The following is a 72,089-nucleotide window of genomic DNA, read 5'->3' as shown; positions in this document are numbered from 1 at the left end:
GGTCTAGTTTTCATGCAGAGTAGGATTAGAAATCTCAGGCCGATGTGTCCGAAATCCCCAGTGAAGGGCATTGGCAAGCGTCTCAAGCATTTTAGATTACTTCAGCTTTTGTCTCTATCAACTCTTTGGTGAAACATTCTAGGCCAATTATTCCTCTTAACCAGGGTTTTAAATTTCGAAAGCAGCAGTTCTGCCGCTGGTGAGCGATAGAACCGAAATTTCGTACGAATTTTTTTGAATTTTTGACGGATTTTGAATAAATTCGAATAAAATCTGACCAAATTCACAAAAATTGCAAAAAACCGAAATTTTCGGGTGAGATGTTAGCATTTTGGTGGGGGGGGGCGAAATTTCCGAAATTTCGTTCCGAAATTTCAAACACTGCTCTTAACTTGGGTAGCTATGGAATTTTAATAGCCTTAATACCGGTTGATTGGCTGTGCCTTTTTATTGTCAGCTTCAGACATAACAAGGAATCATTCGAGCAACCATACATATATATATCCAATTGCTAGAAGCAATACCTGAGAGATACACGGAATGGCAAGAGACGAAGTTGTTTTCTGCCCATTTACCATTCGTGGTTGAGTCAATGGCGCTTGTGGATTATGTTGCTGAGATGAACTAGACTGTGTGGGATTAGGAGGTACCAGGATTTTCAGGCTATGGGCTTGAGGATGATCTAGCACTAGCAGGTGAAAGGTTTTATGCTTGGATGGATCAGTAAGGTGGATCTACCAGGCCTTGGATGGATGTGAATGCCTGGGACGTGCTTGGATGTGTTCAGCTCAACCACACTGTTCCAGTGCTGAACTATTTAATCATCTGCAGGATTTGAGGCGTTAATTCATACTTCGCAAAGTTCGCATGATTTGAGAGCATAACTGCTCACTGCCTAGCTAGCTAGTGAATGGTGCGCGGTGAGGAGACGGCAAGTGCCGGTGTAGCTAGAGCAAAGCTGTATAGGATTGGGAGACAATGGGATCTTTTGCTACGCAGCGTGAAGCGGCGTGCCAACTTTGTTCATGATTTCCACTGTCCATACATACTTGGGAGGGTTACTAGGCTTGCGATAGGAGAGGGGTAGGTTTATATTTTGACCTGCTACATTTTGGAGGAGAATGCATTAACAATGCTATTAAGAATAAGGATGAGAGAGTAGAGATCAAATTGTTGGTTTTACTTATGTCCAAATACCTAGCTACTAGTAGGTAGTCTAGTCAAGAAAAGACAATCGTCAATTCTTCATTTCTGTATGTGGATATTGGTCTTTTTCTTCTGCCCATTCGTTTACCCTTCAGTCTATAAGCTGCAACAAAAAAAAATATAACCTAATTTTGGAGTTGTTTTTGGGTTTTTCTTTATCGTAGTTTAAAATTTTATACTATGATACCACGTGTATGTCGCGACCGGGAAAATTGCCTTTTCCCGAACGCTAGTGTATTAATCCCCGTCCCAGGAAAAGCCGGGGTACACCACACAAACATGATATAAAAGACACATCTTTATTATATCGATAATATTTACATTATTACAAAGGCGCTTCAGGCCTGACAAACAAAAATAAACAGCAGCGGACTAGCGGGCCTACGGCTCCATCTTCACAGGCGCTCAACTGGGGTATAAGCCAGGACTCCACCTAAGACATCTTCTCCAAAGCTTCTCTTACTGAAGGGGGGAAAAGATTGAGCAAGAATGAGCACAACCACAGTACTCATCAAGCCACACCGGAGATGCATAATTAATGCAAGGGGGGTACAAGGGGATAATAATATAGGGGTTAAGTTTTGCAGTAAACAGCATTTAAAAGTCACTTAGTTGCCCAAAGCCATTTTATAAAGACGATCCTAGAGCTACACAGTATTATTAATCAAGGCCGTGAACCCACACGAACCTGCCTTAACCCAAGGCCTACGATGATTCAGACCGAACTGGCAACCCGACCCTGGGTCCCAGCTCGTCCCAAGCCAACCCAGGCCAACCATTCCACATTTTAGTTGTTGAGCAAATTTTAAGAATTAAAACACTGACTTGGGTACATTGCTCGGCTTGCCCATAACCGAGGGCGCGGCTATTCGAATAGATTATACTCTGATCAGAGGTGTACATCTTTACCCACAAGACACATCTTCCTCACGTGCAACCACGTGCCACATACCACCACGGTATACAGACGGAAGACGTGACATAGTTTCCAACCCATCCTAGCCATAGACAAGAGTACCGACCCAATCCCACCTACGGCCGGAACCCCCGGGACAGGCAGGCAGGACTGAGCCCCCAGCAGCAGGACACCGGCCCTGTGCCATGACATCTCGACTACCGGGCCGCAGCTCGTGTAGCCTTCATTTGCCCTGGAGAATGTCCATCGACCCCCGACTTCATCCATCTCCATCCGTGTACTTTTGTTTATAACCAGACTGAGCCACAAACTAAGCCTTACCCACTAGACATGTGGAAGTACGGTAGTGCTTTGCAACAGAGGCCCGAGCTTAATCCTTATAGTGGCCGGGGTGCTACTTCCCACAACTGGCATGCACCCAAACCCCACCGAAAACAGGTTTTAGGGGTTTTGAAAGAGGAAGAGAGGTGTATGTCCAATTCCACCATAAACCAACAATTCCATAGTGTCCAAATGATATGAGAATTCCCAAAGTCTAAAGTTATAAAACCACCTAATGTTGCCTAATTAACCAGCGAAGCATCTACCTAAGTTCATACTAGTGGAACCATAAATAGAGTACCCACTAGTTGGGGTTTTGTTTAATCTAGGGTGAACAAGGTAATAATATCAATAACAATAGTATTAAGGTCATAACAAAGGTAAATAGGCATGGCTAAATAAAACAGTGATCACGCGGGAATTTAAATAAAGCGGTAATGCATTAATTTAAATTAAAATAATTTTGTAAACTGGGATTCAATATGCTCAAGGATGATGTGACTTGCCTTGCTCGGAGAGAACGGCCTTCCGAACCTTCGGCGACGACCGCGAACCACGCTTCGGGAACCTCCGGAACGACGAAAGCTACGCGAGGCACACAAGCAAAGCTACAAGCCTATAAAGAAGCAGTAACAATACATAAAAACAAAGCACAGGGTTCTTTAGGTTATAACAAACATTAGGAGACTTGAACGGGTCGATTCGGAGCTCGTATGACCAAGATATGATCATCCGAAGTTTAATGCTGTTATATGGAGATTTGCGGATTATTATAATTAAGCTTTCCAACTATAAAACATGTGTAAGCGCTAGCCTGGAAGAGACAGGAAGGCTGCGCTGTTGACATGCGGACCCCACATGTCAACCTAAAGGACCGCGGTAGACCGAGTACACAGAGTCGGTCCACGGGTCGACGGAAGCGGATCCCGTGTGTCAACCGAGGCGAGTGGCCGACAAACGGTCTCCACTAGACACCACACGGGATGCACACGTGGAAACCACGCGGCTACCGAGCGGGCACACTAACACGGACACTACACGGTCACCACCCGCACACGTGAACGACTACCGACACCGGTACACGGGTACCGGGGTCGACGACCGCACAACGGGCACGGGGCGACACCGAAAGGACGAGGACGGGGCAGCGAGAGGAGGAAACCTTACCACCACGCGACGAGGCGCGGGAACGACAACGACGAACGGGCGCGGCGGAGACTGACGGGCACAACGGAGACGAACGGCGAGGGGACGGCTTCGGCGGCGATCCTTGGACGAAGGCGAGACGCGGCCGGCACGAGGCTTGATGACGCGGAGCCGAGGACGAAGACGACGACGGGGCTGCAGCGGCACACTTGACGAACGCGGATGACGGACGAGAACGGCTTGACGGAGGGACGAACGCCACGACGACCGGGAACGACGGGAGGACGACGACGACGACGACCGGGGCCGGCGAGGAGACGACGAGGGCAGCCGGCAGCGGCTGCGCGGGGACGAGGACGGCGTGGAACAGGCCGCAGCGATGATGATGACGGAGGCGGCGCCGCGAGACGACGAGCCGGGCGACCGACGGGACGTCGACGACGAGAACGATCGGAGACGACGATGATGGACCGCGGAGGGGTTTGGATGGAGGGGAAACGATGCCGAGGACGGCCTTGCCGCTGCGATGCCGGAGGTGGTAGTGGTGCAGCAAGCCGACGAGCCGGGGAGGAGGAAGGGGCGGCCGAAAGGACGCCGGCGACGAAGAGGATGGAGAGGCCGGCGCGGCGACGGCGTTCCGGCGAAACCGAGGAGCAGCCGGGGTGGAGGGCGGCGTCGCGGAGCCGAGGGAGGTGGTGGCGACGTCGGCCGGCGCACGGGAAACGCGACAGTGGCGGCCAGAGGTGGAACAGTGGCGGCAACGCCACTGTTTTGCCGGCGAGGACGCGTCTCCGGTGCTTTCCCCGCGAAACGGAGGGCTGACCGAGGGAGAGGAGGTGGCTGCGAGGCCGAGGGAGAAGACGGCGCGGCCGGACGGCGCTCCGGCGAGGAGGGAGAGGCGGCTGGAGGCGGCCGGCGCGGAGGAAAGAGAAGGGCGACGGCGGGAACGCGCCTCCGGCGGTCACCGCGCGAAACGGAGGGCAGGCCGGGGTGGAGGAGGTGGCGGCGACGCTGGAGGAGGCGACGGCGCGACCGGCCGGCGCACGGTCGAGGCGGCACAGGCGGCTGGAGGCAGCCGGCAGCGTGGGAGAGAGAGGAGGGCGGCGGGGAGAGGGCTAGGGACCACGGGGAGGCTCGGGATGGGGTTAAAACGATAGAACGGGGGATGAGGATCCCATTTTATATGAGAGAAGAGAGAGCCGGCCACGGGGGAGGTCGGAACGGCGGCGGGAATGGCGGCCGGCGGCCATGGGAGGCAGCCGAGGAAGACGCGAGCGTTCCCGGCGATTGAAGGCACGAATCAAGGGGGAAATTGGGGGGAATTGAAGAGGATTCAATGGGGATTAAAACCCCCCAATTAATTTTGGAATCCAACGCTTAAATCGCGCGGATTCGAGGGAGGAACGAAGTAGGGTTTTCACGGGAGAGAGAGAGGGCCGTGCGGGAGGAGGAAGAAGACGACGGCCGGTCTGGCGCGTGGGCCCCACGCGGTCAGGCGGCGTCGTCAGCGCGCGCACGCGCGCGGCACGGACGGGAGGGCGCCGCTCGGCTTGGGCCGGGCGGCGGCCCAGGTGGGAGGGGCGGGGAGGCTTGGGCCGAGAGGCGGCCCAGGAGGAGAGGAGGGCGAGGAGGCCCGGGAGAGAGAGGGGAGGGAAGGGAGCTGGGCCGGGAGGGGGAGGGAAGGCCCAAGAGAGAAGGAGAGGGAGAGGAAAAAGAGGGATGAGAGAGGGACTTCGGCCGCGGGCCGAGAGAGAGAGAGAGGACTTTGGGCCAAAATTGGCCCAAAAGAAAAGGGAGGATTATTTTTAGATTTTCTTTTTATTAAACTTTGATAATTGTTTTTGTTGCTTAATAATTATTTCCGGTGCTCTGAAAATTCAAGTAAAATTTGAGGGCTCCTTTTAGACCAAGGAGAATTTAACAAAAATTCTCCGGGCCACATTCGAATTTTTCTTGTACGTATTTTAGTGTTTGCCAATTTCTTTTCGAATTTTAATTAATTCTATTATTCCTTTTAAGGAATGATTTTTATTTCGGGATGAATTTATCAGGACGTGACAGTGTATTTGGGGGTTTACTATTTTGATATACCACGTGTATTTCTCAGTGCGAGGTATCTAATAAGGTGAAGCAAATTACCTATAAGCTCGAGTTTATGGGCATCTGCATCACTGCATGCAGTCGCTGCCTCCGTGTAAATGAATTGCACAGAACCTATCCGATGTGACATATTTCAATACCAATGTGATATTTTCTTGGTAAAATTAGTTGTGAAGATAAAGGTCATGTAATCTTTGCATATGGTGATTTGAAAAAAAAAACTCTTATTTCTTCAGATCAGTACAGAAAAAAAAACAGATAACTACACCGATGTTTGTGCCGTTGGCTTGAATTGGTTGAGCTTGATGTGTTTAGGCCAGCACCACTACTGGAATTACGGTTCTGTTCGTCCGTTGAGTTCTACCGCCCAATACCTGGAGATTAATTAGCCATTCTCATGTTTGCCGATTGGGGCTAAACAAACTAGCAACCGGAACCGGGGCTATCCCGGACGAAAGCTCTATTAAATTATAATATTTTTGAATAAACTGACGATGAAACTTTTATAATAAATGATAGTTACAGTGAAATTTGTCTGGGCTCGAAAATTTTTCTAACCCCACCACTGGCCAGAATTGTTTAATTATCTGTAGGTTTTGAGGTGTTGATACTTCACATGAAGAAAACAGGAACACTAACACAAGAGATAATAGTTTGTACGTATAAATTTCTCAAGATAGGAATATGGCTCTAGAGTCTTTCAACTTTCAAGACTACAAGCACAACCGTAGCTGCATTCTTTTGGGGTTGGGAACCTTCCCCTCATGCAAAACCGGAACGGTAGACTAACGAATATTAATTAAGTATCAGCTAAAATAACTTGAGAATTAAATTTATATGATTTGTTAAGACAACTTTTCTACATAACAGTTTGGGAAGAGTGTAGACAGAAAACAAGAGGGTAGAAGTTGGAAAAATAAAGGTAGGCAGAGATAGTTATAGGGTTAATTAGGAGATGATGAGATGTTATGGTGTGCTTCTTGCAGGTTTGAATGCCATATTATCAGCTATGTTATCTAGTATTATCATAGATACTACTAGAAAAATCAATTTTACAGTCGGACAAATCGGCTTTTCGTAGGCGGCCACTCGAACCGCCTATAGGCAAAGGCCCACGAAAATAGTGTATTTGCAGATGGGTGAACTGGCCGCCTGCAAAAACTGATTTTTCGCGGGCGGATTCCTTAACAGGTCCGCCTGCGAAAATATTTGCATAGCGCAAAAAAAAACCTGGGAAATTCTAAATCCCCCGTACAAGCAGATTCGAAAGCCCTAAATCCATTCAACAAATTTATCAAATCCTCAAATCCATTCAACAAATTCATCGCAATTCTCAAATCCAGTAAACAAATTCATCACATATCAACACAACGAAACAAAAATTCGTCGCCAGTCGAAGCCGTCACTGCTCACGAACAAACCTGTGACAGATCTAGGCGCCCGAGGACAACCAACGGTGGAATTGCTCTCCCGACGACGACCCGAGGCAGGCCGGCAGCGGATCCGCGTGCCCGAGGTCAGCCGGCGGTGGATCTGCGCGCCTGGGTGAGCCGGCGGCGGATCAAGGCGTCGTCGTCGTCATCACAGCCGGTGGCAGGACCCAGGCGTCGACACCGTCGTCGTCGTTGCGGCAGTCATCATCATCGTGGCCGAGGCCAGCTTGCAGTGGATCCGCGCGCCTAGGCGAGCCGACGACGGCAGATCCAAGTGGCATTGTCGTCGTCATCGCAGCCGGCGGTAGGACTCGGCACCGTCATCGTCACCAAGGCGGACCTCCTCGGAGCCGTCGCCAAGGCGCCGACGCCACTCCTCTCCCTAGCCAATGCGTGATGAGAGAGAGAGGAGGAGGGGAATGAGTAGGTTGATCTGTAGGCATGATTTTCGTAGGTGGACCACATAAAGTTTCACTTGCGAAAATCAATTTTCCAGGCGGGCCCCTTAAGAGGTCCGTCTAGATTTTCACAGGCGGGGTTAAATCTAGAGGTTCTTTAGCTATTTTCGCAAACGGTTATAAGAGGGTATTTTTTTTGGTCCGCCTGAAAAAAAATAAAAAGCCAACGTTGATAAAAATCGTTTTTCTATTAATGTGACCATACATGTTTGGAGAGTTAGCATGTCTCCAAATAGTAGCGGTCCACGGGTAAATTTGGACACGAAACACATGCTTAGATTTGCGTTTTGACCTACATAACGGAGACTAAATTGTTGGTTTTTTACTTGTGCCCAAAGCTATTGTTGGCATGCTAGCGCTGATGGTCTCTGTATATGTGCTAAAGGCTGATGATGCGACAGCTAGCGCGAGATGCAGGGGCCAAGAAGAATAGGATTGGGCGGCACTAGGAACTGATGAAGCTGAACGACGAACCAACTTGGGGTGATCTTGATCAGAAGACTCCTTTGGTCCCCAAAAACTTCTGATCTTGCTTCGCAGCGAGATTGATCCTGGTGATTTCATCTAGCTGTTGTGGTTAACTTGCTGATTGTCCCAACTGAATAGAGGGGCGCCCTGCACTTCTCCTTATCTCTACATATACCAAGTTTGATTTGGATATTTTGAAAGATGACCATGCTCATCTGTTTACACTCTGTTTCGATATCAATTCTTTAAGTTAATTAGTGCTTGGTATTACATGGTAGGATTTGCTAGGATCGATCCAGTGTACACTAAATTTTAGTTTCAGGTATATATCCAAAATCCCGAGAGGGAGGGAAAAGCGTGGTGCTCTCTACTGTTAGTAGAAATTAATTTAAACCGATTATCTAGTTTATCTAAGGGTTTAGATCTTTTTATATAGTACTACCACATTAGTCAACAGTAGTAGAAATGTGTATAAGGTATAATTGTCCAACAAATATAGGAGTATATGGGTAAAATTATAATTTTTTTCCACTTTATTTTGCCCAGAAAGTGCGAACTGCAGATCCTTAACTAAAGTAAAGATAAATTATGGACTTGTACGTCTACAGTGTTTCAGTTCGAAAATAGGACTCGTAGAAAACTTCTTCATGGAATCAATTGGTTCCACATATATGATAGAGAAAATCCCCTGTGTACCCCTGAAGGTTCACCTAATCCCTTCTGTATCCCTGAATTTTGCTCAATCTCTTGGATACCCCTGAATTTTAGTTTGGATCTCTTCCATGCCCTTTCAACTAGTTGACCGTTAGTTGACCGTTAAATTCTTATGAAAAAGTCCATTTTGCGCTTTGGTATAAAGAAGCATATAAATTAATAGAGTATATTGTTGGAGCATAGAAATGTGTTATATGAGACTATTATGTTTATGAGATAGCTATGCACCATATTATTTGCGATAAATATACTTTTAGATATGACATAAAAAATTAATACTTATTTATTTTTTTAGCATATGTATTCTGATAGTAATAAACAAATATGTTATATTACTATGAAAACACATATGCTACATAAAAGAACTTTTAATAACTAATAAATAAGTATTAAATTTTTATATCATATGTAAAAGTAAATTTGTCACAAATAATATGGTGCATCACAGACTCATAAATATAATAGTCTCATCCAATAAATTTTTACATTCCAACAATATACTTCATTAATTTATTATGTTTTTTCATAGGAAAAGGCAAAATGGACTTTTTCAAAAGAATTTAACGGTCAACTAACGGTCAACTAGCGGAAAGGGCATGGAAGAGATCCAAACTAAAATTTAGGGGTATGTAAGGGATTGAGCAAAATTCAGGGGTATAGAAGGGATTAGGTGAACTTTCATAGATACGTAGGGGATTTTCTCTATATGATATTACTGATCGAGCCACAGATCTGTACGAGTAGACTCTTTCGGCTGGAAACTTATCCATACAATACTGCAGATCCAAGGATAGTCGTGTATCAAAAAAGATTTTTGCCGAGCAGTAGCCGTAGTAGATCGACACAGGTGGGAGGATTTGCGCGGAATAATGCTCCGTCGTAAAGTACTGATATGTACTTATGAACCGACTGTTTACATCAATTCTGCTAGTAGTATAATACTCTCGAATATCCGTGACGATCTCTAAAAACATCACGAAAATTTCGTCACAGATTAAATAGTTTCTTGTAGTGTTTGTAGGATATGGGACGATCCCAATCAGACAAGCAAGCCGGCGACGAGAAGGCAGAGGAGTGACATGAGTGGACGGGCAGGCGGGCGGGCAGAGGAGGAGCACATGCAGGCGAAGGAGTGTGACGACAGTCAGGCGGGTGGAGGAGCGGCGCGAGCATGCGAGCAGGCAAATGGGCGGCGGAGGAGCTAGACGGCGGGTGGGCGGCGGAGGAGCTGGATGATGGCTTGGCGGGCGGAGGAGTGGTACGAGCAGGCGAGCGGGCGGCGGAGGAGCGCAACGGCAGCCTGGCGGGCAGAGGAGCGGTGCGAGCAGGCGGGCGGGCAAAGGAGGAGAGCGAAGAAGGAGTAGCGCGGCAAGTCGGCCAGCGGATGAAGGAGCGGCGCGGTAGGCAAGCAGGCTGACAGGCAGAGGAGCGCGACCGGCGAGCGAGCAAGCGGACGGACGCACGAGCACGCGGAGCGAAGCAGCTTTTCTCACGCCGTGCATCCGACCCAGGTGGGACGAACTCATCCACTCGTTTTTGCTGGATGATTTGGTCTTGGATCTGAGGGGAATATTCTTCTAAAGGGACCAACCCATCCCATCTATCCCCCAACCAAACGCTACGAAAAACAGGTTCGTCCCATCCCAACCCATTCCATCGCACCAACCAAATACTACCTTAAATGCTGCACAATATGTGATGAAGACTCAGCTTTCACGAGATGTGCAGGGATAAGAAAGAAAGAAAGAAAGAAGCTGTGCTCATGAGCCATAGGATTGGGATGCACCGGGAACCGAAGCTAACCGTAGCATCAACTCAGTGTGACTACCAGACGATCCCAATGCACTATACTCAACTTCTCTCCAAACCCAGCTCTTGTTAGCGCCGATTCTGATTAGGATATAGCTGCAGCACGTTGCGATGTATGCCCCGAGAAGACGGGTGGTTCATTTTCACTTGCATGCGAGCCAAGGTAGATCCGAATAAAATGACCATGAATGTTTCACTCTCTCAGCTAATTAACATCGTAATATGTCACATTCCTCTCCTGTACCAGTCTTAAGTGACCACTTGGTATGTTTGACATATATTACGATTTTCAAAGGTGCTAATGTATGCAGAGGATTGGCTTGAGATTTCAGTCATCCGAAATCGGTGTGTCATCCTATATAAGCATTTTTTTTTACAATTTACATGATTCAATCAGTGTTAAAATTCTCCATAGCCTTGTTAAGTGATGAGCCATTAAAGGAACACCATACACACACACACACACACACACACACACACACACACACACACACACACCGAGAGGAATTGATGCAGAAGGAAGTTGGATGCCTACATGATGCATACACAAGGCCATGGAATCAGGCATGAGTTTGGTTCTCAATATAATTCTGGCAAGAATTCTGGGGCTTGGGATGTATCAGGAATTCAAGTATGCCTGCTACCTTGGATTTTGCGCAGGCGAAGAGAATTGAAAGCACAATCACCATCAGATCGGTGCCTTCTCCACCAGTAGCAATCAGGACAGAAATTTTCGTCAGCTGTAGCCTGGAAGTAAAGCAATCGTCAGTTTCTTTTGAGGTTGCTCTGTCTTCTGATTGTTTGCCTGGGTATGAATATTGCCTTGTGATTTTCACGTTGCTACGTAGAAGATCTGAAAGGATTCGATCCATCTTTTTCCTTGTGTCTTACTAAAAGAAATTAGCATGCAGTATGCGAAATGTTAAGTTTGCTTATTGCTTCCTGTTTAAAGGAAGTCGACTTGTATGTGTGACTTTTGTGTTACTAACTTACTATGCTTAAAAACCAAAATGATCTTTCTGGCTTAGGCTTAGGGCTGAATTGCAGAGCTCTAGCACATGAGGTAGCTGGCAGAGCTCATGTCCGAATTAAGAGCGTTAGGTTGATTTAGGTCGTAAAAAGGGGAAGAGAATAACAATTCAACGAACACCTTTGTGTTTCCTTAAGTTTAATTTATGGGTGGTACAATAATGGAAAAAAATGAGTGCAATTGTTAACTGGTCCTATACCAAGTGAATTTTCTGCAACCATATGTTACGTAAACGCAAAATCTAAATCGGGAGGCATCTCGTCTTTGACCTATCACACTACACTAGATTAAGAAGCGACGCCGACCATATGTGAGAGAACTACTACTGTATGTCTACAGACAAGCTGAAGAACTATTTTGCTACAGGTCATGCATGTCTTTTTTTTCTCAACTTATAGAATTTTCTCTTACAATACTTATCCAATTTATGATCCGATTGCATTGTTGTATTCGTTGCAATAAAATATTTTTAATAAGATCTCACATAATTATATTCTGATAAAAATATATATGTGTATTAAATTACTTTTGTCACATATGTAAATATCACTTTTAGATTTGACTAAATTACTTCTTAGATATTTATTAAAAAAAATTCAATAAAACCTAAAAGTAATTTACATAAATCATAAAAGCAACTTGTCATGACATTATTCAGAGTGCCAAATTAAAAGCGGGTCGGCTGCTGTATTTTTCTTTTGTTCAAAGCATAGGAATGTTGAGCCTTCAAATTTAAATTAGAAATACAGTGCCGTGATTTTTTGATATATATATAGCCCGAGTTCATATTGCGGCCATAGCTACAACTTATTTTCATTTGACATTCAGCTGCTGTGATGCTGCATGGGTGTATATGTAGATTTCTGCACTCTTGGGCTGTTGGCCTTAGAAGGCAGAGAGCAAGAGAAGTAGAGGTGTGTGTGAGGGATTAATTCCTAGGGCAGTTCTCTTGCTTTTCTCCTTTTCATATGCTCAAGGTAAAGTGATCTGGACATGCTAAGGCCAACAAGTATCAATTTCTATTTTCCTTTTTCCTTAGTAGCTCGAACCATAGGATTGGGAGGCACATGGACTTTCCAGGCCATGAAGCACCTCGCGTAATGTTAGGTTCAAGTGCATGTGCTGCAGGCTAGCTATAGGCAGCAATACAAGGCTAAATCAGAAAGAGCCACGAGAGGATCAGAGGCATGCTCCTCCTGTACTTGCTGTGTTGGTACAACTATGATCTTAATAGCTTTTGTACAACTGGATTGATCATGACGTTTTTTGTATACGAAGATCTGTAAAATCTCTCGATCACTTATTTATGGGATCATATATGCCTCTCGCTACATAGTACAATTGTAGCAAAGGCCAAGATTCTATTCCATTATCTAAGAAACATTGTACAACTGTACAAGAAGAAAACAAATTGAAAACGGTAGTGCTGTTTTGATGTTTCTAATTGCCAGTGCTAATTATGAACTTGAGAATTATAAGCATCTCTACGTGTGTATCATTGTCTTCCATTCTTTTTTTCCCCATAAAAAAACATGAAAAGAATATCTGGCATTCATTACATAAAATGGAGAGCACATGCGCTATAATTATTCCTCTTAACCTGGGTAGTAGGTAAATAGCGTTAATACCACCAGGCCATTTGCCCATTTACCTTTTTCTTTTCTCTCGTGAGCTTTCAGCTGCTAGGATCAAAAACATTTGCCCATTTTTGCCCACTTGCCCACTATATATATTCAGCTGCTAGGATAAAAAACATGAGAGATACACTGAATGGCATCAAACAAATAATTAATAAGGCCTAATTTGCTGCCCATTTACCATTCGTGATTGAATCAATGCCGCTTATATATGGATTCCTTCCTTGAGATTAGCTGAATTATTGTGGGATTGGGAGGCACCAGGATGTTCACTGCTTAGGGTACCGGCTTGAGGCCGAAGCGGCAACAGATATGTTTCATGTTGAGCTGCTCTGCTGGGATATGAAAGGTAGGTCTATTCAGCTGTGTGTGACCGTCCTGGCTTGTGTTGAGCTCGGATGTGCTCAGCCTGGCCAGATCTAGTGTTTTGGTGAGCTGTGAGTACCTTTCTAGCAATCTATGCCGCACCACGCGATATGTTTGTGCATGCGCCTTCACTACTCCGTGCCAATTTACTATTTTATAGTTCGTGTATAAATTAGAATAACCTATATTATCACATGTGTAGTTTTAGGCCTTGTTCGGTTAATCACTCTCCGACATAACTGAGGGGATTTAGATGGGATTAACTGAGGGGAGTTTTTCAATCCTTTTCTCATAAAGATTAACTGAATAATTAAGCCATAAGGAGAAAGGGTCGTAAATCAATTTGCATTGGCCTCCAATTTGCTCTACCATAGATGCAGAGATAAGCGGGGGATGATAAATTGCCCTATGTACTATAGTAGCTAGGGGTTAAAACTCCAAGGCTAAGCTATTTAATCATTTATAGGATTTGAGGTGTTTATACTTCACATGAAGAAACTATAACTCGTACGCGAGAGAGATATTCATGTAAATTCTTAAGAGAATCATGGCTCCGGCTGCCTGGTAATAAGACTAAAGTTATAGAACTGGCAGATAATGTGATCTTATGATATGCTGTTTTTGAACCCTGTATTAGCTTTGATTTTTTTTATTTTTTGAACTTTTTTATTTTTTTAATTTTAATAATAAACTCATCTGAATTTTTTGGCCACACCAGCCTGCCTGACATAACAAAACAACACTGACACGCTACACAGTGCGGACGTGACAGTTTTATCTTGTCACACTAACCAAGGTGAGTATTATGATCATTCATTTACCTTGGCTCGTATCTACTGAGCATAACCATCATCACTAGCTCATTTTTGGATGTGGATTGAACTTTGACTACGTATTTCGCTCACCAAAACACCATGCATACGTACTCGGGGTGTAACCTACCCCCTCCATCCCAAAAAGAGTCTAATCCTAGCTACAAACCTGGATACATGCGTGTTCAAATTCGTAGCTAGAGTTTGTCTTTTTAGGGGACAGAGTAGTAGCTCATTTCAGAATTCCTGCATCATCTATGCAACTTACACTCATTCTGTTGCAAAACAAAGCTGCCGAGCTACAGGCTGCCAAAGACAACTACTCTATCTATCTCATTTTAAGTATAATTATGAGTTTTTTTTTCAACGTTTGACCATCCGTCTTATTTGATTTTTTATGATTAGTATTTTTTATTGTTTGTGTGACTTATTTTTTTAATTTTTTCGTAAGTTTTCCAAATAAGACGAAAGGTTAAACGTTGAACACAGAAACTCTCACAACTATACTTAAAATGGGACGAAAGGAGTAACATAGCATGAATTGTGTCAATCATTTAGTATGCTAGGCATCCTCGCATTAATGATTGAAGCCTTGTACTCCCTTCATCCCCACAAAAAATGAATCTACGATTGGATGTAACACATTCTAGTATAACGAATCTGGACAGATGTATGTCTAGATCCGTAGTAGTAGAATGTGTCACATCTCGTACTAGGTTGATATTCTATGGGACGGAGAGAGGAGGAACGAAAAGCCTATTTAAATGCTGCACAAGATGTGCCAAAGGTTGATTAGACAACATGAGATGCAGGTCCAAGAACGGAGAAGTATGCTCGTGGACAGTAGGATTGGGGGGCACTGGGAACTAAAGTTAAATGAAGAAATAACTCAAGGTGACGTTGAGAATACCCCTTTGCTCCCCAGGCTCAGCTCTTGATCGCACTGTGCACAGAAATTGGTCTTCGTCAGTTCCCTTTTGAGTGCCGTGGATTTCTCAGTGCCCTAACAGTAGGGTTCACTGCACTTCCTTTTATATTTTACTTGAGCTTCATCACATCTTCGTTCAACAGTATGATCAACTCTTTAAAAACACTTGGGTTATATTTTTTTAGCGGTTTTCCTGGTTCATGCCCTTGTTATGCATATTAATTTTGTTGATGCAAATGTCACTCAATTAGGTCCGCAACCATTTCTTAATTATGGATATTATATTCTATTATCTAAAAAAATTAGGTCCGCAACCATAGAAATTACCTAATTGAAGTTCATGCATGATAGCTAAAACAAAATTCACCGCTACATGGGGGTAATATCATCCTTTCAGCTTACAGTACTGATTATTACTGCAGGCCATAGGCAGCTATGGAGGGCTTAGAGTAATAGCAACGAGTAATAGCAACGAGAGGGCCCGGCATGCTTATGTTCTTATCCGGACCAATGTGCAGTACATCTATGACCCTCTCTGTACATGAAACCACAAATTTGATCCCTTTGTATGAAGATTTACAAAAACACTTATTTTTTAGATGCCCTACATAGCGATATTCGTACTCTCTCTACTCTAAAATATAAGGAATTTTGGATGGATAGGATTATCTAGATTCAGTCCTTTAAAATGTTCTATCCGTCCAAGATCTCTTATATTTTAAGACGAAGAGAATAGTATGCAAGAGCAAGCCCCAAATATACTGACAGTTTCGAAGTTTGCACGCTCTAATGATACGTGCGCACCTTTACTCTCTAGTAAATGATCTACATTTCACATCAATGTCGCTGGAAAGAAATTAAAGAACCAAGGATTAGTATGCGAGGGTTGGAGCATGGAAGAGGAAACTGAAAGGGTGCAAATGTATTAGAGTGCACTATAAAGCCTGACCAAGAGTGGCCAACTTATGATTTATAATTTGTGTATAAGTGACGATAACTTATATTTTCACATGTAGTTCCCATTTAGAAGAGAGGATCATAGCTAATTTTGGCCTGCAAACTAAGCTTGGATGCGGAGATAAGGAGCAAATTGTTGGCCTGTTTGTTGGTGAGTACTTTTTCACGGTGGTCTCTACTATAGTACCATTCTACTATATCTATGCATAGAAGCAGTTTAAGCCATTGATTTATGAGTTCTACTACCACTTAAAAATATTTTATTATTAATAGCTAAGATGACACACTACTACACGATTGATTTTTCTGGACGTCCCTCCTCTTTGTTTCTATGCAGTCCATAAGTGGAACCGCACGGAAAAATTGAGGGAGCGGCGCTAGGTGTCGCCCGCACGGAAAAATCGATTTCCCCGTGCGGGCGTCCTAATCCAACCGCACGGGATATTCCTCCCTCCTTTCCCTCTACTCACTTTAAATTTTTCCTCTCCCTCTTCATTTTTCCCTTTATTCCCTCTCAACCACTCCCCCTCTCTCTCTACCTTATCTCTTTTTTTATCTCTTCTCCCTCAACCACTCCCTCAACCCTCTCTCTACCTTATCTCTTCTCCCTCAACAACTCCCTCAACCGGCTGGGGCGAGGTGGCGGCGGTCGGTAGAGGCAGCGGAAGGGCGCGGCAGCGGCCTGGGCGAGGCGGCGGCCTGGGCAAGGCGGCTGCTGGGACGAGGCGGCGGCTGGGCGAGGCGGCGACCGGGCGAGCCGGGCGAGGCGGCCGCCGGGACGAGGCGGCCGCCGGGGCGAGGCGGCGGTCGGGCGCGGTGGCAGTCACGACGGTGGCCGCGCGTGGCGGCGAGCAGCGAGGTGGCCGTCAAGACCTCGCCGAGGGTGCCGACCGCTTGGCCCTCGCCGTCGACGACCACGAGGTTGTCGCCGACGACTTCCGCGGCGCCACCTTCCACCACCGCCACCACGCACTTGTCGAGAACGCCTACCTCCCCCACGTCCTCGCCGAGGGCCGCGCCGTCACCGTCCGCAACCGCCAGCGCCGCCTCTTCACCAACGGGGTGGCGGCAGTCGGGCGCGGTAGCGGCGAGCAGCGAGGCAAGGCTTTGTCGTCCGCTCGTCGTCCTCCTCCTGGTCGTCGCATGCGGCGGTCAAGGCAGCGATTTGGTGGGCGGCGGCGTTTTTTGCTTTTTTTATATATATTTTTTTGGCCTTTTTTGGTTCCATGCGGGTGATATAACACAACCGCATGGGATAATCCATTATTCCGTACGGTCCCAGATGATGAACTGACAACCGCACGGAAAAAACAAAATGATGAACTGACAACCGCACGGAAAAAACAAAATACCCGTTTGAAAAAATCTTGTTTGTAGCAGTGGTAGTATAAATAGAAAAGGTACGTTAGACAAGAAAAGATGAAAGGAGTATAGGAGAGCCTACCAAAAGAAATGGCCTTGGTGATAGGGGGCTATAAATTGCCCTATTTCTTGGAACTATAACGACACACGAGAGAGATGTTCATCTAAATTTCTCAAAGAGAAACATGGCTCTGTCTGCCTGTAAAGACTAGAGTTATAGGACTGGGAGACAATGGGATCACTGGAAATCCATCCTGGTCGACTTCCACTACCCATACGGATATTTGGAGTTGTGTTGGCACTTAGCACTTGGCTGGGCTCTAGTGCAGATCCTCAGATCATCCATGAAGATAGTAGACAACGACAGACAAGGCAGCATATGCATTTGCATTTTGACCTGGAAGATAGAGTAGTCGTCCAAATTGTTGGTTCTACTTTTTGCAAATGTACATACTGTTGGCATCGCTACTCTCTCTGTCTTGTAGATTGAAATGTATGTGATCGTTTATTTTACCTTGATAGCTAGTCTAGCTAGTATCTAGTGCGAGCAATAAAACCATGGGATGTGGATTAAACTTTTTTCTGTGTTCTTTAGGATTACAGGATACGTCTTTAATTAGTTCACCAGAAGATCATACTCAAGGGCAAATTGACTTCACAGTTATAGTCGTCATAATTATATTGTGGTACCCCCTTATTTAAGAGAGTTACTGGGTTACAGAATCCGACTCTAACTTTACTCCTATCACCTATTATAACTCCAAGTTCAACTATAACAAAATAAGACTAGTATATTTGATACCTATTCCAACACGCTTAGTATATTTTATTTCATGTTAGCATTTGCTAGGATCTTAGTGCATATTAGGATTTGAAATTTCAGGCCGAGGTATTCAAAATCCCCCAGTGGAGGGCAAGTGTTGCTAGCATTTGAGCTTTTGTCTTATCTTGATGCAACGGTATCAATTCTTCAGGAACATTTTAATTCATGCTAATCGGACTAAGGTAAATTAGTAATATACCTATGTGCTACTCCATCCATCCCATGAAGAGTTTGTTTTTTTAAAAATTTTATTAAATTTCTCCCACAAAATATTCATCTGGAGCACTTACTCTACCCTACTTTTGCTTGATCCACAAATCAACAGAGAGTATTATAACTTCACCCCCTGCACCGCAAAATATTCATCTGAAGCACTTGGTTCTACTGCATGCACGATTAAAGGCACCGTTTATTACAGTTGAACAACTGAGCTTGTTGACGGGAGAGAATAATCATAAGCACATTATTGATTAAATATGAACTTATAAACTTAAAAATTGATTTAATTAATTTTTAAGAAACTTAAATATAGAAAGTTTTTTAAAAAGTTATCGTTCAACACTTTAGGAAATGTGCTTACGAAAACCAAGATAGTAGCTCAGTCAAGAAGCTGATTCAAACGGTGCCTAATGCTCTCCGGCTTACCAAATGACAAATGCCAGGTATATGATATAACATGATTGATGAGAGAGACATCAACGTGAACTAACCACAACACTTAGACTCTGTTCGGGGGTCCAGATTTTCTAGAGTTGGCTTTAACTTTATCCGGTGGATTTGGGTCAATCCCAGCCGTTATTTGTCACCAGTGGTTGAGATTAAATCAATACAGCTCAACCACCTATCCTTAATTTGTTCCTTCGACTTTTAATCTTACCTTCATCAAAGATTGTAAACGAGGACTCTATCGGCTATATCAACGAGTTGTGCAGCAGCATCAAGGAGCTTGACGTGATGTACTTACATGTTGCTACTTGCTTGCGCTGAGTAAGTTTCTGCACATCGCAAGGCTGCCCATGTTCACCATCTACGATATCACTCTTCTCTACACTGAAAAGATCTTCTATGTTGGTCTATTAATCGTAGGAAGAAGATTAATTACGTTAATTTTCTTGATTACGTTGGAAATAGGACAGTTGAAAAGAAATATCCAAATATGCATCAATTAAGGGAGTCAATTATGATCTCAACCGTAGAAATAAAACGATGGATGAGATTTGGATTTGCCCAAATCCACTAGGTGGAGTTGATGCCAACTCTAGGGGATCTGAACCCGTGTTCGGGAGGAGGGGTTTGGTCCCCGGCATGCAAAACGAAGCTTGTATTATTACAAGATTAATTAAGTATTAACTATTTTTTTAAAAAATGGATTAATATAATTTTTTAAGCAACTTTCATATATAAAGTTTTTGTATAAATCACACCGTTTAGCAGTCTGAAAAACGTGCGCGTGAAAAACGAGAGAGATGGGTTGGGAAAATGGAAGGAAGAACACAGCCTTATTTGTTTGAGAATCGCTTCAAATGAACTTTTCGTGAGATAGGAATATTAAATAATACAGTATGCAAAAAACCGTCGATTGTCTTGGATAAAGTAAAACACATGAACACATGACCACATTACACCAAAATTTTTTCAACTACATATTTTAACTCTTGTTTGTGATACTGAAAGCCATCAATGTCTAAATAAAACCCAAGATCCATTGATATCCGCGGCAATATATCTAATGAGAATTGAGATACTCTGACTTACTTCTCTTTTGACTTATACTTCAAACATGAATCATTGATATGTGGGTCATCTACAAATTGAACCCATATGCTAATGACTCAAAATTAGAAGGAAATAAGTCCGATGATGCTTTTCTATCTCTATCTGATGAGGCATCCTATATTAGCTTTCTTTATCAGTGATATAGTAGCACAGCGTGAGCCTAGCCGAGATCGAGGGCTTTCTTCTAAGGCTATATAATGCATACCGATATGTAAGTAGATGCGATTTGGTTCTCAGCTGAGGCATGGATTGGGATGCATCAAGAATTCAAGTATGCCATTCTTCTTGGATTTTGCACAAGCCAAGAAACCTGCCACCACAAGAGTTCTTTTGCAACCCTCCATCCATGCCTTGCCTACTCTGCTGCTAGAAAAGACAATCTTTCAGCAGATGCAGCCAAATCAGAGCAACCGGCTGTTTCTTTCTAGAGTTGTTTCTGTATTTTGATGCTTTGCCGGAGGGATACGGTGAACTTGTGATTTTTCATGTTATTGTGCAGAAGATCGGAAAAGACCCATCTTTTTAGTTTGTCTTCCATAAAGGAATTGAAACAAGTACTTAAACAGGCTGTTAAGTTTGTTCATGATCCATGATTCCGTCATGTTTTGTTGTGTTGAAAATTGGGTTTAGTCTGCTCATGGTTCGTGTGATTGCTTCTTATTTAGAGCAAATCAACTTTGTCTATATATGTGATCGTGTCTTACTGTTACTACACTCAAAAAACCAGATCACCTCTATAGACTGATGTATCCTGCTTACTCCCTCTGTCCCATATTAAATCAAACCCTATCATCCCAATGCAAAAATAGTAAGGTGAAAATGACCAAAATATCCCTCATTATTAAAAAAAATATTAATGGTGATAGGTAGGTAGAGGGTATTGAAGAAATAAAACTTCTCGTTTTACATTATGAGGGTAGCATGGTAGAAGTTGAGTTTTTTTAAACGGAGGGAGCAGTGCTTAGGCCTTGGGCTTGAGCTGGGCAGAGACAGCGTGGGGGCCGTGGGGGTCTTTAGACCCCCTACCCCTAATATATCATTAGAGCCCCCATAATACCTCTAAAATTGTAATCCATATATTTATAGATGAAGGGCTAATATAGACTTTGTTTGAGGTTGTTATATGGCCCAAAAGGCTAAGAAGGCCCAAAAAATCCTAACCCAACCCTAAATCTCTTTTAGTTGCTCTTGATCATTTTGGTTTAGCCCCGCTATAATTTTAACCTGCCTCCGCCATTGGGCTTGAGTTTAAATGCACATCTAGGAATTCTTTTTAAATAACCATTTTCTCACTCCACTTTACAAAGATAAGCAACTAGTTATTTTCCAAGAAAATATATATATGTGTTGCCCATTCAATTGGTAAGAACGTCGTGTGACCATGTCACCTATCCTTTTTTTTTTAGAACGTGTCACCTATCCTATCCTGATGTACTATAAGATTGTTGGTGTGGGCTTGTTGGTGTGGGGGAAAAACGTGCTTGTGAACCCTGATGGTGAGTGACGGGTGCCAGGTATGTCTGCTCTGCAACCTCCCCGTCCCAAGAGCAACATGTGTATATTTACGAAAAATAGTTCCATAGTGCATTGCTGTAAGATACTTGCTTCGTCAATCTTGGTTAAACGGGACTAGGGTTTTCAATTTTGAAATTGGTTTTTTTTTGCCGAGGGACCAAATTACCGAAATTTTGGAAATTTTGAAAATTTTTGGCTGAAATTATTTGAAATTTTGACTGATTTTGAATGAATTTAAATAAAATTTGACCAAATTCACAAAAATTTGCAAAAAAGGAAAATTTTGGGTGAGATATGAACTTGCCGGTGGGGGACAAAATTACCGAAAATTCAGAAATTTCGATATGAAATTTTAAACCCTAAACGGGACACACCATAGTAGTACGAAATTTTAATCACTGGGATGTGTTTTATCTAACCAAAATCCCTTATATTTTTAGATAGAGGAAGCATGATATACACGTATACATACACTTATTATCACCAGAAATATCATATACATATTCTTATTCTTATATGCTTTTATTCTAAATATGGATAAAGATAAAGAAAGAATCATGTCCACCTAAGGGCATTCACACTGCGTCCGGTCCTCATGCCGTGACCAAGGGAAAAAGACAAAGTACACATCTACAGGCTGAGCAGTGGAGAAAGCAGGGATCAGATCTTCACAGTGCGCCACAGTGTGCTCACGGTGCCTCACCCCACGCACTCACTCAGAATTAGACTGGAGAACGAGTGACCAAAATTGGACACAAGAACTTCAGGTACATATGGCAGTAGCAAACTGTCACATCCTGATTTTCGTTTCAGGATTTATAAATTATTTAATAAATTATTTGTAGAATTTATATTAAATGTTCTTTAATTTTCAAGTGAAGTAAAATGTGGGAAATAAAATTTCTTAAATCTAAAGCATGGATGGATTTAATTTTTTTTTATTAAATTCTCCATGATTAAGTCAACTCTCTGAAATTTTCTCGGATTTTTCGGAGCTCAATTCCTAATTTTTAATCATACAAAGAGCATTTCAGTAATTACCCACATATTAAATTAATCATTAAATGGTCTAATTATAATTTTTTTAAGTACTTTGAGTGTCCAAGTATGTTCAAGATTTTTCTTGGAATTATTTGAGCATTGGAAGTATTTTTAACAATTCGAAGATCATTTCAGTGATTAATTTAATTGGAAAAGTAATTAAAATTCACCTTTTCCTTTTCGGGCCGAATTAGGAAAAGTCCTCTCACTCTCGGCCCAGTCTCCTCTCAGCCTGCAGCCCTTTTCCTCTCTTTCCCGAAGTCTGCTTTGCGTCCCTCCTTTAATCAGTCCTTGGAAGTAGAAAAGCCCGGCAAGAAGTCTACTTTCCCTCCCTGGCACTGTTCATCTTCAAGCCTGGACAGAGCCCGAGCTGCCGTCCTGTACCTGTGCAGCCGCCGCTTCCTCCACCAAATCCGACCTCCCCGTTGCTCCTATTTCCAAATTGGTTGCGGGAATGGAATCCTCTCAATCTCCTCTTCCTTTTCCCCAAGAAATCCCCAAAATTTTCTTTGGAAATCCTTTCCAATTTCGCGGATCAAATCCTTTCCTTTTTCCGGCGAAGATAAACTTTCCCGAGTTTTTCCCGTCGTTTTGGGCCCGGACCCGAGCTCCCATGGCTATAAATAGGACCCCCTAGTCCTCCTCTTTCGTTTGCCCCCTCTCCCGTGGTCTCCCGTGCACCGTAGCTCGCCGTCGACGCCGCTTAGTCCGCCGCCGCCGTCGGCCGGGTTGCAGCCGCGCCGCAGCGCCGCCCCTGCCGTCGCCGCCGCTTGCCGCCGCCGCCAAGAGGTGCGCCGAGGAGTGAGGAAGCCCGGCCGCCCGTCCTTCTTCGCCGCCGCCGGTCAACCGAGCCGCCGCCCGTTCCCCGTCGTTGCCGGCCGTCGTCGGACGTCGATTGTCGTTGTGGTGAGTACCGTTGGGTTCGCCTCGTCGTCCTCTACGTGTGCATGCCCTCCAAATCCGCAGCCGGCCGCTCTATCTCCGGCGAGGTCGTATCGTGGTTCGCCGGCAACCGCCGCTCCTTTGTCGTTCACCGGTGTAGTTTATCCTTAGGGTCTTAATTCCATCTAATCTAATCTTGTTTGGCCCTAGCGTCATCATCGTCTCTGTGTGTTGTCGTCGGACCGTAGCCATCGCCTCTTCCTCTCCGTTCACTACCGTTTCCCGGTGAGGCCTCCTCTCCGATTCCTAGGGAAGATGTTTATGTAAGCCACGTGTGTGTCGTCGTCGCTGTGTCGTAGCCCTGCTGCTCTAGCCGTGCATGGTCGCTACCGGCTGTGCCGTCACCCTAACCCTAGCTGCGTGTTTCCGCCTAGCCGCCGCCTAGCCGAGTCAAGTTGTCTTAGTGCCGCCGTGTCGCAGCTGTGTGCCGCTTAAACCTAGCCGCTGCTTTTAGTCGAGTTGTGTAGCCGTAGGTGCAACCCTAGTTTCCCACCGGCCTATCGTTTGTCGTACCGGGGCTTTACCGTGAATCGTTTCTAGTCCACCGGTTTAGCCGCAGCCGTTGTTGAGTCGTTCGCTCGTTCGTTCGAATGAGGTGTTCCCCGTGCTTCGTTCGTTCGTCCGTGTTGAGTCGTCCTTTAGTTCAGAGCCGCCGGTTCCGTTCGCCGGTTTCGGTTGATCATTTGGGTGATCCCGTGTCACGTGGAGTTGACTCGTTGAGTCGGTATCTCGTGAGGCCCGCTTGCCAAATCAATCCAAGCCATCCGATCTTAGTCGACTCGGTCAAGGTTAATCTCAGCTGTCCAAAATCAATATAAATCCTCTCCTCTTTTCAGTGGCATATTATTTCTTTTTAATATATGTCATCTACCAAATAAGATCCAATCTTTTCCGGAGGTTGCTTTAATCCTTTATCTCCGTTATAAATCATTTGTAAATGATTTAATTAATTTGGAATAGTCTCCGTTTAATAGGTTTAATTGGAATTAAATCTTGTAAAATTCATAATAAATTCATATGAAATCAGAATGAGGCCGTTCAAGTCTCATAATTCATCTAAAATTATGATCTACATGTTTGTTTACTTTTTATGTATTGTTTATTTGGTTTTTATTAGTCTTTTTCCTCGTTTTGCGTGTTAGCTTGTCGTTTCCGTCGTTGCGAAGGTTCGCGAGTGCGCCGGAAGTATTCAAGAAGATTAATTGAAGACCGATTATTGCAAGGCAAGTCACACAGATCCTAAACACAATCCTTTGAGCATGTTGATCCTATATTTAAATTCTCTATTTATTTCAACTGTGCATTTATTTTCGAATGTCACCGGGTGGTGTGAACCTATTCCTTTGTTATGGCCTATTCGCATTGATTACTCTATTCCTTGATACCTTGGGTTATTATAATTGGACTAGTTGAGCTTTATATATATTGGTTCAACTAGATATTAGATGTGATTGCTTAGCCATGCTTAGAAACATTAGCACACTATTGGGATAACTTATGATTCATTATTATTTAATGATGGTTTAATGGTAGCTCACGATGGTCAATCGTGATTGGTTAATTAATTACTTGCCAACTAAAACTTGATAATGGTGGGTTGTGAGCACATGGTTTTGAGAGTCGTGCTCATGACAATTAAGGACCGGTTCGCGAGCTACTGTTGTGAAACATTAACCGTGCCAACCACAAGCCAGCGTGGGCAACGGCTTTACCTTTTGTATAACATGATTCATTGCGGAGCACCAGACTGAGAAGTGGCGGAAATAAGCCCACGGGGGTCGCTGGGGAGTCCATGCCTTGTTTTATAAGGGGGTGATTATGATCCAGGAATGGTGCACTGTGGTGAGTTGTGTTATGCAGAGGGTATTGTCACAGCCTCTATTCGGGTACTTTCCAGTATCGCGACGCATGGTAGACATGATGTTGAGGCTGTGTCTTGTGGGTACAGTGGTACACCTCTGGCCAGAGTAAAACTATTCGAATAGCCGTGCCCGCGGTTATGGGCGAGTTGAGCAATGTTTTTCGTGATTAGTCTCACACCTCTCATCATTGTAAAAGATGCTTTAATTGGTAATAATTTGCTTAGCTCCTGGTTTGGAGTTAGATCTGTACAGCCGGGTATGGTTGTTCAGGATGGTTGGGCCTGTGCAGCATGGGTGTGCTGTTCAGTGTTGATTAAAATTCCTGATTAATTACTCCACTGTTTTACTTCTCTTAAATGTTTTGCTAAATGCTGCTTTTGCAAATGAGCCAATATTATGCCATCCTTTGGTATCCTTGTGCATTTGCATATTTGCTGTGTGGCTTGCTGAGTATGTCATATGCTCACCTTGCAATAATCAATCAACCTCAGTTGAAGAAAAAGAATCCAGAAGGAGAAGACGTTTGGCTTATACCCCAGTTGAGCTGCCTGTGGGAGTGGAGCCGGAGCTTCGCTAGATTTTATTTTCCGCTGCAGTTTTCTTCATGATGAGGACTAAGTGCCTCATAAGTAAGTATTTATCGTTTTAGTTAATTTGATGAATCTGTATATTAAATTGTCAGTTTGTGTACCTCGGCTGATTCCTGGACGAGGATTTTATGCACAAATAAGTTCGGAAATTACTAGTGAATTTTCGGGCGTGACACAAACGTGGCACACAATATTTGTTGAGGATCGATAAGGCTGAATGCCAACTCAACCCACTGTGAATGCCCTAAGAGAGGACCAGGAAATCCCATCCACTTAAGGAATGACTAGGTAGTCCAGCACGGTGATTATAAGGTCTCCTATTTGGATCTTGAGTTTTACCTTGACGAGAGGTCATGTTCTGATATAAATTTAGGACCTAAATTCGAAATCACACCACATTGAGTTCACACCAGGAAGAAGCTTTTTCGTTAGCCATTGACTGCAAACCCATTGCTTTGCCCATCAAGGTTAGTTTGGTGGCCAAATTAGCTAAGCCTGCTACCCCTTATACTTGATATGATATGTCCTAGATTAATTTATACAAGTATTTGTAAAATCAAGGAGTTGATTTAGATTTTATGATGAAAATATTGGTGGTTTGCTAATGTTAATTTGGAGATTTTATAGATGGTTGATTTTGTGAAGTGTACAGTTTCGGTTGACCCTGGCGGTCAGACCGGTCGTGTGCCGCCAGTCAGACTGCAGGTGTTGCGGCGATCAGACCGGTCGGCCCAACGATCTGACCCGCAGGATCCTGATCGATGTCGGTTTCGGATTGTTTTGTTGGATTTGGATATTTCCTTCGGGGATTTGGCTTCTAGATGGTTTCTATGCGTATGGATACTGTTGTTATACTAATGTGAGTCAAGTTGGAACGAACTTGGGCTCGGAATATGGTTTCTTGGTTGTTGCATGTGTAGGTGTTGCTTGAGGCCTCGGCAGAGTGTTGCCGGTAATAGATCGGAGTCAACTTGGGAGAAGTTGATGTCCAGGGATCAAGAGATCATGCGGGATACTAAAGGTTAGAGGACAATGCACGTGGTGATGAAGAAATCCATATGGTATACAAGAGGGGTTGTGTACGTATGGAAAGAGGAGTCGAATTTGGAAAGGAGTCCGAATTCGGGAAGTTTGATTGAGATAAGGAAAGAGATGAGTTGTATACTTGCAAGAGAGGGTTTGCTACGTGGGTTAGGAGTTCTAAGTTGTAATAGATTCGTGGGCTTTGCACAGTCTACCTCATGTATAAATAGAGAGAGAGGGTGAGGCCTCCTGGTATCGGTTTTAGAGAGACTAGAGTTGATAGAGAGTTAGGGTTTCGAGTTTAGTTTGAGATTTTGGTGAGGAGTGCTATTGGTGCACTTTGTAAATACTAGTTGATGCAATAAAGTCAAAAAGTTTCAATCTACATCTTCGAGTTTATCATCTACCATTGTTTCTGGGTCCCAACGGTCTAACCGTAGGTGTGTGCGCGGTCTGACTGGTGGGATAGCGGCGGTCTGACCGCAAGTATCCGGGCGGTCTGACCGGCGAGGCTTCGGCGGTCTGACCGGTGGCAGGAAGGCGGTTCGACCGGCGGCGACTGGACTTCGTCATCGACTTCGTTCAAGGGTAATCTTTAATTCCACAAAAGATTTTGGGTTTTTGGTTTTTCTTACCATTCACTCCCCCCTCTGGTAGGTTTGTTTGGTCTTGTGCGATCCTATAGTATTAAGGTTGTTACGGTGTTACCCACATCGAACACATTAGGAAACTAAGCGTGTAAAAAAATCTTTTCTTCTATCCTCTTATCTTATACTAGCAGCGTATCTATATGTATAGATGGGTATTAGAGGCACCCTAAAATACTGTAATCGGGTTTGATAATCCCCTGAGTAAAATGCAGCGTTGGTATCACAACTTATGAGGTGGGTGCAGTTTAGTCAGTCATCTTGTAAATTGCTCAAATAATTCACCCATCTTCGTTCGATGGTTGTCACATCCTGATTTTTGTTTCAGGATTTATAAATTATTTAATAAATTATTAATAGAATTTATATTAAATGTTCATTAATTTACAAGTGAAGTTAAATGTGGGAAATAAAATTTCCCAAATATAAAGCATGGATGGATTTAATTTTTATTAAATTCTCCATGGTTAATTATACTCTCTGGAATTTTCTCGGATTTTTCGGAGCTCAATTATTAATTTTTTTAATCATACAAAGAGAAGTTCAGCAATTATTTAAATATTAAATTAATCATTAAATGGTCTAATTATAATTTTGTTAAGTACTTTTAGTGTCCAAGTATTTTCAGGATTTTTCTTGGAATTATTTGAGCATTGGAAGTATTTTTAACAATTGAAAGATCATTTAAGTGATTATTTTAATTGGAAAAAGTTTTTAAATCTTCCCCTAAGTCGTTGGGCCGATTTCGGCCCAACTCTTCTCTTCCCGCGCGCGGCCAAGCCGGCCCAATCGGCCCAGCCGAGCCGCCCTCCTCTCTCTCTCCAAAGTCTGTTTGATCTCCCTCTCTCTCAGTCAGCCCAAGCAAGGAAAAAGGAAGCCGGAAAAGTCTATTTTTCCTCCCTGCTACAGTGTCGTCCCTAACCTTCAGCCTGCAGTCTGGACAGAGCCCGAGCTGCGCGCCGCATCGCCTTTCCGCCTCCAAATCCCACCCAATCTGACCCCGTTTCTTCCGGATTTTTGAGGGGTTTTGATCCTCTCATCCTCCTCTATCTTTTCCCCCAAGAATCGGAGCAAATCGTTGGGTATTTTATCCAAATCAAACTCGTTTTCGAGTTTATCTCCAAAACCGAGATTTTGTTTTCCGGCTTCGATTCCTCTCGTTTGGAGTCCGATCTCTTCAATCCAAGCCTATATAAAGCACCCCCTAGTCCTCCTCTTTCGCTTGCCCCCTCTCCCGTGGTCTCTCGTGCCTTGTAGCGCCGCCGCCACACCACCCAACCCGCCGCCGCCGCCGGCCAACCTTCGGCGAGGTCGCGCCGTCGATTCCGCCGTCGCCGTCGCTTCCCCTCGCTGCCGTTAGGTGCGCACGGAGGTGAGGAACCTCGGCCGCCCTCTCCCCGTCGTCGCCGGTCACCGGAGCTCCGCCGCCACCGCCGACCGAGCCGCCGCCGCCGTCCTCCTCGTCGCCGGCCGTCATTGTTCGTCGTTTGTCGTCGTGGTGAGTACCGTTGGGTTCGTCTCGTCGTCCTCTACGTGTACATGTCCTCCAAAGTCGCAGCCGACCATCCAATCTCCGGCGAGGTCGCCAACCCGGGCCGGCCATGGATGACGTCATGCTGACGTCATCGGTTTTTCTTTTTCCCGTAGATTAAATCTTCTGAAAATCATATCTAAATAACCGTAGATCCGTTTCGAGTGGTTCAAGTTGCTAAATTTTTTCTAAAATAAAGATCTACATATTAAAATTGTCCATAAATTGAATTAAATTTATTTAATTCTTTTTAAATGGGCTTTAATTAGATTTAATCTTGTAAAATTCATAATAAATTCATTTGAAGTCAGAATGAGGCCGTTCAAGTCTCATAATTCATCTAAAATTATGATTTACATGTTTGTTTACTTTTTATGTACTGTTTATTTGGTTTTTATTAGTCTTTTTCTTCGTTTTGCGTGTTAGCTTGTCGTTTCCGTCGTTGCGAAGGTTCGTGAGTGCGTCGGAAGTGATCAAGAAGATTAATTGAAGACCGATTATTGCAAGGCAAGTCACACAGATCCTAAACACAATCCTTTGAGCATGTTGATCCTATATTTAAATTCTCTATTTGTTTCAACTGTGCATTTATTTTCGAATGTCACCGGGTGGTGTGAACCAATTCCTTTGTTATGGCCAATTTGCATTGAATATCCTATTCCTTGATACCTTGGGTAATAAATTGATTAGCTTGAACCTTATGTATTGGTTTGGTTCAGCTAAATGTTATATATATATAATTGCTTAGCAATGCTTAGAAACATTAGCTCACTAATGGGATGAATCATATATACTACATTATTATTTATGGTTATATTTAATGGTAGCTCACGATGGTTAATCGTGTTATGATAATTAATTGGTATTTAAAATATGATTAATGGTGGGTTGTGAGCACATGGTTTTGAAGGTCGTGCTCATGGCAATTAAGGACCGGTTCGCGAGCTACTGTTGTGAAACATTTATCGTGCCAACCACAAGCCAGCATGGGCAACGGCTTTATCTTTTGTATAGCGTGATTCATTATAGTGCGCCAGACTGAGAAGTGGCGAGAAGTCCATGGGGGTCGCTGGGGAGTCCATGCCTTGTTTATAAGGGGGTGATTATGATCCAGGAACGGTGCACTGTTTTGAGTTGTGTTGTGCAAAGGGTATTGTCACGATTTCCCCTTTGCAATGCCGTGGTGGTATTTCGGGGCATGGCAACATGTGTGGAATCGTGTCTTGTGGGTACAGTGGTACACCTCTGGCCAGAGTAAAACTATTCGAATAGCCGTGCCCGCGGTTATGGGCGAGTTGAGCAATGTTTTTCGTGATTAGTCTCACATCTCTCACAATAATTATGGATGTTATACCTGGTAATAATTTGCTTAGCTCCTGGTTTGGAGTTAGATCTGTTCAGCCGGGTATGGTTGTTCAGGATGGTTGGGCCTGTGCAGCATGGGTGTGTTGTTCAGTGTTGATTAAAATTTCTGATTAATTACTCTACTGTTTTACTACTCTTAACTCTTTGCTAAATGCTGCTTTCGCAAATGAGCCTATATTATGCCATCCTTTGGTATCCTTGTGCACTTGCATACTTGCTGTGTGGCTTGTTGAGTATGTCATATGCTCATTCTTGCAATAATCAATCAACCTCAGTTGAAGAAAAAGGATCCAGAAGGAGAAGACGTTTGGCTTATACCCCAGTTGAGCTGCCTGTGGGAGTGGAGCCGGAGCTTCGCTAGATTTTATTTTTCCGCTGCAGTTTTCTTCTTGGTGAGGACTAAGTGCCTCTTAAGTAAGTATTTATCGGTTTAGTTATTATGATGGATTTGTATATTAAATTGTCAGTTTGTGTACCTCGGCTGATTCCTGGACGAGGATTTTATGCACAAATCAGTTTGGAAATTACTAGTGAATTTCCGGGCGTGACAATGGTGCAAATCTTATCAAATACATAACAATATGGATTGTTTGTTTTTCAAATTGGAAATCGTATTGACCTACATTTTTTTAAGCCATGTACTGGACAGGGCAAGCACTAAAACTACAAATTAACAATCATATTTTTCATGTATATGCTACTACTCTGGCTTTCAATGAACACGACCATATTATACTTGGCAATCAGTAACAAAATCTATTTTTAATTGGATTTTACTACCGTTAGTATTGCATGTTAGCTTATTATGGACCATGTGACCGTGTTTGCAAAAAAAAAAATTAAGATAGCATATAACTTCATTGTGGACATCCCCACACGACACATGTTTTATATCATTTGCACCCCTAAAACAAGATGAGTGACTTGTTTGAGCATTCTACAAGATGGGTGATTAAATTGCACCTACCTCGCAAGTTACGGTACTAATGCTAGAATTTGGTAAGATATTTTAGTGGATTTGGTTGAGAAAAGAACGCAATCTGCTGATAGAAAACTTATCCAGAAGAAACCATTCAAGGAGGAATCGTGAAGACCACGGCATGACAGTTTAATTCTATCTATTAGTTAGGCAAGATTCAATAATTTTCCTTTTATCTTTAGGAAGTGTTTATCTAGTATTCGATCAGGACTTGTAATTTTCCTTTTTTTTCTTTAGGAAAGCGTGTTTAGTGTCCGATTAGGACTCTTAACGGCCTACGGGTATAAATATGTACACCTAGGGCCATTGCAGGACATCTTTCGATCAATACAACTTCGGCGCATCGCTACTCTTTTTATTTGTCTTTCTCAACGAGTTCTCGCTTCGAGTTGGGCTACATCGGCTTCGATCTTCGATGAGGGGTAAGGCTTGTTATGGTTGTTTGTATCGGCGGGGTTATGGTCTCAATACTCTTGGCTTGTCGATATTAACACCTATTTATCATATACTTTAGGTAATTTAAGTTGATGTTTCAATTTACCTGTATTGGCCAGATCTTTTCTAGGGTTTTGTTGGTATTAGTTATTGTTTCATCGATCTAGATTAGCAAAGGTATCTATCACCCTTAAAAAGAGTCAAAGGCTTAATTGTTTAGATATTATGTTTCTTTTCATACTTTGCTGCATCAATTGGTTTTGGCCTACTAAGTCATGTTTACAACCATAATGTCTAGCCTGTTTTTTGATTGCCAATAAGAGTTTCATCGGGGTTTTAGTCAATGAGCTATCTAGGCTTTGCATCGGCTCACAAGGATTACATATAAGTTGGATTTAGCCGATGACAACAAATGTTTTATTAATTATTTAATCTTTTGGATTTAATGACATCGGACCTCTAGCCGATGTATGTTTTAACCTTCGGATCAACACTTATTCCATCATATCATTATTAGCCGATTGGTTTCTACTGATTTATATTCTTGTCTTATCACATTATCACCACTCGATTGTCTTTATATCATTGTTTACTCAAGTATCAGAATATACATTGGATATATAGCCGATTGTTCAAAACCCTATCAACATCGGCTGACATCGACGTCGGCTCTTTGTTGATCATCATAACTGATTGGCATGTCCGCATCTAATCGACCTTAGGATCTGTATTGGAGCTAAGCATAACTCCCCGTATCTTATTAACTTTAGGATCTGTATTAGAGCTAAGCAGAACTTCTAGACAGTAATGTTCGTTGACTTAAGGTCGCGCCAATACATATCCAGCACCATCGGCCGAACGCTCTAATCCCTTTATTTGACGAGAGACCAGAATCCTTATTATACATTCCGTTCGCTATTTGGGTTGGTTGGGCTATAGAAAAGCCCGTGTATCGCCATTTCGCCCAACTTCCCGGCCTTCCTTGTCCATCTCCCTTTTCTCTCCTCCTCCTCGCGTGCTCCCCGCGCCGCCTGCGCCGATCTCTCCGTCCCGCTGCCGGCGGCGCCGCGCCCCCACCCCTGCTGCTGCTGCTGCTTCCGCGGCATCCTCGCGGAGCTCCCCCTCCGCTGCCGCCGATCCCCGTCCCTCGTAGCACCGGGGTGCTGGCGTCGTCCGCCCTGCTGCTGCTGCTGCTGCTGCTGCTGCTGCTTCTTCTTCTCCCGCCGCATCCTCCTCCTCGCCAGTGAGCCACCCGTGCGCGCATCCCTTCCTTCCTTCGCATCCGGTCTCGATCTGGAAGAGTTTTGCTCTTCGTATTAACCTTAGTCATTACTATTAATCAGTTTGTTTGGGGAAAAAATATTTGGGGGGAGGGGGTGGTTCAAACTGCCCCACGTTAGGTCTGCCCTTTTTGTGCTTTGTATGTATGTATCTCAATGGCATTGTGTTGGCAGTTTTGCTATCTGTTAGATGACTGAGAACTGTAATAAAGAAAAGATTTAGTCGAGTTTGCGCACCGTCGAATCCATGTGGGGGATGTGTGAGATTTGTGCTCTAGTTGTCCTCTTTAGCGGCATCCTGCGGTAGGGGGATGGCGGCGGCGGCGGCACCAGATTAGGGTTCATGGTGGGGGGATTGGGGGAGGGGGTCTTTGGGCTTATAGCGATGACTGGAGCGGTGGTGGCCGTGGTGGGGTGTTGAGGCGACACCTCGGCCTTGGAAGAGGATGAGGGCGAGTTCCGGTGATGGCAGTGAGGGAAGATTCTCAGATAGGCTAAGAGGGGTGGGTGGGTGGTTCCGGAGGTTCAAGCTGGAGGAGACAGGGGAATAAATGGGATGAGGGAGGCTCTCAATGGAGTTGAGGAGAGGGCAATGAGATAGTGGTGATCGAGGGTGGCCTGGTAGGGAGGGAGTGGTGGCACGGAGGGGCTGAAGATTGGGAGGATGAGGTGGCAAAAGAATGAGAGAAAGAGTAAGGGCTAAGTTTGTGAAGGCTGCACGTCTTTGAACAATCGTGGCTATCAAAAAGTGAGTTCAGTTGACCAATGAATAGACAACCCCTAGGTTGATTCAATTGCATTTGGTAATTTTTGCGCTCTAATTTGAATGTGAAAAATTAGTACCATGCTGCAAAAAAAGAGAGGAAAATATGGTTGGAACATTAAACTTGATTCTCGTAGCACTGGTGAAGTGGTAAGGCAAGTGCAGGATAAGTTCCTCTTGCATTGCCTCTGCTTTGCATATATAAGTACCAGAGGTGAGGGGGATGGGACGGGAGTAAGTTCACCCCCGAGTCACCAGCCAAGTACACCCACCCAAAATATGTGAAATGGTGAGAGTATTGTTTACATCTGACCCACCCAAAAATCCTTGTTCTATCCCCCTCCCCCCCTCGCTTCTTCACTTTCTTTCTCTTTATCCTCCGTCTTCGCCCTACTTTGTACTATCCCACACAGGCCCCTCTTGCGCTAATTTAACCATTTTGCTTATCAAAACCAGATTAGAGTCTGTTCCAGGAAAATAATCTGAAACGTTGGGCCTCCGTGTATACCTGAGTGTGCATACCCCGCTCATTATACTAAGGCTGTCCCACTAGCCAGCAGAAAGTACAGAGTGAAATATTTACCCCATTTCATAGCCCTTAAATCTAGCAGGTAGACTCGATTATTTGATTTTGTCCTCTGCCTAAGACTTCCACCTTGGCCCGAGTCTCATTTGGTTGCACTGCAAAAACTACTACCTGGTTCTGAGCAGCATCTGTGCCAATTTTGGTTTGATGTGTTTATGAGACTGTCAAGTATTGATTTACATCATGGCATAAAATAATTCTAGCTATTTAAGTCATTAACATGTAATATTGTGTGACTATATTTTTTTTTTCTGTGGAGGAATTCGGATGGTGTTTTTTGCAGCTACCTAGTCATCTTCTTTGGAGTTCTAGTGTCAATGGGGACATTGAAAGTTATTTTATTTGCACCAGGAATTCTGTGTGTGAATGAATTATATGAACCCCATTATTTGTTCCTGGCTCCCATATTAGCATGTGAATATGGGATAGCATAAACACCCAAACACTCGTAACATGGAATAATCGGGAATCTTGCGATGAAGAAGCTGGAATGGGATTGAGTTGTTTACCGAGGACGAGGGTCGACGGTTCAGGAGGTATGTGGCGGTGGCTAGACCTTCGGCCCAATAGGAGGGTGGCATGGAGGCTTGTAGGAGGAGGGTACGGACGGAGTTGTTGAGGGTGCGAATCATGCGTTCGGCCTTGCCGTTCTGCGGGGAAGTATATGGACAGGAGAGCTGTAACAGGGAACCTCTACCAGCGAGAAAGGAGGTGGTGTTGTGATTAACAAACTCGGTACCGTTGTCGGCTTGGAGACACTTGAGGCGGTGGCCGAACTATGTGTGGGCATACTCAACGAACTCAACAATATGGCGATGAACATCGGATTTCTGGCAAAGAGGAAACGTCCAGCAAAAATGAGTAAAATCATCAACCAGCACTAAATAAAATTTGAAGCCCGAAATGCTCATAACAGGAGAAGTCCATACATCACAGTGCACAAGTTCAAAAGGAGAAGAGGTACTGGAGGTGGACTTATTAAAAGGAAGACGAGTGTGTTTCCCTAACTGACAAGCATGGCAAAGGGAATTATTTGTCTTGGAGCGAGGTATGGCAGATAAATGTTGGAGAGTGGTGACGGCGGTTGGACCCGGATGACCGAGGCGGCGATGCCATAATGTGGAGGAGGTGGCAAGGTTGCAGTGGGCGGCGATGGAAGGTGCAGCGGCCGGGAGGGTGTAGAGCTCGCCATGGCTATTGCAACGAAGAATCACGCGTCGGGTCTGAGGGTCCTTAATAGAAAAACCAAACTCATCAAACTCAATGGAACATTTATTGTCACGGGTAAATTGGCGAATAGAGAGTAAATTGCGAACCAAAGAGGGAGCAACAAGAACATGACGAAGGTCGAATCTAGTGGTGCCAATAGGGAGAAAGGAAGTGCCACGGCAAACAACCGGAATGGAGTGACCATTACCAACGGTAATATAAGTTTGTGAGTTGGGGAGGCGAGTAACGAGTATACCGTCGGTGGAGGACATGTGCGAAGTGGCACCCGTGTTGAGAACCCATGAGTTGGGGTTGTGAAGCGTCATTCCATTGAGAGCGGCGACAAGGCCGGCTTGGTCCCAAGCCAGCTGGACAGACCCTGCAGGCGGTGGCGAGGAGTATGGCCCGGCGAAGGCAGTGTGAGCCTGAGGATACGGCCCAAGTATCCCGGCGCTGGGAGAACGCCAGGGTTGCTGCTGTCCTGCCTAGGGCAAGAACACCCATGGTACAGCTTGGCGTGGAGCAGGGACGGAGAAAGTGCTGGTGCCGAAGCTGTTGCTGCCGTTGTTCTATCCACCAGGGCGGCCGCCGAATCCACCGCCGCCGTTGCCGCCGGAGTTGCGGTTGTTGTTGCGGCCGCCGTTCTTGCCCTTGTTCTTGCCGCCGTTGCCGCCGCCGGCGCGGTTCTGCTGCTGCCCACCGCTGCCAGAGGAGTGGCAAGTGCCCCCGGTGCAGTTGGAGTGGGCGCTGTTGGCTGCGACGAGGGCAGTCTCGGACTGGACTTGTACCGAGTTGGCGTTGCGAAGCTCCTTGAGAACCAGCGTGTTCCTCGCAGAGGCGAAGGACGACAAGACAGGGGCGCTCGCGATGTTGTCGGCCGTGCTGGTGAAGCGCGAGTTGACGCCGCGGAGGAGGTTGAGGACGAGCTGGGACTCGGTGACGGGGTGGCTAACGTCGCGGAGGGCATCAGCCGCCGTCTTCATGCGCTGACAATAGTCGGCGACGGAGAGATCGCCTTGGGTCATGGAGTGGAACTCGTGATGCAGATAGATCGTGCGAGGCTCCTTGTTGGCTTGAAAGAGGTTGTCGATGGCGATCCACAAGTCCCGGGCCGATTGATCAGGCTCCATGGCGAGGTCGAGGACGTCGTCGGCAACGGAGCCGAAGAGCCAGTTGCGGAGGTAGCAATCGGCCTGTTCCCAGGTGGCGTCGGGGTTGGTGAGAGGAGCAGCGTCAAGAAGATCGAGGAGACCGAATTTCCCACACATCGAGCGGAAGAAGGCCTTCCACTTGTTGTAGTTGGGGTTACGAAGCTCGAGGGAGATTGGAACATGGGACTTGACGGTGATGGTCGCATACGGGTTGACGAAAACCGGGGCGACGGTAGAGGTGGAAGACGACACCGTAGCGGAGTCGGTGGCAGCGGAAGTAGCTGAGGAAGTGGACATGGTGAGGGAAGAAGGGCGTGGCAGCCAGGGAGGCGGCGACGCTCGGTGGACACAGCGACCAGAGAGGAAGCAGCGCTGGAGCAGCGGAAGAGGAGAAGAAAACTTGGAATCTGATACCATATAGAATGGAATGGGGAGAACACCACACACCCAATGGGAGGGGTGGCCATGTATTAATATAGGAAGCACATGTACAGGATCCTCAATTAGAGGAGAATACAAGGAAAGAAACAATACAATACAATCTGTACATATATGGCAAAGTATTCCTAATAGGCACTGGGCGAGATGCAACAAGGAGGAAGAGGAAGCGGTGCTAGTCGTTGGTATGCTCGTGCGGTCGTACCTGGCAGATAGTGGGAAGGGGAAGGGTGTTTATATAAACTGATGATACCCCGCTGCGTTGCTGCGGAACATTGTAATAGCTAAATCAGATAAATTGTAATAACTTGAATATGATTAAAAAACTTCTATGTTGTTTCAAGAGTGCTATGTCTATGAGGATTTTTTTTCGTAAATCAAACAAAATTGGCAATTAATAGTATGAGGATACTAAATTTGGTTGTTAGTGTCATGATGTTTTATGTTAGGATCCTCCAGATGCGGTAGTGCAACTTTTGTGTTAGGAGAAGGGATAACATGATGGTCATATAAAGGGTCAATAATATGAAAGGGAACACATCTGGAGGATAAACACATGGGTTACAATCTAGGAGGAGAAGAACCGTTGTTGGTAGGTTGTTCATGTGTCATGAGTTACAAAGAGAAGATTAGCAATGCAGTTTTGCAGCCTGAAAATTTTATGGAAGAGAATGTTTTTTCCATGATATATTTTTGGAATCAACCAGCAATTGAATTTGTACCTATGGTATTTTTTTCTTAACAGAAGCATCCATGTAAATAAGTGTTTAAACGCTGGAAGATATGGTTACCTTTGTGTTAGGAATAGTGTCTTCAATTCTGAATCCATTTGTAGTATGCAAAAATTACATATGAAAGTTGGACAATGCCTCAGACGGTCAGACCTGGTCACATAGATATAGTGATGAATCAGAAGGCATCATCCTGCTATTGGCGTGCTCCTTCAGCTCTGAATAATCGGCTCTGAATAATCGGCAAGTTGAGCAATTTTGCCCAGTGCCAGCGACCTCCTTCTGTTCTGTATTTGGGCTGCAAAATTGACGATGATGGTGCTTACCTTCATGGATTAGAAAGGCGGTGGTGGTGCTTACCTCCATGGCGCTGGGCACAGCAAGGGCCACCCTTGATAAAAAAAAGTGCGTTCTTTAGCCCGAAGAGGAGTAGGCGATGTGCAGCTGGACTCAACTTGGTGCCCCGACATACATACATGTGAGGGAGATGAAAGTGGAGGGGAAGTTTGAGAAGATGGGCGACGATTTGATAGTCGGAGGAAACGGATTCGATGGCTTTTATGCTTATTGCCAATGATATACAGATGTGAGAGGAAGGAGATCGAAGTGTAAACGAAGGGATCTGGGTGAATGGGGAGCGAACCACAGGAGGTCGTGATCCCTCAACTACTACGCACAACAGCGCTGGGAGGAGGAGAGTCACCATAAAATCAGCAAAGCAAGCGGCGCGGTGAATGGAAGAGGCACGACGTTTGCGCGGTGGTCGCGCTTCCTGGCTGCCCGCCACGATCGAGGAGGAGAGCGATGCGGGAGAGGGGAGTCGATGCGCGTGGGGCCGGCGAAGCAGCGAGATGCGAGAGAGGAGAGGTGGGGAGCGATGCGCGTGGGGCTGGCGCCGTAGCAAGATGCGGGAGATGAGAGGAGAGGAGCGATGCGGGAGGAACGGCTGATGCGGATCCAACGGTGAGGACAAAAAGGGTGACATGGAAGCACCAGGAAGCGGAGAATTCTAACAGTGAGGATGATTTGTATAGGTATATAGGATATCATTTATTTTACTGTGACATATTTTATTATTAAAGAAACCTTAAATGTGACTTATATACTTTAGGCTAATTTATCCTACCGAGAGCGAGAGAGAAAGCTGAGAGAAAGAGAGAGAGGAGATGGAGACTTATACGTGATTTATCTCTTCTATTCAATTGTAAATAAATATTCTAATAAGTGTGGTGTCCAGCAGTAAATTTTTTATGATTTCTCTCTTCTATTAAATTAGAAATAAATATTTTAATAGATACGGTGTCCAGCAGCGAATTTTTGTATTTTGTATACAATGATTAATGCGCTAACCACAGCACAAGTAATTGAAGCCCCATTTCATCAAACTTTCGTTTGTGGATTTGCATCGGAGTTGCCCCATGTTCGTTGGGGGTACTTCAGAAATGGGCTCAGGCCCATTACATGGCCATAACCATTAGCATCGCACTCAGGGGCGGGCCCACTATTGATTCAAGGGTATTCAGACGTATACCCAAGATTTTTGGATAAAAAATAAGTATATGTACTCTATACCTCGTATATGTATTAAGAAATTAAAGAAAAAGGCTAAAACTACTCATTTTGGGCCCTGTTTCATCGTTTCTTCTCTATTGGGCCTAAATTTCCCACTTCCCTCCCCTTTCATCTCAGCCCACAATCAGTTTGGGCCACAACTAGTTCATTTCCCCTCCTCGCCTAGGCACAGCAAACCAAAGCCCTAATTCCCAAATCGGCCAAATCCTAACCAGAGGACCGAGGACGTGCGCGGTGTGGCGGCGAGGACGTGCGGCAGTGCGGCGGCGGCGACTTCCGGCTGCGTCGGCGGAAGGCGGCGCCAAGGCGGGTAGGAGCCTAGGCGGCGCGTCGGGCGGCGGCGACTGCAGTCTAGTCTGCAGCGTGCTCGTCGGCGGCTGCGGCGGAGGCTTCCGGCTGCGGCGTGCGCGGCTGCGTCGGCGGCAGGAGGCGCCGAGGCGTGCAGGCGGCGCGTCGACGGCTGCGGCCGTGCGGCGTTGGGGCTCGGCCAGGCGTGCAGGCCGCCAGTCCGCCAGGCCACCACACAGGTACGCGATGCGGCGGCCGAACGACCACGGCTCGCCGGCCTGGCATGGATTGCGTGAGGGGCTTGATTCATTGATTCATTGCATTGATTTGTTCTAGGTAGTTCAATAGTAGTTATGTTTTCTGGTGGCGACGGCTTGTTTCATTGATTTGTTCTATAGTAGTTCAATAGTTCACTAGCACCGAAGGATTCAACTTCCTCAGTTCCTGTCTTCTTTATTTTTCAGAGTGTTAACTGTTAAGTGTATATTTATTGATAGATTGATAGTATAAAGCTGTAAATATTAGGAATTTAGATAACTTAGAACCATAATATTTAATTTTCAGTGTGTTAAATTTATATATATGATGATAGTATGAGGCTATATATGAGCTGTTGTTAGGAACTTAGAGAATTTAGAGAGGGTGTTTTCTTCGATGAACTATATAAAAACAAGAAGCAAGATGAGCAACAATCTGCATTTATTGGAAGAGAATTTTTTGTACAAGTTAAAGGATGAGGACATCATCACTCATTTTTAAAATATCAAGCATTGAAAAGTTCTCCTCTAAATTGTAAGTTTTTTTTATCATTTTACCATTTTCTATCCTTTACATGTTATATATGTTGCCACTTTCATATGTCGAACAATTAGTACTTATATATGTTAAAGAATTTGGACTTATGATCAATTCTATCAATTTATAAAGTTATGGCCAATTTTGTGTTCTATATGCTATAATATTATACAATTAGTAATGTGTAATATTATACCAATTAATTATTGGACTTCTGGAAGTAAAAAGAATTTTGTTTTACCCCTACCTATTTCGAATACCTAACCTCTAAATCCTGGGCCCGCCACTGATCGCACTTTCTCTCTGTTTGCTCTCATCTCGTTCCTTTTCCTTCTTTCCAGAGCGAGGCTGTTTGCCGCTGCAGCGCCGGCGGCTCACTAAACCCCAGAACCCCCTTCTCTCGCCGCCGCGCCGCCGCCCCAATGGCGGTGGACAAATCCGGCGGCGGCGGAGGCGGAGGCGGCGCCTCTTCCTCCTCGTCGGGCGTCGCCGCCTCCACCATGGACCGCTTCCACAAGATCGTCCTCAGCTGGGACTACGTCCGCCTCGTCGCGGACTCCAAGGTACGCCCCTCCCCGCCCCGCCCCGAGCGCTCGCTTTGCAATCACCGGCACCACCTTTGAATTTTTTTTCTATATGGCGGCTTGGGAGGACAGGGCGGGCAGCAGCAGGCGAAGGGGCTGGGGCGCGTGAAGAACACGTACGCCTCGGTGGCCGAGTACCTCGCTGTGTTCGAGCCACTGCTGTTCGAGGAGGTGAAGGCGCAGATCGTCCAGGGGCGCAGCGACGAGGAGGAAGGTGGGTGGGTGGGTGGCGCGCCCGATTTCGTGTTGCCCCCCCAATTTGCTGTCGGTTTATTTAACAGTGTGTGTGTGTGTGTGTGTGTGTTGTTTTTCTCTCCCTTGCGTTTCTGTGTGGGCAGAGGCTGGGCAGGACTGGCAGAAGGGGATTGTGGCGTCGTGCACCGAGTCGGAGGGGTTCCACAAGGTGTCCATGGCCGTGCTTGATGATTTCCGGGAGATGGTGTCGGAGAACGATCTCCTGCTGCTGTCCAAAGAGAAAGTAAGTGCTTTAGCACCTTAGTGGTGTGATAGGAAATGTTTCAAAAGGTATAGATGGCTACAGAATTTAGTGGAACATATAGCGTGTCAAGAACTCAAGACAATGTTAGTTACTTATCTGCGCTCCTACATTTGGAAGGGCTATGGGGAACTTGAGACATAATTTCACCAGAAAAAGTGCTTTCCATGGTTTTAGATAATATGCCAGGCTAGCAAAATGCTCCATCGATTCTATGCGATATCTCTTCAAGAAAGAAGTTATGATTGAAAATTCATCACATTGATATATATCTGCACTTTTGTAGTTTGAAGAGGGAGTGACCCCCAGTGCATATGCCTTTGCCTTAGTGGAACAGCGGGGTGGCAGAGAAACGATTTCTCTAAGGACATTTGTGGCAGGTGAAATAAAAAATCTTAATGTAGCAAAGCCTGTGAGCTGTTCTAGGCTGCAGCGTATTGCTTCCATTTTTTCAACTACAGAGAGCTTCCTCTGGATTTTAAAGGTGAGTTTCAACTGCTAATAAAGAATGCCTGAGTTTTCATGCTTGCATAATTCATTGACAACACATATGAATATGCTATTTTCTTTTATGGTTAAAATTGTCAGATTTGCAGCTTGTCTACCATAATGCGAGAATTCTCGGGCATGCACTCTGTAGCATCACTTCCTTTTAAGGATCTGATTCTTTCAGCTAGTGAGAAGAACAGTGGTGGGAATGATCAAAACCGTGCTTGGAATGTCCCTGAGCCACTTATGGATTATCTTAAAACAAACCTTAATGATTCACAACTAGATGCAGTCAACGTGAGCATTATTCTTAATATCCTTTTTTGTTGCTCAATTTAGTTCTAAGAAAAATCAGATGTCTGATTGATCAATGCATTATCTCTTGCAGGCAGGTCTTTCTCGCAGATCCTTTGTTCTTATCCAGGTTTGTTTGCTTATTTCCAGTTATATTTGTTTATTTTTCAGTATTATTTATCATTAACCTATTTTAGAGAAATGCTAGTGCCTTGAGAACTAGAGTATATGCAGCTACATGTGCTCTACTTGTTGTCACCTGCCATTCATATAGAACTCCAATGTATATTTGTAGGGGCCCCCAGGAACAGGAAAAACACAAACTATCCTTGGACTCCTCAGTGCTGTTCTCCATTCTGCTCCTGCAAGAATGCAAACCAAGTAATATCTTCACCTGTGTATATTTATTACTGAGTGAAATGTAGACTAGTATCTTTCTGTTATGGAGAGGAGAAACCTTGATATATAAAAAAAGAGATATTAGAAGCTAAAACATAAATATAAGTGTTCAATACAGTTTCCAAAAGCTACATGTATCTGACATGATTTACGTTCTTGTCATGCAGAGGTGGTTTTGATGTTAAAAAACACGGTCCAGAGCTTGATATTGAGGGCAAGTATGTTAATGAATTGGACTCTTTTCAATTGCTTCATCCTCAGCTAATTTTCTTGTTTTGTCCATTTCTTCTGCTTGCTTTTTTCCTCCTTTAAACAAGTTCTCTATGGTGTTTGGAAATAACAAATTCACCTTACTTTATGGTACTTCTCTTAGTGTTTGTTAGAGGGAGAAGATTGTAGCTATTTTTACATTTGTACTATCATATTTAGTGATCACTCAGCATGTGGATTTTATATGTAGTATGGGAACTGATAAAGAAATTCTTTTCAGTGTATTTTTTTCTTTTCTTACTCTGTGGAATTATGCAGTTCCTTTATTTGCTACATAATACTGCTGCAAATATCTGTTGCACTATCTTACTGCAGAGCTCATGTGATAGGCATGCACACTGGATGAAGGCCTCCCCGTGGCTGATTGGTGTAAATCCTCGAGATTTAATTATGCCTGTTGACGGCGATGATGGTTTTTATCCTACTGGGAATGAGCTAGTAAGCTTCTGTGCTCTGTACTTTGCTATATTTGCCATGATGCCTGTATGAATTTTGTATTTTTGTTACATGGTAAACACCTGTCTTGATAGAAACCTGAGGTCGTAAGTTCCAATCGCAAGTATCGGGCCCATGTCTTGGTCTGTGCTCCATCCAACTCAGCACTTGATGAGATTGTGCTGCGAGTTCTGCAAACAGGTAAAGGGGTTTCTGTGCTGACTGATCCAATTCAGAAAAATGTTCTGACAATAAAAATACTCTTTCAATTGCATCCATGTGCTACAAACTAAACAACATTTCTTAGGCTCATCTGGTCACTAATTTATTGATCGGAAAATCAATCATCTAAATTATTATTCTTCTTCCTTTCAGGAATACGCGATGAAAATAACAACACCTATAATCCTAAGATTGTGCGAATTGGACTGAAGGCGCATCACTCTGTTAAAGCAGTTTCCATGGATTACCTTGTACGTGATTTTAGTTGCTAAGTATTTTCTGTCCAACTCAATTACAGTGAGTTGATAAGTTGATATCTTTGCAGATACAACAAAAACTTTCTGGTGTGGATCGCTCATCAGATGGTGGGAGACGAGGGGCTGGTGAATATGATCGAATTAGATCTTCCATTCTTGATGAAGCAGCCATCGTACATTCATTTTCTTATTTCACATTCTTTTGCTTATTTCAGTATTCCAGGAATCATTTAATATTTGATTCTGACTGTCAAGCAAAATTTGTAGGTGTTTTCTACGCTAAGTTTTAGTGGATCATCCATTTTCAGCAGGATGGCTCGTGCTTTTGATGTTGTTATAATTGATGAAGCTGCACAAGCTGTGAGTGTTTGCTTTATACAGATTGTTACACGATGGAGCATTTAGCCACTCTCAGATTTAGATAATGGTATTTTATGAGTTTCTGACTTTCTGTTATGTTGAAATTCTGAAGTTTGGCATATCCCCTTCTTTTTTCAGGTAGAACCAGCAACTCTTATACCCTTGATCCATGGGTGCAAACAAGTTTTTCTTGTATGACATCCACCTATCTACGATTTATGTTGCCCTTCTCTTCAACTATGAGCCTTATCTTTATGCCTTACCATTTTGTCATTATAATACCTTGTTAATTTGCTCAGCAAAGAAATCATACATGGGCATGGCACTTTTAAATTTATTTTGCTGGAGTACACAGAGATCTTTCACTAGCTTAGATTTGATTCTCTGACCATGTGTTTTCATTTCTCAGTGCGTCTGCACACACTGTTTCTCTAGATACCCTGATACATGAAGCTTTCATCTGAGCTGATTGTGATCTCATATCTAACTATTTCTGTTAATATTTTGTCAGGTTGGTGACCCAGTTCAGTTGCCTGCAACTGTAATTTCATCTACTGCTCAGAAGTTAGGGTAAGATCTCTCTCTCTCTCTCTCTCTGTTCTATACATACTCTGGATGTAAGGTTTTACAACATTCTAAATAATACTAATGTATCCATTAGGTACGGTACTAGTTTATTCAAGAGATTTCAGGCTGCAGGTTTTCCTGTGCAAATGCTCAAAATTCAGTATCGCATGCACCCAGAGGTAATATTGCCTAAATTCATTTAAAAGATGGAGACTGGAGTCGTTTTCTTATTTTATTAATCCACTAAAAAACAGATTAGTATATTCCCCTCAAAAGAATTCTACGAAGGTGTCCTAGAAGACGGGGAGGGACTCAGCAAGAAACGTCCATGGCATTCCTACAGCTGTTTCGGCCCATTCTGCTTCTTTGATGTGGATGGGACTGAGTCCCAACCATCTGGAAGTGGTTCATGGGTGAATGAGGATGAAGTGGAATTCATAACCCTCTTATATCATCAAATGGCTATGCGCTATCCAGAACTCAAATCTAGTTCCCAGGTAGCTGTCATATCACCATACAGGCATCAGGTGAAGCTCTTGAAGGACCATTTTCGGTCGACCTTCGGTGATCAGTCTAAGGAAGTGATAGACGTAAATACAGTTGATGGATTCCAGGTTTGTTTTGCATGCAAATGCAGACCTGCTGTATATGTAGATTTGTAGCAAATCACAGTGATTATAACTTTTGTAATGTTTGTTCTTGATGCTCACATATAGGGGCGTGAAAAGGAAGTAGTCATTTTCTCATGTGTTCGGTGCAATAAGGAACAAAAGATTGGGTTCGTTTCTGATTTTCGACGAATGAATGTCGCCATCACAAGAGCTAGGTCTGCTGTACTAGTAAGTAATCTATGCAAACTCCAATCCTTACATGTCATACCAATTTCTGCATGATCTGCAGTCAAGCAGTACCGTCTTTTGCATAATACACAGCGGATATGCACTCATATGAGTACAGAGGCATGTTTTTACTCAATAATGGAGAGTTTTGCATCCTAGTGAAGTGTGTACAAAGCAAGGAGCATCTCTCTCATACAGTACTGCTCAGCATGCTAGTTCAAGGTGGCTGCTGCAATTTTTGTTCTGTCATGTGAGGTTTTATCTTACGTTCATAATGTAAAGTCCCTTTCTGAGATTGGTGAGCTGTGCAATATGTAACTTTCTTGGATTCCATCCATTGCACAGGGGCTAGTAAAAGTAAATCATAGACTGGATATCTGGTCAATCAGTTGTTTCTGGCTATATCACTATTTGCTTATGTAGTTAACTTTGTTGGTTTAGTTATCAATCCAAATAATACTTGTCATACCACAGGTTGTAGGTTCTGCTTCAACATTGAAGGAAGATAAACACTGGAACAACCTTGTTGAGAGTGCAAAAGAGCGGGGTCGCTATTTCCAGGTTTGATTGCTGCCACCTTTTCCTTTTGTTCAAAGCATAGGAAGTAAACACTTGAATGAATCTAACTATGAGCACCTTGTAGGTTCCGAAGCCATTCACCGCATTCTTTGTGGATGATAAGCTGAAAACCATGAAAGTGGAGAGAGCTCCTCCGGAGCTGAGGACTGTGCAAGCATTGGAAGCAATAAACGAAGCAGTTGTAGGGCAAGAACTCATGGATGTCGACGATGCTGGCGACCAAGAGGATGAAGGGTATGATGATGATCCCGTGGAGGCTGATGATGGTGGCGGCGATGACTAACCATTCACTACCACATAGAGGTATGTAGAAGAGCAACATTTGTTTAGGTGGACTTGGATGCTGGACCCCAGCCACAGCCAGGGCCTTTAGTTGAGCCTTCGAATTACAAATTCAGTGCCGTGATTCTTTGCTATTTCGGGTGCGAGAGGTGGCTGAATGCCTGAGTTCATAGTTGCAGGCATAGCTACATCTTATGTTTTAAGTTATGTATGTATACAAAGCCCCTTGCACCAAAAGAGCTGAAAACTGCTCAACTGGCTTTAATTTGTCTGCGGCTATAATTTTGCACGGCAGTTGTGCATATTGTTCCAAAAAAAGAAGGTTGCTCTAGGCTGTGGCAGTCTGATGGCATTTTCTTTGGTGTTCGTAGGTAAGTGTGTAACCAGTGATTTATCTCATCTTTCTTTTACATGGGGTACTTGCAGTTGTCGAAGAAAACCATTGTTTGCTTTTCTATATGAAAGCCAAGTGCATTAACCGCAGCATACATGCACTGCCTGAGCGGCAGAACACACATGGGCTGCCATCATGAGTTTGCAGCTGCTGCCTGCGTGTAGATGAGCTGCACAACAGATGGCATTGGCCTTTAAAAGGCAGAGTAAAAGAGCAATATATGCAGTGACATGTACACAGAGACACCGAGAAACCAAGTCGAGAGAGGCGTGTATGCACGACAGGAGGGGTTTCTAGTGCAATTCTTTGGTTTTTGTTTTTCTCCTTTTTCATGCTCAAGGTAAAGTGAGCTGGATGGGCGCATTCTAAGCCAAGAAGTCTCTCTCTCTCTCTCTCTATATATATATATATATATATATATATATATATATATATATATATATATATATATATATATATATATATATATATATATATATATATACAAATTTACTATATAGGATACTCATATGGGGCACTATGGTGCCCGGGCACCATGGTTTCAAATGCACAAAATTACTCAAATTTTTCAAAATTTTTAAATTGTGAGTATATACCTAGTTATATATATATATATATATATATATATATATATATATATATATATATATATATACATACATACATACATACATACATACATACATACATACACTGAAAATCCTCGTGTCACCAGTTCAAATTTAGTTCCTGGCACAGAAAAAAGGGATCTTCCGAATAGGTATTGATACAAATACCTCGAGATGGGTTGGGATACATATTCGTTAATAATATAGATAGAGTATGATTTTTTTCATCTAAGTAGATAAATCTCTAAATAGAGGCACTTCTTTTTCTGCATTTTTGCATTTCTTAATTTTCTATTCCGCTATTCCGACAAATATTTTTTTATTCTTGCTTATCTTATCTTACTTTCCTAGTCGTTCTAAGTAATGCACGCTGTACAAAGTTCGTGGTAGGGTTCTTTGAGTCATCATATTTTTCTCTGTTCATACGAAGGAAATGAATATGTGATTTTCTAACGAAATGAAGCCCTTTATATATATATATATATATATATATATATATATATATATATATATATATATAGTAAATTTGTTTGGTGCTCCATGGTGCCCGGGCACCATGATTGAAATTTACTATATACCCAATTCAAATGAGTATGAAACTTTTTCAAATATTTAGGTATTAACGTTAACTACTTTACTAACTAGTTCAAAGCAAGTTTGAACTGAATTCAAACTTGCTTTTGTTAGATTTTGATTCTAGGTATATAGCATCCAAACATATAATTAGTTAGGTATGTAATAATGGATTGTGAAATAAAGTTAAATTTGAGTTGTTTTGTTGCTAGGTATAGGTATGAATCGAATACTTATAACTAGGTATATACTCACAATTTGAAAATTTTGAAAAATTTGGACGAATTTGTGTATTTCATACCATGGTGCCCGGGCACCATGGTGCCCCATATGAGTGTCCTATATATATATATATATATATATATATATATATATATATATATATATATATATTCTTTTTTAGTAGCTCGAACTATAGGACTGGGAGGCACTGGGACTTTAGGCCATGCAACAGTTGTGATAAAATGCGCATAGATCCTTTGCACTGCGGCTAGAACTAGAAGTCACTGACAAGCGGGTCTGGTCCCACGTGAGTGGCTCATACATCGCCAGTGGTATTGCAGAGGGTGTGTATGGCAGACCATAAGTAGCTATGGAGGCATGGGTAGTAAGAACCACGAGAGAGTTAACGTGCAGCAAATCTATCATCTTTGTCATGCCGTAAAAAAGATGTTAATCATATGTAACATCCCAGCCTAGTACTTAATAGGATTAATAAAATACTCATATCAACAAGTTGCAACTTTTTTTTCGGAAGCCGATCACTAAGGAACTCTGAGGTTAATCGTGCTTGGCTTGGAGCAATTTAGGGACGGGTGACCGATCGGGAAGAAGATATGTAAGTTCTTCCTGAGTTCACACTAGTAAGGACAGACAAAGTGTGCAGAAAAGATATGTAAGTTCTTCAAGTTCTTCCTGAGTTCACACTCACTAGTAAGGACAAAGTTGGTCTGTGAGGGCTCTAGTAAGGACGGATAAAGTGTGCAGAAAAGATATGTAAGTTCTTCAAGTGTGCAGAAAAGATATGTAAGTTCTTCAAGTTCTTCCTGAGTTCACACTCACTAGTAAGGACAAAGTTGATCTGTGAGGGCAGTCTATGACCTATGAAAGCTACCATATGTAAGCGGGCCCGGCCTGGGAGAGACGGGATGTTACATCATGAAATCTTCGTCTACGAAGATTTCTTAAGATCTTTATTTTTTCAGATCATATGTATGCATCTAGCTATGTACGCAGGTTGTTCAGTACAAGGAAAAATAATCCCAAAAATCATAGTGCTGATTTGAGGCTTCTAATTGTCAATACCTATATGAGTTTCAGATTCCAAGTACCTCTATGTGCATGTGTATATCATTGTCTCCATCAATTCTTTTAGAAAGACAAATATAACTAGAATCTCTAGCATGCACTGTATATAATAAATATATAAACAGAGAGCACCCGTGCCAATTATTCCTCTTAACTTGGATGACCATGGAGGTTAAATAGCCTCTACCATTTAATTTGCTCTCTATTTACCATTCTTCCTTGGGATGAACTAAAACGTGGGTTGGAAGGCACCGGCATTTTCAGGCTAGAGACTGACAATCATTTAGCAGCTTGCGCATTTTAAGGATACAGCTTTGGATGGCTGTGTAAGCTCGGGATGAGCTTCGTCGTGCCTCCACTAAGCTCTGATCTTTATGTGCAGAGGATAGTGGGGGCTCCAAATAGTAGTGGCTCATAACACACAAGCATAAATTTGTGTTTCGATCCAAAAATTAGAGAAGAATGCAGAAGGATGAGAGGGTCGTCTAAATAGCTAAATTGTTGGGTTTATTTGTGCAGTTGTCCCCAAACTGTGTATATTAGCGCTGCTGCTACTCTGTATTATGTAGCTGTTCAAAGTGTATTACGGTGTAGCTAGTCTGGTTTTTAGTGAGTGCAAAACCATAACCACTGGTTCATTTCTGGATGTGGATTGAACTTTTTTTCTTAGATTTTCTCTTCTCTTCTCTCTCTCTCTCTATCCCTAGATTGTAGTCTTACAAAATATACACCTTTTAGGAAACTATTTATACCTTGACAGGATGTCTTCTTGTTTTAATATCACTCAAAAAATCACTAAAAAAATTGAAAAAAAGCAAGCTAGATCAATATGTGATATGCCACTCTACAAACATGCATGTTTAAATTCAACTCATACAACAAATTCGACTTTGAATAAAACACGTAATTCACAGTCAAATTTGCTATATTTGTTTCTAATTGTACAAGTTGAATTTAAGCTTACATGGTTGTGGAATGACACATCACATACTGGTCTGTCTTTCCATTTTTTTTCTCAAAATTTTCTGATGATTTTTTCAATGCCATGTACAAAATAAGAAAACGAGAGGATATCTCCTCGAGCGATAAAAATCCATCTCCCATCTTTTGTTCACCAAAAGACCATACTCAGGAAACCTTACTTCAGAGTGCCATATAGTGCATCCTTTACATTTTTTTAGATAATGGATTAAACCGGCCTCTACACCCAAAAAAGGATGTACACAGCCCCAACGAAACTTACAAGAGTACATAAACTCACACCCTTACACAAGGTTTAACACCATCACAAGCAACTAGACCCGAGTACTTAGGCTCTAGCAACAGAAATTCTTAAAAAGTTAATACAAAGTTTCAACCATACCACACAAGAAAACCAGAGAGCATTAATCTCCCAATCTTTTCCTTAAGTTCCATCCCTTCATTGCGAAAAAGCCAGAAACTCTCTTCTCTAGAATCAAGCAACCTTCTCTCACTTTTTGGCCATCTTCTTCCTTAAGTAGCAAAGACCATTGTCTTGCCCAAAAAGTCCCCCTGAAAATCACCTGCAACAGAAAATTAGTATTGGAGCCATTAAAGACTACATTATTCCGGCATAACCAAACCGCCCAACACAAAGCTGAAATCCCCACAAGGATTTGAGCTCTTAGCTTGGGTTAAACCCCCTTTAGCCAATTGCCGAACATACTAGCAACATTCCTAGACGGGTGAATTCCAAAAGATATATAGACTGCATTCCACATGAATCTTGCTAAAATACAATCTAAGAAAAGGTGTTGAATTGATTCGTTAGAATCACAAAAACAACACTTAACATTACCTTTCCACTTCCTTTTGGCTAAATTATCCTTTGTTAAAATTACTCCATTCTTTAAGTACCACAAGAAAATTTTAATTTTTAGTGGTATTCTGAGTTTCCAAATCATGTCCTTTTTAGGAACGACTTCCCTGTACATGATTGCTTTGTACATTGAGTTAACTGAGAAACGCCCATTCTTTTGTATCTCCCACAAAAAGGTACCATTCTGCTCGGTCAATTTTATTGATATAACCTTTGAGACCACTTCCAACCAAGCTTTTAAATATGACCCACAATAGCCCTCCTAAAGGACACTTTTAGAGGTCTTTTACTCATAACCACTGCCACTGATTCATTCTTGTTTATCACAAGGTTGTATAAGGCCAGGTAACGAGCAGCAAAGGGAGTATTCCCGTTCCATTTATCCTCCTAGAATCTGACCTGAGTCCCATTGTGCACTTTTAATGATCCACAAGAAAGGAAGATGTTCTTAACCATCATGAGTCCTGACCAGAAATGAGAATCCCCTGGTTTTTTCTCTACATGAGTCAAAGTTTTCTTAGATAGGTATTTCCTTCTTAACAAGTTTTGCCAAACTCTCTCTTCATTCCAAAGTTTATATAACCATTTGCTTAACATGCATTTGTTTTGTAGTTCTAGGTTCTGTATCCCAAGACCCCCACATTCCTTTGGCTTGCATAAAATGCTCCACTTAGCCAACCTATACTTCTTCTTATGTTCTTCACATTGCCAAAAGAAACGTGACCTATAATAGTCCAACTTCTCGAGAATACCTTTAGGTACCTCAAAAAAAGAGAGCATGAACATAGCCAAGCTGCTAAGCACCAAGTTTATCAACACTAATCTACCACCTACTGATAGATGCTTTCCTTTCCAACTACTCATTTTTTTCTGAATTCTCTCTTCGATTGTAAGTCAATCTTTGTTTGACAATTTTTTGTGATGCATTGGGATCCCTAGATATCTAAATGGATACCTACCGGAACCGCAGCCAAACAACGTGACATACTCTCTCTCCACTTCCTTAGCCCTACCAAAACAGAACAATTCACTCTTGTGGAAGTTGATCTTTAGACCCCGCTAACCTCTCGAATGTATTTAGTACAAGTTTGAGGTTTTTGGCTTCTTCTAGATCATGTTCCATCAAGATGATTGTATCATCTGCATATTGCAAGATAGATAGCCCATTATCTACCAGATGCAGTATCACCCCATGAAAGCTCCCTCGTTCATTTGCCCTTTTAATCAAGATTGCTAACATGTCAGCCACCAAATTAAAGAGGATCGGCGATAATGGATCCCCTTGAAAGAAGTTTCCAGCTTCATCGTTCACCTTAATTGCTACACTACCCCCTCTGACAATCTTATCTATCCACCAACACCAAAGTGGTGAGAATCCTTTCATTCTCAACGTCTGTTGGAGAAATCTTCAGTCTACTTTATCGTAAGCTTTTTCAAAGTCGAGTTTAAAAATTACCCCATCATTCTTCTTCTTATGCATTTCATGAATGCATCATCTACAGAACTTACTATTATCACTCTGTTGTAAACCAAAGCTTTCTGTGGCAAGATTGTGTGAATCATTTCGTATGCCAGGCATCCTTGCATAAATCATTGCAGATTTGCAGGGGTTGAAGAACCCATTTAAATTCTGCATAAGATGTTCTAAAGTTTGATGAGATAGCACGATCGAGAGGCCAAGAAAAAGGATGGGTTGTGCTCATGAGCTAGCCGGCCGTAGGCTTGGGAGGCACTGGGAATGAAACTAAACGAAGAAGCATCTTGGTGACTACAACAATACTCCCATGGTCTCCAAACTCAGCTCCTGATCAAGCTCTCATGAGAGTGATCTTGGTTACTTTGTCTGGGTGACCATGGACAATCCGAGGGCTGAACACAAAGTGGAGCGATTTCTGAGCATGTTTTATACCAGAACCAGGTTTCAGGTGGGAGATGGGGGGCAATCACTGAGCTCTGGAGATCCAACTGACTCGAACAGGGTTCATTCGAACATGGGATGCTTCCAGATGAACATCACCAATCCCATGGGATGCTTGATGCTTCCAGCTGATGAACATCCGGAGATATCCCTGAACCCAGATGAAGAAGACACTGTGTGGTGGGAGTTGGAGACACATGGCCATTTCACTGTATCATTGGCCTACCAGATGTTCTTCATGGCAAGCCTTGTCCTTAATCCCCTATGTTTGTTCTTCATGGCAAGCCTTGTCCTTAATTCCCTATGTTTGATGTTGTGACGGATCATCCAGAAGGAGAGAAACACAGGAGCAGTGTTTGATTATCTGGGCAAGTACATATTTCGGTATTTATGTCATGATCATTTGCTTTGGTCTAGTTTTCATGCAGAGTAGGATTAGAAATCTCAGGCCGATGTGTCCGAAATCCCCAGTGAAGGGCATTGGCAAGCGTCTCAAGCATTTTAGATTACTTCAGCTTTTGTCTCTATCAACTCTTTGGTGAAACATTCTAGGCCAATTATTCCTCTTAACCAGGGTTTTAAATTTCGAAAGCAGCAGTTCTGCCGCTGGTGAGCGAAAGAACCGAAATTTCGTACGAATTTTTTTGAATTTTTGACGGATTTTGAATAAATTCGAATAAAATCTGACCAAATTCACAAAAATTGCAAAAAACCGAAATTTTCGGGTGAGATGTTAGCATTTCGGTGGGGGGGGGGGGCGAAATTTCCGAAATTTCGTTCCAAAATTTCAAACACTGCTCTTAACTTGGGTAGCTATGGAATTTTAATAGCCTTAATACCAGTTGATTGGCTGTGCCTTTTTATTGTCAGCTTCAGACATAACAAGGAATCATTCGAGCAACCATACATATATATATCCAATTGCTAGAAGCAATACCTGAGAGATACACGGAATGGCAAGAGACGAAGTTGTTTTCTGCCCATTTACCATTCGTGGTTGAGTCAATGGCGCTTGTGGATTATGTTGCTGAGATGAACTAGACTGTGTGGGATTAGGAGGTACCAGGATTTTCAGGCTACGGGCTTGAGGATGATCTAGCACTAGCAGGTGAAAGGTTTTATGCTTGGATGGATCAGTAAGGTGGATCTACCAGGCCTTGGATGGATGTGAATGCCTGGGACGTGCTTGGATGTGTTCAGCTCAACCACACTGTTCCAGTGCTGAACTATTTAATCATCTGCAGGATTTGAGGCGTTAATTCATACTTCGCAAAGTTCGCATGATTTGAGAGCATAACTGCTCACTGCCTAGCTAGTGAATGGTGCGCGGTGAGGAGACGGCAAGTGCCGGTGTAGCTAGAGCAATGCTGTATAGGATTGGGAGACAATGGGATCTTTTGCTACGCAGCGTGAAGCGGCGTGCCAACTTTGTTCATGATTTCCACTGTCCATACATACTTGGGAGGGTTACTAGGCTTGCGATAGGAGAGGGGTAGGTTTATATTTTGACCTGCTACATTTTGGAGGAGAATGCATTAACAATGCTATTAAGAATAAGGATGAGAGAGTAGAGATCAAATTGTTGGTTTTACTTATGTCCAAATACCTAGCTACTAGTAGGTAGTCTAGTCAAGAAAAGACAATCGTCAATTCTTCATTTCTGTATGTGGATATTGGTCTTTTTCTTCTGCCCATTCGTTTACCCTTCAGTCTATAAGCTGCAACAAAAAAAAATATAACCTAATTTTGGAGTTGTTTTTGGGTTTTTCTTTATCGTAGTTTAAAATTTTATACTATGATACCACGTGTATTTGGGGGTTTACTATTTTGATATACCACGTGTATTTCTCAGTGCGAGGTATCTAATAAGGTGAAGCAAATTACCTATAAGCTCGAGTTTATGGGCATCTGCATCACTGCATGCAGTCGCTGCCTCCGTGTAAATGAATTGCACAGAACCTATCCGATGTGACATATTTCAATACCAATGTGATATTTTCTTGGTAAAATTAGTTGTGAAGATAAAGGTCATGTAATCTTTGCATATGGTGATTTGAAAAAAAAAACTCTTATTTCTTCAGATCAGTACAGAAAAAAAAACAGATAACTACACCGATGTTTGTGCCGTTGGCTTGAATTGGTTGAGCTTGATGTGTTTAGGCCAGCACCACTACTGGAATTACGGTTCTGTTCGTCCGTTGAGTTCTACCGCCCAATACCTGGAGATTAATTAGCCATTCTCATGTTTGCCGATTGGGGCTAAACAAACTAGCAACCGGAACCGGGGCTATCCCGGACGAAAGCTCTATTAAATTATAATATTTTTGAATAAACTGACGATGAAACTTTTATAATAAATGATAGTTACAGTGAAATTTGTCTGGGCTCGAAAAATTTTCTAACCCCACCACTGGCCAGAATTGTTTAATTATCTGTAGGTTTTGAGGTGTTGATACTTCACATGAAGAAAACAGGAACACAAACACAAGAGATAATAGTTTGTACGTATAAATTTCTCAAGATAGGAATATGGCTCTAGAGTCTTTCAACTTTCAAGACTACAAGCACAACCGTAGCTGCATTCTTTTGGGGTTGGGAACCTTCCCCTCATGCAAAACCGGAACGGTAGACTAACGAATATTAATTAAGTATCAGCTAAAATAACTTGAGAATTAAATTTATATGATTTGTTAAGACAACTTTTCTACATAACAGTTTGGGAAGAGTGTAGACAGAAAACAAGAGGGTAGAAGTTGGAAAAATAAAGGTAGGCAGAGATAGTTATAGGGTTAATTAGGAGATGATGAGATGTTATGGTGTGCTTCTTGCAGGTTTGAATGCCATATTATCAGCTATGTTATCTAGTATTATCATAGATACTACTAGAAAAATCAATTTTACAGTCGGACAAATCGGCTTTTCGTAGGCGGCCACTCGAACCGCCTATAGGCAAAGGCCCACGAAAATAGTGTATTTGCAGATGGGTGAACTGGCCGCCTGCAAAAACTGATTTTTCGCGGGCGGATTCCTTAACAGGTCCGCCTGCGAAAATATTTGCATAGCGCAAAAAAAAACCTGGGAAATTCTAAATCCCCCGTACAAGCAGATTCGAAAGCCCTAAATCCATTCAACAAATTTATCAAATCCTCAAATCCATTCAACAAATTCATCGCAATTCTCAAATCCAGTAAACAAATTCATCACATATCAACACAACGAAACAAAAATTCGTCGCCAGTCGAAGCCGTCACTGCTCACGAACAAACCTGTGACAGATCTAGGCGCCCGAGGACAACCAACGGTGGAATTGCTCTCCCGACGACGACCCAAGGCAGGCCGGCAGCGGATCCGCGTGCCCGAGGTCAGCCGGCGGTGGATCTGCGCGCCTGGGTGAGCCGGCGGCGGATCAAGGCGTCGTCGTCGTCATCACAGCCGGTGGCAGGACCCAGGCGTCGACGCCGTCGTCGTCGTTGCGGCAGTCATCATCATCGTGGCCGAGGCCAGCTTGCAGTGGATCCGCGCGCCTAGGCGAGCCGACGACGGCAGATCCAAGTGGCATTGTCGTCGTCATCGCAGCCGGCGGTAGGACTCGGCACCGTCATCGTCACCAAGGCGGACCTCCTCGGAGCCGTTGCCAAGGCGCCGACGCCACTCCTCTCCCTAGCCAATGCGTGATGAGAGAGAGAGGAGGAGGGGAATGAGTAGGTTGATCTGTAGGCATGATTTTCGTAGGTGGACCACATAAAGTTTCACTTGCGAAAATCAATTTTCCAGGCAGGCTCCTTAAGAGGTCCGTCTAGATTTTCACAGGCGGGGTTAAATCTAGAGGTTCTTTAGCTATTTTCGCAAACGGTTATAAGAGGGTATTTTTTTTGGTCCGCCTGAAAAAAAATAAAAAGCCAACGTTGATAAAAATCGTTTTTCTATTAATGTGACCATACATGTTTGGAGAGTTAGCATGTCTCCAAATAGTAGCGGTCCACGGGTAAATTTGGACACGAAACACATGCTTAGATTTGCGTTTTGACCTACATAACGGAGACTAAATTGTTGGTTTTTTACTTGTGCCCAAAGTTATTGTTGGCATGCTAGCGCTGATGGTCTCTGTATATGTGCTAAAGGCTGATGATGCGACAGCTAGCGCGAGATGCAGGGGCCAAGAAGAATAGGATTGGGCGGCACTAGGAACTGATGAAGCTGAACGACGAACCAACTTGGGGTGATCTTGATCAGAAGACTCCTTTGGTCCCCAAAAACTTCTGATCTTGCTTCGCAGCGAGATTGATCCTGGTGATTTCATCTAGCTGTTGTGGTTAACTTGCTGATTGTCCCAACTGAATAGAGGGGCGCCCTGCACTTCTCCTTATCTCTACGTATACCAAGTTTGATTTGGATATTTTGAAAGATGACCATGCTCATCTGTTTACACTCTGTTTCGATATCAATTCTTTAAGTTAATTAGTGCTTGGTATTACATGGTAGGATTTGCTAGGATCGATCCAGTGTACACTAAATTTTAGTTTCAGGTATATATCCAAAATCCCGAGAGGGAGGGAAAAGCGTGGTGCTCTCTACTGTTAGTAGAAATTAATTTAAACCGATTATCTAGTTTATCTAAGGGTTTAGATCTTTTTATATAGTACTACCACATTAGTCAACAGTAGTAGAAATGTGTATAAGGTATAATTGTCCAACAAATATAGGAGTATATGGGTAAAATTATAATTTTTTTCCACTTTATTTTGCCCAGAAAGTGCGAACTGCAGATCCTTAACTAAAGTAAAGATAAATTATGGACTTGTACGTCTACAGTGTTTCAGTTCGAAAATAGGACTCGTAGAAAACTTCTTCATGGAATCAATTGGTTCCACATATATGATAGAGAAAATCCCCTGTGTACCCCTGAAGGTTCACCTAATCCCTTCTGTATCCCTGAATTTTGCTCAATCTCTTGGATACCCCTGAATTTTAGTTTGGATCTCTTCCATGCCATTTCAACTAGTTGACCGTTAGTTGACCGTTAAATTCTTATGAAAAAGTCCATTTTGCGCTTTGGTATAAAGAAGCATATAAATTAATAGAGTATATTGTTGGAGCATAGAAATGTGTTATATGAGACTATTATGTTTATGAGATAGCTATGCACCATATTATTTGCGATAAATATACTTTTAGATATGACATAAAAAATTAATACTTATTTATTTTTTTAGCATATGTATTCTGATAGTAATAAACAAATATGTTATATTACTATGAAAACACATATGCTACATAAAAGAACTTTTAATAACTAATAAATAAGTATTAAATTTTTATATCATATGTAAAAGTAAATTTGTCACAAATAATATGGTGCATCACAGACTCATAAATATAATAGTCTCATCCAATAAATTTTTACATTCCAACAATATACTTCATTAATTTATTATGTTTCTTCATAGGAAAAGGCAAAATGGACTTTTTCAAAAGAATTTAACGGTCAACTAACGGTCAACTAGCGGAAAGGGCATGGAAGAGATCCAAACTAAAATTTAGGGGTATGTAAGGGATTGAGCAAAATTCAGGGGTATAGAAGGGATTAGGTGAACTTTCATAGATACGTAGGGGATTTTCTCTATATGATATTACTGATCGAGCCACAGATCTGTACGAGTAGACTCTTTCGGCTGGAAACTTATCCATACAATACTGCAGATCCAAGGATAGTCGTGTATCAAAAAAGATTTTTGCCGAGCAGTAGCCGTAGTAGATCGACACAGGTGGGAGGATTTGCGCGGAATAATGCTCCGTCGTAAAGTACTGATATGTACTTATGAACCGACTGTTTACATCAATTCTGCTAGTAGTATAATACTCTCGAATATCCGTGACGATCTCTAAAAACATCACGAAAATTTCGTCACAGATTAAATAGTTTCTTGTAGTGTTTGTAGGATATGGGACGATCCCAATCAGACAAGCAAGCCGGTGACGAGAAGGCAGAGGAGTGACATGAGTGGACGGGCAGGCGGGCGGGCAGAGGAGGAGCACATGCAGGCGAAGGAGTGTGACGACAGTCAGGCGGGTGGAGGAGCGGCGCGAGCATGCGAGCAGGCAAATGGGCGGCGGAGGATCTAGACGGCGGGTGGGCGGCGGAGGAGCTGGATGATGGCTTGGCGGGCGGAGGAGTGGTGCGAGCAGGCGAGCGGGCGGCAGAGGAGCGCAACGGCAGCCTGGCGGGCAGAGGAGCGGTGCGAGCAGGCGGGCGGGCAAAGGAGGAGAGCGAAGAAGGAGTAGCGCGGCAAGTCGGCCAGCGGATGAAGGAGCGGCGCGGTAGGCAAGCAGGCTGACAGGCAGAGGAGCGCGACCGGCGAGCGAGCAAGCGGACGGACGCACGAGCACGCGGAGCGAAGCAGCTTTTCTCACGCCGTGCATCCGACCCAGGTGGGACGAACTCATCCACTCGTTTTTGCTGGATGATTTGGTCTTGGATCTGAGGGGAATATTCTTCTAAAGGGACCAACCCATCCCATCTATCCTCCAACCAAACGCTACGAAAAACAGGTTCGTCCCGTCCCAACCCATTCCATCGCACCAACCAAATACTACCTTAAATGCTGCACAATATGTGATGAAGACTCAGCTTTCACGAGATGTGCAGGGATAAGAAAGAAAGAAAGAAAGAAGCTGTGCTCATGAGCCATAGGATTGGGATGCACCGGGAACCGAAGCTAACCGTAGCATCAACTCAGTGTGACTACCAGACGATCCCAATGCACTATACTCAACTTCTCTCCAAACCCAGCTCTTGTTAGCGCCGATTCTGATTAGGATATAGCTGCAGCACGTTGCGATGTATGCCCCGAGAAGACGGGTGGTTCATTTTCACTTGCATGCGAGCCAAGGTAGATCCGAATAAAATGACCATGAATGTTTCACTCTCTCAGCTAATTAACATCGTAATATGTCACATTCCTCTCCTGTACCAGTCTTAAGTGACCACTTGGTATGTTTGACATATATTACGATTTTCAAAGGTGCTAATGTATGCAGAGGATTGGCTTGAGATTTCAGTCATCCGAAATCGGTGTGTCATCCTATATAAGCATTTTTTTTTACAATTTACATGATTCAGTCAGTGTTAAAATTCTCCATAGCCTTGTTAAGTGATGAGCCATTAAAGGAACACCATACACACACACACACACACACACACACACCGAGAGGAATTGATGCAGAAGGAAGTTGGATGCCTACATGATGCATACACAAGGCCATGGAATCAGGCATGAGTTTGGTTCTCAATATAATTCTGGCAAGAATTCTGGGGCTTGGGATGTATCAGGAATTCAAGTATGCCTGCTACCTTGGATTTTGCGCAGGCGAAGAGAATTGAAAGCACAATCACCATCAGATCGGTGCCTTCTCCACCAGTAGCAATCAGGACGGAAATTTTCGTCAGCTGTAGCCTGGAAGTAAAGCAATCGTCAGTTTCTTTTGAGGTTGCTTTGTCTTCTGATTGTTTGCCTGGGTATGAATATTGCCTTGTGATTTTCACGTTGCTACGTAGAAGATCTGAAAGGATTCGATCCATCTTTTTCCTTGTGTCTTACTAAAAGAAATTAGCATGCAGTATGCGAAATGTTAAGTTTGCTTATTGCTTCCTGTTTAAAGGAAGTCGACTTGTATGTGTGACTTTTGTGTTACTAACTTACTATGCTTAAAAACCAAAATGATCTTTCTGGCTTAGGCTTAGGGCTGAATTGCAGAGCTCTAGCACATGAGGTAGCTGGCAGAGCTCATGTCCGAATTAAGAGCGTTAGGTTGATTTAGGTCGTAAAAAGGGGAAGAGAATAACAATTCAACGAACACCTTTGTGTTTCCTTAAGTTTAATTTATGGGTGGTACAATAATGGAAAAAAATGAGTGCAATTGTTAACTGGTCCTATACCAAGTGAATTTTCTGCAACCATATGTTACGTAAACGCAAAATCTAAATCGGGAGGCATCTCGTCTTTGACCTATCACACTACACTAGATTAAGAAGCGACGCCGACCATATGTGAGAGAACTACTACTGTATGTCTACAGACAAGCTGAAGAACTATTTTGCTACAGGTCATGCATGTCTTTTTTTTCTCAACTTATAGAATTTTCTCTTACAATACTTATCCAATTTATGATCCGATTGCATTGTTGTATTCGTTGCAATAAAATATTTTTAATAAGATCTCACATAATTATATTCTGATAAAAATATATATGTGTATTAAATTACTTTTGTCACATATGTAAATATCACTTTTAGATTTGACTAAATTACTTCTTAGATATTTATTAAAAAAAATTCAATAAAACCTAAAAGTAATTTACATAAATCATAAAAGCAACTTGTCATGACATTATTCAGAGTGCCAAATTAAAAGCGGGTCGGCTGCTGTATTTTTCATTTGTTCAAAGCATAGGAATGTTGAGCCTTCAAATTTAAATTAGAAATACAGTGCCGTGATTCTTTGATATATATATAGCCCGAGTTCATATTGCGGCCATAGCTACAACTTATTTTCATTTGACATTCAGCTGCTGTGATGCTGCATGGGTGTATATGTAGATTTCTGCACTCTTGGGCTGTTGGCCTTAGAAGGCAGAGAGCAAGAGAAGTAGAGGTGTGTGTGAGGGATTAATTCCTAGGGCAGTTCTCTTGCTTTTCTCCTTTTCATATGCTCAAGGTAAAGTGATCTGGACATGCTAAGGCCAACAAGTATCAATTTCTATTTTCCTTTTTCCTTAGTAGCTCGAACCATAGGATTGGGAGGCACATGGACTTTCCAGGCCATGAAGCACCTCGCGTAATGTTAGGTTCAAGTGCATGTGCTGCAGGCTAGCTATAGGCAGCAATACAAGGCTAAATCAGAAAGAGCCACGAGAGGATCAGAGGCATGCTCCTCCTGTACTTGCTGTGTTGGTACAACTATGATCTTAATAGCTTTTGTACAACTGGATTGATCATGACGTTTTTTGTATACGAAGATCTGTAAAATCTCTCGATCACTTATTTATGGGATCATATATGCCTCTCGCTACATAGTACAATTGTAGCAAAGGCCAAGATTCTATTCCATTATCTAAGAAACATTGTACAACTGTACAAGAAGAAAACAAATTGAAAACGGTAGTGCTGTTTTGATGTTTCTAATTGCCAGTGCTAATTATGAACTTGAGAATTATAAGCATCTCTACGTGTGTATCATTGTCTTCCATTCTTTTTTTCCCCATAAAAAAACATGAAAAGAATATCTGGCATTCATTACATAAAATGGAGAGCACATGCGCTATAATTATTCCTCTTAACCTGGGTAGTAGGTAAATAGCGTTAATACCACCAGGCCATTTGCCCATTTACCTTTTTCTTTTCTCTCGTGAGCTTTCAGCTGCTAGGATCAAAAACATTTGCCCATTTTTGCCCACTTGCCCACTATATATATTCAGCTGCTAGGATAAAAAACATGAGAGATACACTGAATGGCATCAAACAAATAATTAATAAGGCCTAATTTGCTGCCCATTTACCATTCGTGATTGAATCAATGCCGCTTATATATGGATTCCTTCCTTGAGATTAGCTGAATTATTGTGGGATTGGGAGGCACCAGGATGTTCACTGCTTAGGGTACCGGCTTGAGGCCGAAGCGGCAACAGATATGTTTCATGTTGAGCTGCTCTGCTGGGATATGAAAGGTAGGTCTATTCAGCTGTGTGTGACCGTCCTGGCTTGTGTTGAGCTCGGATGTGCTCAGCCTGGCCAGATCTAGTGTTTTGGTGAGCTGTGAGTACCTTTCTAGCAATCTATGCCGCACCACGCGATATGTTTGTGCATGCGCCTTCACTACTCCGTGCCAATTTACTATTTTATAGTTCGTGTATAAATTAGAATAACCTATATTATCACATGTGTAGTTTTAGGCCTTGTTCGGTTAATCACTCTCCGACATAACTGAGGGGATTTAGATGGGATTAACTGAGGGGAGTTTTTCAATCCTTTTCTCATAAAGATTAACTGAATAATTAAGCCATAAGGAGAAAGGGTCGTAAATCAATTTGCATTGGCCTCCAATTTGCTCTACCATAGATGCAGAGATAAGCGGGGGATGATAAATTGCCCTATGTACTATAGTAGCTAGGGGTTAAAACTCCAAGGCTAAGCTATTTAATCATTTATAGGATTTGAGGTGTTTATACTTCACATGAAGAAACTATAACTCGTACGCGAGAGAGATATTCATGTAAATTCTTAAGAGAATCATGGCTCCGGCTGCCTGGTAATAAGACTAAAGTTATAGAACTGGCAGATAATGTGATCTTATGATATGCTGTTTTTGAACCCTGTATTAGCTTTGATTTTTTTTATTTTTTGAACTTTTTTATTTTTTTAATTTTAATAATAAACTCATCTGAATTTTTTGGCCACACCAGCCTGCCTAACATAACAAAACAACACTGACACGCTACACAGTGCGGACGTGACAGTTTTATCTTGTCACACTAACCAAGGTGAGTATTATGATCATTCATTTACCTTGGCTCGTATCTACTGAGCATAACCATCATCACTAGCTCATTTTTGGATGTGGATTGAACTTTGACTACGTATTTCGCTCACCAAAACACCATGCATACGTACTCGGGGTGTAACCTACCCCCTCCATCCCAAAAAGAGTCTAATCCTAGCTACAAACCTGGATACATGCGTGTTCAAATTCGTAGCTAGAGTTTGTCTTTTTAGGGGACAGAGTAGTAGCTCATTTCAGAATTCCTGCATCATCTATGCAACTTACACTCATTCTGTTGCAAAACAAAGCTGCCGAGCTACAGGCTGCCAAAGACAACTACTCTATCTATCTCATTTTAAGTATAATTATGAGTTTTTTTTTTAACGTTTGACCATCCGTCTTATTTGATTTTTTATGATTAGTATTTTTTATTGTTTGTGTGACTTATTTTTTTAATTTTTTCGTAAGTTTTCCAAATAAGACGAAAGGTTAAACGTTGAACACAGAAACTCTCACAACTATACTTAAAATGGGACGAAAGGAGTAACATAGCATGAATTGTGTCAATCATTTAGTATGCTAGGCATCCTCGCATTAATGATTGAAGCCTTGTACTCCCTTCGTCCCCACAAAAAATGAATCTACGATTGGATGTAACACATTCTAGTATAACGAATCTGGACAGATGTATGTCTAGATCCGTAGTAGTAGAATGTGTCACATCTCGTACTAGGTTGATGTTCTATGGGACGGAGAGAGGAGGAACGAAAAGCCTATTTAAATGCTGCACAAGATGTGCCAAAGGTTGATTAGACAACATGAGATGCAGGTCCAAGAACGGAGAAGTATGCTCGTGGACAGTAGGATTGGGGGGCACTGGGAACTAAAGTTAAATGAAGAAATAACTCAAGGTGATGTTGAGAATACCCCTTTGCTCCCCAGGCTCAGCTCTTGATCGCACTGTGCACAGAAATTGGTCTTCGTCAGTTCCCTTTTGAGTGCCGTGGATTTCTCAGTGCCCTAACAGTAGAGTTCACTGCACTTCCTTTTATATTTTACTTGAGCTTCATCACATCTTCGTTCAACAGTATGATCAACTCTTTAAAAACACTTGGGTTATATTTTTTTAGCGGTTTTCCTAGTTCATGCCCTTGTTATGCATATTAATTTTGTTGATGCAAATGTCACTCAATTAGGTCCGCAACCATTTCTTAATTATGGATATTATATTCTATTATCTAAAAAAATTAGGTCCGCAACCATAGAAATTACCTAATTGAAGTTCATGCATGATAGCTAAAACAAAATTCACCGCTACATGGGGGTAATATCATCCTTTCAGCTTACAGTACTGATTATTACTGCAGGCCATAGGCAGCTATGGAGGGCTTAGAGTAATAGCAACGAGTAATAGCAACGAGAGGGCCCGGCATGCTTATGTTCTTATCCGGACCAATGTGCAGTACATCTATGACCCTCTCTGTACATGAAACCACAAATTTGATCCCTTTGTATGAAGATTTACAAAAACACTTATTTTTTAGATGCCCTACATAGCGATATTCGTACTCTCTCTACTCTAAAATATAAAATATAAGGAATTTTGGATGGATAGGATTATCTAGATTCAGTCCTTTAAAATGTTCTATCCGTCCAAGATCTCTTATATTTTAAGACGAAGAGAATTGTATGCAAGAGCAAGCCCCAAATATACTGACAGTTTCGAAGTTTGCACGCTCTAATGATACGTGCGCACCTTTACTCTCTAGTAAATGATCTACATTTCACATCAATGTCGCTGGAAAGAAATTAAAGAACCAAGGATTAGTATGCGAGGGTTGGAGCATGGAAGAGGAAACTGAAAGGGTGCAAATGTATTAGAGTGCACTATAAAGCCTGACCAAGAGTGGCCAACTTATGATTTATAATTTGTGTATAAGTGACGATAACTTATATTTTCACGTGTAGTTCCCATTTAGAAGAGAGGATCATAGCTAATTTTGGCCTGCAAACTAAGCTTGGATGCGGAGATAAGGAGCAAATTGTTGGCCTGTTTGTTGGTGAGTACTTTTTCACGGTGGTCTCTACTATAGTACCATTCTACTATATCTATGCATAGAAGCAGTTTAAGCCATTGATTTATGAGTTCTACTACCACTTAAAAATATTTTATTATTAATAGCTAAGATGACACACTACTACACGATTGATTTTTCTGGACGTCCCTCCTCTTTGTTTCTATGCAGTCCATAAGTGGAACCGCACGGAAAAATTGAGGGAGCGGCGCTAGGTGTCGCCCGCACGGAAAAATCGATTTCCCCGTGCGGGCGTCCTAATCCAACCGCACGGGATATTCCTCCCTCCTTTCCCTCTACTCACTTTAAATTTTTCCTCTCCCTCTTCCTTTTTCCCTTTATTCCCTCTCAACCACTCCCCCTCTCTCTCTACCTTATCTCTTTTTTTATCTCTTCTCCCTCAACCACTCCCTCAACCCTCTCTCTACCTTATCTCTTCTCCCTCAACAACTCCCTCAACCGGCTGGGGCGAGGTGGCGGCGGTCGGTAGAGGCAGCGGAAGGGCGAGGCGGCGGCCTGGGCAAGGCGGCCGCCGGGACGAGGCGGCGGCTGGGCGAGGCGGCGACCGGGCGAGCCGGGCGAGGCGGCCACCGGGACGAGGCGGCCGCCGGGGCGAGGCGGCGGTCGGGCGCGGTGGCAGTCACGACGGTGGCCGGGCGTGGCGGCGAGCAGCGAGGTGGCCGTCAAGACCTCGCCGAGGGTGCCGACCGCTTGGCCCTCGCCGTCGACGACCACGAGGTTGTCGCCGACGACTTCCGCGGCGCCACCTTCCACCACCGCCACCACGCACTTGTCGAGAACGCCTACCTCCCCCACGTCCTCGCCGAGGGCCGCGCCGTCACCGTCCGCAACCGCCAGCGCCGCCTCTTCACCAACGGGGTGGCGGCAGTCGGGCGCGGTAGCGGCGAGCAGCGAGGCAAGGCTTTGTCGTCCGCTCGTCGTCCTCCTCCTGGTCGTCGCATGCGGCGGTCAAGGCAGCGATTTGGTGGCCGGCGGCGTTTTTTGCTTTTTTTATATATATTTTTTTGGCCTTTTTTGGTTCCATGCGGGTGATATAACACAACCGCATGGGATAATCCATTATTCCGTACGGTCCCAGATGATGAACTGACAACCGCACGGAAAAAACAAAATGATGAACTGACAACCGCACGGAAAAAACAAAATACCCGTTTGAAAAAATCTTGTTTGTAGCAGTGGTAGTATAAATAGAAAAGGTACGTTAGACAAGAAAAGATGAAAGGAGTATAGGAGAGCCTACCAAAAGAAATGGCCTTGGTGATAGGGGGCTATAAATTGCCCTATTTCTTGGAACTATAACGACACACGAGAGAGATGTTCATCTAAATTTCTCAAAGAGAAACATGGCTCTGTCTGCCTGTAAAGACTAGAGTTATAGGACTGGGAGACAATGGGATCACTGGAAATCCATCCTGGTCGACTTCCACTACCCATACAGATATTTGGAGTTGTGTTGGCACTTAGCACTTGGCTGGGCTCTAGTGCAGATCCTCAGATCATCCATGAAGATAGTAGACAACGACAGACAAGGCAGCATATGCATTTGCATTTTGACCTGGAAGATAGAGTAGTCGTCCAAATTGTTGGTTCTACTTTTTGCAAATGTACATACTGTTGGCATCGCTACTCTCTCTGTCTTGTAGATTGAAATGTATGTGATCGTTTATTTTACCTTGATAGCTAGTCTAGCTAGTATCTAGTGCGAGCAATAAAACCATGGGATGTGGATTAAACTTTTTTCTGTGTTCTTTAGGATTACAGGATACGTCTTTAATTAGTTCACCAGAAGATCATACTCAAGGGCAAATTGACTTCACAGTTATAGTCGTCATAATTATATTGTGGTACCCCCTTATTTAAGAGAGTTACTGGGTTACAGAATTCGACTCTAACTTTACTCCTATCACCTATTATAACTCCAAGTTCAACTATAACAAAATAAGACTAGTATATTTGATACCTATTCCAACACGCTTAGTATATTTTATTTCATGTTAGCATTTGCTAGGATCTTAGTGCATATTAGGATTTGAAATTTCAGGCCGAGGTATTCAAAATCCCCCAGTGGAGGGCAAGTGTTGCTAGCATTTGAGCTTTTGTCTTATCTTGATGCAACGGTATCAATTCTTCAGGAACATTTTAATTCATGCTAATCGGACTAAGGTAAATTAGTAATATACCTATGTGCTACTCCATCCATCCCATGAAGAGTTTGTTTTTTTAAAAATTTTATTAAATTTCTCCCACAAAATATTCATCTGGAGCACTTACTCTACCCTACTTTTGCTTGATCCACAAATAAACAGAGAGTATTATAACTTCACCCCCTGCACCGCAAAATATTCATCTGAAGCACTTGGTTCTACTGCATGCACGATTAAAGGCACCGTTTATTACAGTTGAACAACTGAGCTTGTTGACGGGAGAGAATAATCATAAGCACATTATTGATTAAATATGAACTTATAAACTTAAAAATTGATTTAATTAATTTTTAAGAAACTTATATATAGAAAGTTTTTTAAAAAGTTATCGTTCAACACTTTAGGAAATGTGCTTACGAAAACCAAGATAGTAGCTCAGTCAAGAAGCTGATTCAAACGGTGCCTAATGCTCTCCGGCTTACCAAATGACAAATGCCAGGTATATGATATAACATGATTGATGAGAGAGACATCAGCGTGAACTAACCACAACACTTAGACTCTGTTCGGGGGTCCAGATTTTCTAGAGTTGGCTTTAACTTTATCCGGTGGATTTGGGTCAATCCCAGCCATTATTTGTCACCAGTGGTTGAGATTAAATCAATACAGCTCAACCACCTATCCTTAATTTGTTCCTTCGACTTTTAATCTTACCTTCATCAAAGATTGTAAACGAGGACTCTATCGGCTATATCAACGAGTTGTGCAGCAGCATCAAGGAGCTTGACGTGATGTACTTACATGTTGCTACTTGCTTGCGCTGAGTAAGTTTCTGCACATCGCAAGGCTGCCCATGTTCACCATCTACGATATCACTCTTCTCTACACTGAAAAGATCTTCTATGTTGGTCTATTAATCGTAGGAAGAAGATTAATTACGTTAATTTTCTTGATTACGTTGGAAATAGGACAGTTGAAAAGAAATATCCAAATATGCATCAATTAAGGGAGTCAATTATGATCTCAACCGTAGAAATAAAACGATGGATGAGATTTGGATTTGCCCAAATCCACTAGGTGGAGTTGATGCCAACTCTAGGGGATCTGAACCCGTGTTCGGGAGGAGGGGTTTTGTCCCCGGCATGCAAAACGAAGCTTGTATTATTACAAGATTAATTAAGTATTAACTATTTTTTTAAAAAATGGATTAATATAATTTTTTAAGCAACTTTCATATATAAAGTTTTTGTATAAATCACACCGTTTAGCAGTCTGAAAAACGTGCGCGTGAAAAACGAGAGAGATGGGTTGGGAAAATGGAAGGAAGAACACAGCCTTATTTGTTTGAGAATCGCTTCAAATGAACTTTTCGTGAGATAGGAATATTAAATAATACAGTATGCAAAAAATCGTCGATTGTCTTGGATAAAGTAAAACACATGAACACATGACCACATTACACCAAAATTTTTTCAACTACATATTTTAACTCTTGTTTGTGATACTGAAAGCCATCAATGTCTAAATAAAACCCAAGATCCATTGATATCCGCGGCAATATATCTAATGAGAATTGAGATACTCTGACTTACTTCTCTTTTGACTTATACTTCAAACATGAATCATTGATATGTGGGTCATCTACAAATTGAACCCATATGCTAATGACTCAAAATTAGAAGGAAATAAGTCCGATGATGCTTTTCTATCTCTATCTGATGAGGCATCCTATATTAGCTTTCTTTATCAGTGATATAGTAGCACAGCGTGAGCCTAGCCGAGATCGAGGGCTTTCTTCTAAGGCTATATAATGCATACCGATATGTAAGTAGATGCGATTTGGTTCTCAGCTGAGGCATGGATTGGGATGCATCAAGAATTCAAGTATGCCATTCTTCTTGGATTTTGCACAAGCCAAGAAACCTGCCACCACAAGAGTTCTTTTGCAACCCTCCATCCATGCCTTGCCTACTCTGCTGCTAGAAAAGACAATCTTTCAGCAGATGCAGCCAAATCAGAGCAACCGGCTGTTTCTTTCTAGAGTTGTTTCTGTATTTTGATGCTTTGCCGGAGGGATACGGTGAACTTGTGATTTTTCATGTTATTGTGCAGAAGATCGGAAAAGACCCATCTTTTTAGTTTGTCTTCCATAAAGGAATTGAAACAAGTACTTAAACAGGCTGTTAAGTTTGTTCATGATCCATGATTCCGTCATGTTTTGTTGTGTTGAAAATTGGGTTTAGTCTGCTCATGGTTCGTGTGATTGCTTCTTATTTAGAGCAAATCAACTTTGTCTATATATGTGATCGTGTCTTACTGTTACTACACTCAAAAAACCAGATCACCTCTATAGACTGATGTATCCTGCTTACTCCCTCTGTCCCATATTAAATCAAACCCTATCATCCCAATGCAAAAATAGTAAGGTGAAAATGACCAAAATATCCCTCATTATTAAAAAAAATATTAATGGTGATAGGTAGGTAGAGGGTATTGAAGAAATAAAACTTCTCGTTTTACATTATGAGGGTAGCATGGTAGAAGTTGAGTTTTTTTAAACGGAGGGAGCAGTGCTTAGGCCTTGGGCTTGAGCTGGGCAGAGACAGCGTGGGGGCCGTGGGGGTCTTTAGACCCCCTACCCCTAATATATCATTAGAGCCCCCATAATACCTCTAAAATTGTAATCCATATATTTATAGATGAAGGGCTAATATAGACTTTGTTTGAGGTTGTTATATGGCCCAAAAGGCTAAGAAGGCCCAAAAAATCCTAACCCAACCCTAAATCTCTTTTAGTTGCTCTTGATCATTTTGGTTTAGCCCCGCTATAATTTTAACCTGCCTCCGCCATTGGGCTTGAGTTTAAATGCACATCTAGGAATTCTTTTTAAATAACCATTTTCTCACTCCACTTTACAAAGATAAGCAACTAGTTATTTTCCAAGAAAATATATATATGTGTTGCCCATTCAATTGGTAAGAACGTCGTGTGACCATGTCACCTATCCTTTTTTTTTTAGAACGTGTCACCTATCCTATCCTGATGTACTATAAGATTGTTGGTGTGGGCTTGTTGGTGTGGGGGAAAAACGTGCTTGTGAACCCTGATGGTGAGTGACGGGTGCCAGGTATGTCTGCTCTGCAACCTCCCCGTCCCAAGAGCAACATGTGTATATTTACGAAAAATAGTTCCATAGTGCATTGCTGTAAGATACTTGCTTCGTCAATCTTGGTTAAACGGGACTAGGGTTTTCAATTTTGAAATTGGTTTTTTTTTGCCGAGGGACCAAATTACCGAAATTTTGGAAATTTTGAAAATTTTTGGCTGAAATTATTTGAAATTTTGACTGATTTTGAATGAATTTAAATAAAATTTGACCAAATTCACAAAAATTTGCAAAAAAGGAAAATTTTGGGTGAGATATGAACTTGCCGGTGGGGGACAAAATTACCGAAAATTCAGAAATTTCGATATGAAATTTTAAACCCTAAACGGGACACACCATAGTAGTACGAAATTTTAATCACTGGGATGTGTTTTATCTAACCAAAATCCCTTATATTTTTAGATAGAGGAAGCATGATATACACGTATA

The 72,089-nt window shown here is 42.8% G+C and overlaps 2 protein-coding genes and 2 long non-coding RNA genes across 4 annotated transcripts; 2 read left to right on the top strand and 2 right to left on the bottom strand.

Moving 5' to 3' along the window:
• The first annotated feature begins 28,801 nt into the window (after positions 1–28,801).
• Positions 28,802–30,077, top strand: LOC136356853 (uncharacterized). The gene is made up of 2 exons (XR_010741878.1): positions 28,802–29,380; positions 29,840–30,077. It is a non-coding gene; the product is annotated as an uncharacterized lncRNA (long non-coding RNA).
• A 6,522-nt stretch (positions 30,078–36,599) lies between these two features.
• LOC136356982 (uncharacterized) lies at positions 36,600–37,478 on the bottom strand. The gene has a single exon (XM_066311708.1). The coding sequence runs from the start codon at positions 37,476–37,478 to the stop codon at positions 36,600–36,602; it is 879 nt and encodes a 292-aa protein (XP_066167805.1).
• A 2,646-nt stretch (positions 37,479–40,124) lies between these two features.
• Positions 40,125–47,430, top strand: LOC4340858 (probable helicase MAGATAMA 3). The gene is made up of 21 exons (XM_015788254.3): positions 40,125–40,449; positions 41,347–41,568; positions 41,662–41,803; positions 41,928–42,067; positions 42,372–42,569; positions 42,674–42,871; positions 42,963–42,998; positions 43,164–43,249; positions 43,435–43,485; positions 43,867–43,975; positions 44,068–44,173; positions 44,348–44,445; positions 44,520–44,624; positions 44,719–44,811; positions 44,950–45,003; positions 45,323–45,381; positions 45,473–45,557; positions 45,633–45,992; positions 46,095–46,217; positions 46,692–46,778; positions 46,861–47,430. The coding sequence occupies exons 2-21, from the start codon at positions 41,428–41,430 to the stop codon at positions 47,077–47,079; spliced, it is 2,490 nt and encodes an 829-aa protein (XP_015643740.1). The 5' UTR covers positions 40,125–40,449; positions 41,347–41,427; the 3' UTR covers positions 47,080–47,430.
• A 3,615-nt stretch (positions 47,431–51,045) lies between these two features.
• LOC9272025 (uncharacterized) lies at positions 51,046–61,206 on the bottom strand. Its single transcript, XR_003243091.2, has 2 exons — positions 61,071–61,206; positions 51,046–51,505 (listed from the first exon to the last, which is right to left on the bottom strand). It is a non-coding gene; the product is annotated as an uncharacterized lncRNA (long non-coding RNA).
• Between the last annotated feature and the right edge of the window lie 10,883 nt (positions 61,207–72,089).

The sequence above is a fragment of the Oryza sativa genome, chromosome 6, assembly GCF_034140825.1.
Source record: "Oryza sativa Japonica Group chromosome 6, ASM3414082v1".
NCBI lineage: Eukaryota > Viridiplantae > Streptophyta > Magnoliopsida > Poales > Poaceae > Oryza > Oryza sativa.
Note: the sequence above shows the minus strand (reverse complement) of the source record. Positions and strands in the feature narration are given on the sequence as shown.

What these genes read in the sequence shown, in the direction of transcription:
- LOC136356982 (XM_066311708.1), bottom strand. Translation starts at nt 37,478, where the DNA reads ATGTCCACTTCCTCAGCTACTTCCGCTGCCACCGACTCCGCTACGGTG.
- LOC4340858 (XM_015788254.3), top strand. Translation starts at nt 41,428, where the DNA reads ATGGCGGTGGACAAATCCGGCGGCGGCGGAGGCGGAGGCGGCGCCTCT. An exon ending in CCTGCAAGAATGCAAACCAA is followed by an intron (nt 43,250 to 43,434) that starts GTAATATCTTCA and finishes CTTGTCATGCAG; the next exon opens with AGGTGGTTTTGATGTTAAAA. An exon ending in AGCGGGGTCGCTATTTCCAG is followed by an intron (nt 46,779 to 46,860) that starts GTTTGATTGCTG and finishes AGCACCTTGTAG; the next exon opens with GTTCCGAAGCCATTCACCGC.